This window comes from Leptodactylus fuscus, chromosome 6 (genome assembly GCF_031893055.1).
Source record: "Leptodactylus fuscus isolate aLepFus1 chromosome 6, aLepFus1.hap2, whole genome shotgun sequence".
NCBI lineage: Eukaryota > Metazoa > Chordata > Amphibia > Anura > Leptodactylidae > Leptodactylus > Leptodactylus fuscus.
In genome coordinates, this window is record NC_134270.1 from 156575498 (window position 1) to 156647586 (window position 72089).

At 43.7% G+C, this 72089-nt stretch overlaps 1 protein-coding gene across 1 annotated transcript; it reads left to right on the plus strand.

Annotated features, from left to right (window-relative positions):
• Positions 1-7012: 7012 nt before the first annotated feature.
• Positions 7013-40624, plus strand: LOC142208890 (NXPE family member 4-like). The gene is made up of 6 exons (XM_075277727.1): positions 7013-7105; positions 11403-12091; positions 19493-19554; positions 20089-20307; positions 21766-21946; positions 40261-40624. Exons 1-6 carry the CDS (start codon positions 7013-7015, stop codon positions 40622-40624), a joined length of 1608 nt encoding a protein of 535 aa, XP_075133828.1.
• Positions 40625-72089: the final 31465 nt, after the last annotated feature.

Consider the following 72089-nt stretch of genomic DNA (forward strand, 5'->3'; position numbering starts at 1 on the left):
CTCCTAGGAACCTATCTATAAAACATAGTGTAGAACACTGTCAGGGCTCCTAGGAACCTATCTATAAAACATAGTGTAGAACACTGTCAGGGCTCCTAGGAACCTATCTATAAAACATAGTGTAGAATACTGTCGGGGCTCCTAGGAACCTATGTATCCAATTACTAACTCTCTAAGACAAACACAGCTGAAGTTATGGTAAAGTGAAAGTGACATTATTATTATGAAAACGTATCTTAAAAAAACACTAGTGGTTTTTGATAAGCTTTTGCATCCCAGTTTTTCACCCTCCCATTTATTTCACTGGGTTTTTCAAGGTGGAATCCACCTGAAGATAGGTCATGTGGCTTCTTTTATTTCCTCTTGCTGATTTTTTTAGCTAGAGGAAAAAATCTGCTACTGACCCCGTAAAAATGAATGTTAGACTTTTTTTTAGGCGATTCCGTGTCAACTACCTCAAACACCTTGTAGATGTAGACCTTCCTGGATACGAACCTCAATATTGGTCCCTTTAAGATCTGTAATGTAAGGCTGGGGTGGTGTCAGGCTGGGGGGTAGTGATTCAGAGCTCCAATCAGAGGCAGTCAGTGTCAGAGCTCAGAATCACACCCCTTTGCCTACTCCGGCCTGACACTTCTCTTCTGCAGAGTCTAAGTAGTACGGATTGCTCAGGAACAGTGGGGGCTAGAGAAAAAATCCCAACTGTGCCAGAATCAGTGGAGCAGGGACTTTTAAATGGTGTTTAGAATTGGACTTGTTGGAGGTGAGGAAAAGTCCTCTAAAATTTACATTTATAAACTAAATGAATGTGTTAGAATATAAGAAGCTTTACATGGGGTGTGTTTAATTTTCACATGACTCTACATGTCCTCAGCTTTGGTTTACTCTCCTTAACATCAAAACAAATATGACTGGAGATTACTGAGCGGATGCTTCAGATTATGGTGTCTCTGAAGTTTGTTAAAGAGGGAGGAGGATTACTGTGACTGTACTGTGAAGAGTCTGACACATCCATCACCCCCACCATGACTGGTGCCATAAATAGGGGCACCTGTAAACCGCGCCGCATACTCTGTTCCCAGAGCTACATCTGATGCTCCGCATTTCGGACAGGGATGAGTCTAGACAAAAACTGTAGGATGGATTATTTCCTATTGCTCTGGTGTAAAACATTGTACATCCATCCGCCCTACATTGGAATATTAACACTCCGACAGGTAAGTACAATTTTATTTTTCTCCGTAAATGTTTCTATGTATAACTATATTTTATATTACATTTATATCGAAATTTATTTTATAACCTGAAGTTCAAAGCGGTAAAGCGGTCAGACTTATCGCTAGGCCAGTCTGAAAAATTTCACATAAGGAAAAAAAAACGGATGTCACATGGATAATATATGGATGGCGTATGGATGGCACACGTGGATGTACAATGTCTGTATTTTTATAATCCACAAATCGGATTATTTGCATGAATGAAGTTTTAGTCCTTAAGAACGTGTTATTAGAAAATGACCTATTTTTTAAAAAAATATTAAGTTTTTTTTCAAACATGTTTTTAAAGAATTTTATAATTTTTGTTATTTTTAAAAATGTTCCTATTATATATATTTTAAGAAATTCCTAAAAATCCGGTAGTTCTTATTCCAGCCACTAATAAAATGCTGCAATTTCCTGTAGGAGATTTCTTTGCAGCAGTCACCTCACTTACAGCACACTGATGATCACAGTGATCATGTATGTGTAGATAAGACACAGAATCCAACAGTCACTATAGGGGATTTCACAGCTTACCTACTCTTCCCTATGCAATGACCACGGCACAGGCGACTCTGTTTTCACACCAGGTTGTTCAAGTCCACTTGAGGACCCAAAAAAATGGAAACCCAATCTGCTTAAAAAGTGCTTACCCATGGACCCCATAGACGGTAATGGGATCCACCTGAAAAACATGGAGAGAAAAGTTCTGCTTGTAGGACTTTTCGCTCCACATTTTTCAAGCGGAATGGGGAACAAAATCCCTGAACGGAAACTCGGTGCAGGTGTGAATCCAGCCTAAGGCTAAAGCCCCACGGGCCATAATCGCAGTGCTAAAGCGCTGTGAAAAGAACCGCGGCGTGAACGCACTGCAGTTCTTTCCGCAGCGTTTTCAACAGAAAGTTTGAAGAGTTTTTCTCTGCGGAAAGCCGCCGGCGTTTCCATAGATATAATTGACATGCTGGGCTTTGCAAATCGCAGCGTGTCCGCGTTGCGATTTCTTCCGCAAAGTGGGCATGGGATTCACATGAATCCCATCCCCTTTGCTTGCACTGTAAAACGGCGCGGAGACGCTGCGGGCAAATCGCAGCGTTTACATCCCGTTGGGCCCCGGCCTAAGGCTTCGTTCCCACAGAGTAACGTGACGCTCATTTAGACACGTAAACACGTGTCAGAGTGAGGCGCTTCAAAACAGATCCCACTGATTTCAATGGGTGACAGCTTACGCGTGCTACACATTGAAATCAATGAGAGGCTTTATAACCCATTGATTTCAATGGGTAGCGCGCATAAGCCGGCACCCATTGAAGTCAATGGGATCTGTTTTGAAGTGCCTCGCTCTGACAAGTGTTTACGTGTGTAAATGAGCAGCGCATTAATCCGTGTGAACGGAGCCTTAGGGTGAAGCCCCACATTGCAGAAAAACAGTTTATTTTGTTGCAGATTTTTTTGCGTTTTTTGAGCCAAAGTCAAGAATGGATTGAGCAAAAGAGAGAAGTATAAGAACTTCCTATATATTTCCCATTCCTTTTGTAGTCATTCTTGGTTTTGGCTTATAAACCACAACAAAATCTGCAACAAAAAAAGCTGCGCTTCTGCAATGTGGGGCCTGAGAGTCCATTCACACAGAGGAAAATGGTGAGGAATTCGGTGTGGCATTTCAGCGCGGAAAAAAAAGCTTCCCATTGATTTCAATGGGTTCCTTTTTCTGCTAGCAGAGGCTTTTTTTTCAGCGCTGAAATTCCACACCAAAATCCTCACCATTTTCCTCTGTGTGAATGGACCCTTAGCCTTTCAGAGAATTCCCAGAAAACTTTCCCATACAAGTCAATAAGGCCTGTTCCAGACTATTGCGTCTGTAACCTATGGGCCATCTCCAGGAGACAGATTATTGTAGGTCACAAATAGAGATGAGCGAACAGTAAAATATTCGATATTCGTTTCGAATAGCCGCTCAATATTCGACTATTCGAACGAATATCGAACCCCATTATAGTCTATGAGAGAAAATGCTTCGTTTCAGGGGATCCCACCATTCAGGAGAGTCACCAGGTCCACTATGAAACCCCAGGAAATGATGCCAACACCCTGGAATGCAACTGGGACAGCAGGGGAAACATGTCTGGGGGCATCTAACATGCCCAAGTCACTGTATTACGTCGGGATACTTTTTCCCATAGGAATGCATTTCCCAGCGTTGATTGGCCGAATGCCATACAGAGTACGGCATTCGGCCAATCAACGCTGGTTCTGCCGGAGGCTCGTCTGTGAGGAGGTGGAGTCTAAGATCGGACCAGAATGGAGACTGCTGTGGACCACTCTTATACTCCGCCTCCGCATTCAGCCAATCAATGCTGGTCAATGCATTCCTATGCCGAGATGTAGCAGTGCTGGCCGTGCGCTGAGCTCAGCTACTCCGAAGATGCAGCCGAGCTTGGCGACTCCAAAGATGCAGCCGAGCTAAGCGCACGGCCAGCACTGCTACATCAGAGATGAAGCAGAGCTGGCCGTGCGCTCAACTCTGTACACCGGAGATGTATCAGAGCTGAGTGTGCAGCAGGGTTCAACGCACACTCAGCACTGCTGCATCTGATGTAGCAGTGCTGAGTGTGCGTTGAACCCTGCTGCACACTCAGATTTGCTGCATCTCAGATGTAGCAGTGCTGAGTGTGCGCTGAACCCTGCTGCACACTCAGCTCTGCTGCATCTCTGTGTGTGCTGAGCTCTGCTGCTTTTCCGTGTATCAGAGCTGTGTCAGCACTGCTACATCTGAGATCAGACCACAATGGAAACTGCTGTGGACCGATCTTAGACTCCGCCTCCTCCGACAGAACCAGCGTTGATTGGCCGAATGCTGTATTCTGTATGGCATTCGGCCAATCAACGCTGGTCAATGCATTCCTATGGGAAAAAGTCAGCTCGGGCATATCGTAAGCTGACAGGGATCCCGACCAGATAAAACCCCAAAGAGCTGGGTGAGTGACATTCCCCCCTAAATAAAGGTAATCCCTAGCTAACCCTGCCTGTACATCTATCCTGTCTCACAGTCACGTAGTTCTCAGTCTCAAATTAATTGAATGTTAAATCCACCATTCGTCTAAAGTGGAGGTCACCTGATTTCGGCCGCCAATTCCTTCTTCCAATTTTTTTTCGATGCCTCCGTTGTCGTAATTCCTGTACCACCTCCCCTGCGCAGTTATTGGTGCAAAAAACGTGCCAGGGAAGGTGGGAGGGGATACGAATTTTTACTGCATTTGCCTCGTGGTATTCGATTGGAATCGAATACCTCGAACGGCCTGATATTCGATCGAATATCTATTCGATCAAACAGTGTTCACTCATCTCTAGTCACAAATTATTATAGGTTTAGTGGCAAGAGTTGGAATTGCAGAATTTTAGGATTAAAAAAAAAATACAAATAATATCAATGTACATTAAAATTAATCACATAAATTCTTAAAAATATATTTAATATAAAGACATAATTTAAACAATTCGGCAATTCCTGCCGACACTTTACCTCTAAACCTACACTTAGAAGGACATCATACCTAGACGCATACCTAGTAAACAACCTAAACATAAACCTATCGCTCAGGTATCTGACATGTATTACACCTGTACAACCCAAAGTTGCAATACTGGACATATATCAATGTATAAATCAATATTGTTATTTAACACTTAGTGAGTGGGGGATGTGACATAGTAAACATGTGCCAGATGTATTACACAACATTATCATTGTCCGTGACTGGAGACAAGACTGAACACATTTAACCTCTCGGTGGTTTTGTGAGTGGGAGGGGCCTCTCCCGTTTTTATATAATTATATCTTGACAAGTCTCTCCCTAAGTGACAGCTCATATAAGGTTAGGTTATGTGGACAATTAATTTTTCTATATTTAAACTTTATAGATCACTTTGTGGCATTCGTATCCAGAAGAGTTTTTATTACATGTAAGATTATAGGTATATATATATATATATATATATATATATATATATATATATATATATACAAATTATTTAGGACAAGCGTATTAAAGGGAGTCTGTCACCTCACCCAAATATATTCACCGCATTGTGGAGCACATTACACCGATACACAACACGTCTCTGTTATGTAGGTCACTTATGTAGATTTGGAGAGAACTAACATTGACGTCTTATGCAAATTAGGCCATTGGTGCATTGGGGGCGGGCCTTCAGCTCTAGGAGCACTGCTCTTGTTACTCAAGTAAGATGGGGGATGTCATAGCAGTGTGTCCTTCTCTATGTACTCTTTTTTTTTACCTCAAATATATCATTTATCCTTCTTCTGGCCTGATATTAAAATGTGCTACTTTCTTGTGGCTCCCCAAATGCACAAAAATAAAAAATGTAATTCTCACTTCGCTTCATGCCTATGACAGATAATAGCAACAAACCTCAATAATGATAATGTGAACATACCCCTAGGGGGCGTTAGTGACCATTGTTATAATCCATTACAAAACAGACAAATGGTAGCTGTAAAAGTCTCAATGGGATTTGTTATGTCATCCACTTACCATCCATTATGATTTTAACGGACCCTATCATAATGGACGTCCAACGGTAATGTTCCCACTAACGTTTTTGTCTCCGTCGTTCGAGTCCGCATTAGACCTTGTCTGCTTAAAAAATCATTACCTGACAAAACCTGAGGAGCCCATAGACTATAATGGAGTCTGCCAGGTTTCCACCAGTTTTATACTGGTCCTAGGTGCAAATATCTGTATACCTAGAGATTACCGGAGGTGAGGATAGTATGGCTATAAAGTGCAATATGTTACTATTGGACTCCTAAAGCAGGCCATACTCATGCTAGAGGATTTTGGAGGAACCAATTGACCATGTCATGTGTATGGAGGCCTCTCAATTCACCTCCAGTGTCACGTGGCAGAAGAGATCAGTATGGTCGGGGGAGTCTGGCCGCAGCCTTCTCCCCCCTCTGCTCTGTATCTTATGTGTATGTATGGCTAGCATTATACTACTCTTACTTATATAGCATGACAACACTTAACCTGTTTGATACTTTACTGTCACTGTCACTAATCTACATTTTTATTACATTTGCATAATCGTTTAATTGGTCAGGTAGGTAATAAAATGATGGCATTCTGCCAATGAGTAAGTATACACCCTTTGTTCTTCTTAATTCACTTGGAACTTATTTCCAGTACTTCCACAGTCCCAATAAAACTGGATCCATAGACGATACAGCCTGCAGAGTGGTAAGGTTCAGACTGTGTATACTTCTTCCTAAGAAGTATATAGTGATAGATAGATAGATAGATAGATAGATAGATAGATAGATAGATAGATAGATAGATAGATAGACATGAGACAGATAGGTAGATGATAGCATGAGAGATGGATGGATAGATAGATAGATAGATAGATAGATAGATAGATAGATAGATGATTGATAGATAGATTGCCATCTATCTATCTTTCTATTCATCTCTCATGTCTATCATCTACCTATCTGTCTCATGTCTATCTATCTATCTATCTATCTATCTATCTATCTATCTATCTCCTATCTATCTATCTATCTATCTATCTATCTATCTATCTATCTATCATCTATCTATCTATCTATCTATCTATCTATCTCCTATCTATCTATCTATCTATCTATCTATCTATCATCTATCTATCTATCTATCTATCTATCTATCTATCTATTTAGTGATAACTCTTTGTATTGTCTCCTTGCAGGCATGATGCGTTTCCTCCTATCATATAAAGGCTATCTTTTATCCCTCGTTGCGTTCTGTCTCCTGGTCAGCCTCATTTATTACCAGAACCTAAAAGAGGTAACTCATAAAACACCTTGTATAGTAAATGTATTATGTACTAGCTGGTACCCGCGACTTCGTCTGCGGTGATTGTAGAAGTGGGTATATACAGGCGTGGGTAAGATTTTCGTACTGTGTATAAGGTATGGGATATGAAATGTAACTTTGTATCTTGTTTTTGTAATTCAGAGAATACATGAGACTTTTGTGTTGAAGTTAATTTGTATTTGAGCCGCTATACGGTGTTGTGAGAAACTTTACATAGTGACTTTGGGACAGAGGAATTTGAAGTTAACCCTTTCCCGCCGATGGCATTTTTTGATTTTTGTTTTTGACTCCCCTCCTTCTAAACCCCATAACTTTTTTATTTCTCCGCTCCCAGAGCCATATGAGGTCTTAATTTTTCCTGGGACAAATTTTTCTTCATGATGCCACCATTAGTTATTCTATATAATGTACTGGGAAGCAGGAAAAAAATTCAGAATGGGGTGGATTTGAAGAAAAAATGCATTTCTGCGACTTTCTTACGGGCTTTGGTTTTACGGCGTTCACTGTGCAATCAAAATGACCTGTCCCCTGTATTCTGTGTGTCGTTAAGGTTCCAGGGATACCAAATTTATATGGTTGTATTTACATTGTGACCCCTTAAAAAAAATCCAAAACTGTGTTAAAAACATTTTTTTTGAAAAGTCGCCATATTCCGACAGTCGTAACTTTTTTATATGTGCGTGTACGGGGATGTATAGGGTGTCTGTTTTTGCGGGATCGGGTGTACTTTGTAGTTCTACTATTTTCTGGAAATTTTATTGCTTTGATCACTTTTTATTCAAATTTTTATCAGAATCAAAACAGTGAAAAAACGGCAGTTTGGCACTTTTGACCATTTTTCCCACGACGGCATTTAGCGAACAGGAAAAATATTTGTATAGCTTTGTAGAGCGGGCGATTTCGGACGCGGGGATACCTAACATGTATGTGTTTCACAGTTTTTAACTACTTTTATATGTGTTCTAGGGAAAGGGGGGTGATTTGAATTTTTCATCCTTTTTAATTTTTTTTATTTTTTTTAACTTTTTTTAAACTTTTTTTTTGCATTTATTAGACCGCCTAGGGGTATTGACATGGGTGGGCGGTGTCGCAGATTGTCAGAGCGGTGGGGGTCGGCAAACATGGCTGCTCCGGAGCGTTAAAGAGAGCCTCCTGGAGTATCGTTAAGGTGAGGGGCAAAGTGGTAAAGTATATGTGATTGTGAGTGTGTGGGGTTAGGGGCGAGGCTGTAGAGGGCAATATGAATTTTGTGGCTTGCTATGGTCCAAAGTGTGTGAGATTGCAGAGATGGTGGTGTGAGTTTGGGTTTTGTGGGGGTCCTGGCACAAACGTATGTGCGCTATTGTGACGAAAAGTAGCCTATTGCGCAATCGAGTGTATTAACTATGCTTGTGGAAACTTTCAGCCAAATCGGTCAAGCGGGTTTTGCGTGATTGAGGAACAAACATCCAAACATCCAAACTCACAAACTTTCACATTAATATTAATAGGATATAAAATGTAAAAGTATAAAATGATGGTGACAGATAATCTACTAAAGAAGAATCACTTATAGTCTCATTGGAGCAGCTGCAATGGTGCGTGACCCCTCATTCCTGTGATGGGCTGGGGGGGGGGTCACACATGGGCATATATTCTGTGGATAAGTGATATACTCAAATTCTGGAGCAACCATATCATGTGAAGACAACACAAGTATCAGGGATCATTGTGCACACAATCTGCTGCTCCATATCTATTTATTCGGATTTTATTGCTTTATGTACTCTGCATACACCTTAAAGGGGTTTTCCAGGCAAAAAAACTTTTTTTTTTTTAAAGATCTGTTAGTGCTATTAATGGGTTAATAAGTGCACCAAAATAAATTTAGCAGTGTTTTGAGTGATTTTTGAGATTTTCTGGGAGCTCAGGCATCATCTCCTATTGTCTTAACCTCAGATCCCCCTTCTCACTCCCTCCCTCTCCCTCTCCCTCTCTCAGACCCCCTCCATGTTTCCCTAGCTAGCCCACAGTCTACTATCCCTACCTACCTAACTAAGTCAACCCCTTAACCCATCATACTTATCTGTCTTCTGTGTTCTGGAGATCAGTTTCTTCTGTCCCACCGGCTTATTCTTCTGTGCACTTCTTGCACATGCGTGGTATGCAGAATCTTTCAGCTCCTCACTTCTGACGGTGATTGCGCATTGGAGATAGAACCACTGGCTCCAATGCGCAAGCGCTAGAAGAAACTAAGGAAGTGATGCTTCATGTCCAGAAGACTGAAGAGTGAAGACAGGTAAGTATGATGGGGTTTGGGGAGGGAGTATTGGTGACGTTCCGTTTCCAGAAACAGGGAAATGGAATGTCGCCGGATCATCAGGAAGTGTGTCTGGGGCGGTCACATGACTGGCCAGTGATCTAGGTAATTATAGATTTTTTTTAAGCTAAGTAAATTAGAAGTTAGGCTGGGGAGGGGGGAGGGGTTTAGTTTAAGGTTTAATTATTATTTTATCCTGGACAACCCCTTTAAAAGGAACAGTGAATTTGGGATGTGTAGCGTAATATCTACACTAAGGGTGGATTTCTGAAAATTCACATTAGACTGGGTCCACACAAGAAAGAAATATGGGCAACATGCCAGGAAGGACAGAAAAATACGACTGGGTTGACAGTTGCAAAATAATTTTTGAGCACCACAGGGACATCCTGTGCGTCAGAAATTAGATCTACAACGGTCAGAGAGTGGCAGAGATTTGTGGTGTAGCTGGCACCAGTTTTGTGGCATGAGAAAATCTGTCAGGTCGAGGCGTCTTCACGCCAACCTGGATAAATTCTCACCATTTTCCCATTTTCAACATTATAGTTGAAATTTTTGCACAAAACCCCACGCACATATAACATGCAACTTTTCATGCTTTCTACACCAGAAAAAAATGGTGTCCAGGACATGGTAAATCGGCCCCATAAAGTTTTTGATGCAGTTTTTGGAACCAAAGTCTGGAGTGGATTCAGCTGGGAGAAAAAGTGTAAGCAGTTTATATTTCCCTTCCTTCCTCACAGTGAAATGTATCTCTGGCCCCCCACATGGAATATGACCCCTTTTTCTTGTCAACCACCAGGGGCGTAACTACTGGGGTAGCAGCGGTAGTGGCTGCCACAGGGCCCGGGACATTAGGGGGCGTAGCAGTCTCCCAGATGTTTTTTTGTTGTTGTTTTGGGGGGTTTTAATAGGCCGTCAGGGTTAGAGGAGGGCCACATCAAATTTTCACCTTGGGGCCCAGCCATTCCTTGTTTCACCACTGTCAACCACAGTATATGATCCCCTTTTATGCCCTCCCACCCCCACCCCCAGTATATGTTAGGCCACTACCTATTGTATTATTGCAATAGGTAGTGGTCGATCATTTGCTCACTTGTCCACGCTTCTATCCTGACCAGCCTCCACTGCTACCTCCAGGGTGCGCTGAAGCTGACACTGAAGAACACCAGGATGCTGGAGGTAACGTCCTGGCGTTCTTCAGCATCATGATGTAAATGCAGTGTAGAATGGCCTGGACAGGAGCATGGGCAGGTGAGTAATTGATTGACAATAATACTATAAGTGGTGGCCAATTAAAAACAGACTGCTGCCCCCCAGTTTATTTAGGTTGCCTAATGGAAGATGCACCACCTGATAGTAACCTACAAATCCAGGTGCCTTCTCCTGGGCCATTATGTGTTAGAGCCTGTACCCACCGAAGGACCCTCTGGGACTCTGGAGGGCCAATACAACGCTGATTACTTCTGGATTTAGCTAAAAAAAAAAAAAAAACTGTAGCAAAATTTGAACCAAAAAGCAACAAAACTCCATGGCTGTCTAAGGGGGCATTCACACGGAGTAACGCCAGGCGTGTATTACAGCCGTACACGCCGGTGCTACGGCAGACTGCCGAACACTTCCCATTCACTTCAATGGGAGCGCTCGTAACAGCGGCGTTTACGAGAACTCCCATTGAAGTGAATGGGAAGTGTTCGGCAGTCTGCCGTAGCACCGGCGTGTACGGCTGTAATACACGCCTGGCGTTACTCCGTGTGAATGCCCCCTTAAGATGCAAATGGCAAAGTGGCAAGGGTAGATGTTACGCCTACATATAGCATCCAAAAAAAAAGCGTAGGACTTGGAAGAGAAACATAAAGGTTGGAAAACTGGAAATTGAAAAACTAGAAATAAATAATGTGATCCTGTGTGTCTTGAAGATTGTATTAATTTTGCAAATTTTTCTCCTATGAATATTTTTTGTTTCAGTGTTCCAGTTGCGAGGCTCGTATGACAATACATAATAGCACCACTGAAAAACCTTCGGAAATTAAAACGCGGATAACTGAGATCTTCAAAGAGATAGACCAGAGGATTCCCAAAGTAACGTTTACCCATATAGACCAAACAACCAGCGCTAAAAAAAGTGCAGTATTCATTAAAAACGTCCAAAACCGCTATTGTGTTGGCGACCAATTAACTGTACAGGTCGATGTCTATGACTATCTGGGAAAACGGAAAACCTACGGAGGAGACTACCTTAGATCAAGAATTTTCAACCCAGAGAAGAAAGCAGGGTCTTCTGGGAGGGTTGAAGACTTTAACAACGGAACTTATCATATTCATTTCACATTATTTTGGGCGGGTAAAGTTATGGTGACCATCTATCTCATGCACCCGAGTGAAGCAGCCTCTGCCCTCTGGAAGGCGAGGAATAGCTGGTACGGCAATGTCGGCTACGCAGGAAAATTCACAAGAGAAGGTGAAGAAATGGAGACGAAGTGTGGATTTGATCTAGATGACAGAGAAGAGCTGTGTGAGTACGCTGACCACGAACACGACGAATACTTTTATTGTGTCAAGCCTAAGAACTTCACCTGTGATTCATACACCGAGTTTAAGAACTGGAAAACTCTTGATACCTACCTGTCCAAACTGGAAAACAGTCTCCTTACAACGTAAGTCACCCATCTATGAAATTAACATTTATAGCTATAGTAAGCCAATTGCATAATTGTGAGGCCCCCGAAAAGGGGTTATCCAGGATTAAAAATGAATTACTGACTTTTTACATATACACATGATATCCTTAAGAATATGAAGGAAACACTGCTACTTCTTAGGCGATGCATTGTGGAGTTGGGTAGTAGAGGAGGCCAAGGATGATGGCTGTTCAGTCCTTCTTTGGAGACAGTGGCCAAAATCTCCTGCAAGTCCTAGGGCATCAGGGGGGCTATACCAGTGGAATTGATTATAGAAATTTACCCAGGGGCACACCTTGGTGTGGGGTCTCCTGGCTGTTGGTATTATGGGTTGCCATTAAAGTCAGGTTCAAGAAAGGCACAGGAGACCTAGTGGCAGTTAAAATGGTGAATTTGTGGCACAGTTTACATAGACAAATCTCCCATCCATAAGTAATACAGATTCTTAAGCAAAGTAGTATCCACACACAGGGCTCTCTATAGTCATGGACAGGAATGGTCTCTGCTCTTCACTCCCTCATCTAGTCCTCTGTCCCTTTCCACTGTGGTGAATATGGGGAGACCCTGGCTACAAGTCCTCTTTCCCAGGGCACTAACATGATCCCTTGTTTCAGTCTCCATTGGCGAAATGGATACCAGACACCTTACTGACAGCAAACTTCTGGGGTCCAGTGTTGTAGGGCAGCCTGTCTTAGGTCTAACACTCACTATCTGGAGAGTGGGGTCAGGGGATAATCATACACATTAGGGAGAGTGTGTGCCTACATAGGCGTACGGAGACTTACAAGTCATTCCTGCTCCACTAGGGAATCTGGGTAAAAAATATGCAAATCTATCCTCCAGGATGTAATTAGGAGAACAATGCCTCTGTATGCTGGCCTCTAGGGACAGCCTCCTTAACATCATACATGACTCAGTTAATAAGCCTACTAATATGATGTGTGTGCTAGAGGGTAGCATACAGAGGCACTGTTCTCCTAATTACATCCTGGAGGATAGATTTGCATATTTTTTACCCAGAATCCCTAGCGGAGCAGGAATGACTTGTAAGTCTCCGTACGCCTATGTAGGCACACACTCTCCCTAATGTGTATGATTATCCCCTGACCCTGGTTTATAGTCTCTCACGCTGCCAAACCAGTATCCCTATGCTATGCTGACGAGGCCCAATAGGCCGAAACAGTGCTGTCCATAGCTGGGAATCTGTTCCTTTTGGAATAGAAATATTGGTTTGGCAATAAATCCCACATCATATTAGTAGGCTTATTAACTGAGTCATGTATGATGTTAAGGGAGCTGGCCCTAGAGGGTCCTAGAGGGCAGCATACAGAGGCACTGTTCTCCTAATTACATGCTGGAGGATAGATTTGCATATTTTTATCTGGAGATTGGAAAGTGTCCTCAACACGTCTGTGGCTTACTACCAAATCAGTAAGGCGTCTTACACACAACCAACCACCAAGTGTGTGGAGGCCAATAGGGTAATGATTTTTTTAATGGAAAGCACTTGGATGATACACAGATCACTTCCAAGTGTCATTGGAGTGCCGTCCATCAACAGGGGATTCTGTTTGATTCTCATGTCACGGAGCTGGATAGGACATGCTCCTTATTCCAAGGAACGGAGCATCAGAACCCTTCCTCAAAATGTACATTCAATTGTGTGCATGGGGCCTAACAGGCCAAAAGTGAATTGCTAGGCTACCAGTTAACTCGTCCCATCTTCAGAGCACCTGCCACTCCCATTTACAAAGAATGACAATGAAACACAGGAATGGCTGACCCAGCACAAACCTAGGAAAGCGCAGTAAATGGAAAGAAGCAAATAAAACATTATTAGAACAACGACATGCAACATTCTATCACAGGGAGTGTCCTTGTGACACACATACATCTCCAAAGTTGTCTAGTTTAGCAGGGTCGGACTGGGATGTCTAGGGCCCACCAGTGGAATTGTTTCTAGGGGCCCACCGCCAGGACCCTGCAGATCAGCGGTACCGAGACAGGGCGGTTAAAGGTAATAACATGTTGGGAGCCATGCTACTCAGGCACTATACCATGTGCACTACATATACCTACTGCTACAGCCTGTATGGCAAGTGAACAGCATGGCTCCTAGAAATGTTACCATTACCCGTAGCTGAAGTGTCCTGGAAAAGCTGATCTGCAGAGGTCCTGGCTGTTGTATCATCGCAGATGTAATATTGATGGCCTATCCTAAGGACAGACCATCAATATTAGAAAGATGGATAAATCCTTTAAAGTGGTTGTCCAGGAATTGGAGCAACCCATGTGGTGGGAGGGAGGTGTAAAATAAAAAAACAAATAAATAAAAAAAGAATACTCATCTGTCCTTAGCGGTTAAATGGTTTTGCGGCGGAGAGCATAAAACGCACACCGCCGCACCCGGTCTGACAGCTTTCTGTCTTCTACATGCAGAAGACGGAAAGCTGAGAACGGACTGCCGAACGCTAGTGTGAACCTAGCGTCAGCCTAAAGCCCCATGTAGCAAGACAAAGCAAAAAGCGCTGCGGGAAAAACCCCAGCGGCAACACATCAGTTTTTCCTGCAGCGCTTATTGCAGAAACTCCGCAGAGGTTTCCTCTGAGGACTTTGTTTCCTTTAGGGTAAGTTCACGCAGGGATTTTTGGTCAGGATTTTGAGGCCGTATCTGCCTCAAAATCCTGACCAAAAAGATGGCTCCCATTGAAATCAATGGGAGCCGGTCAGTTCTTTTTTCCGGGAGCCGGTTTGTTCCAGCTCCCAGAAAAAGAAGCGTGGTGCTCATTCTTCAGGTCGTTTCGCCTCGCGATTCAGCCTGAAGACACTCCCTCCTCCCATCTAGGCCCATTTATTGGGCCTAATCTGGAGCAGAGTGCGTGACTGGATGCCGGTGCATCCAGTCGCGGCTACCCGATTTTTGGTCCGGAACCTGAGGCGGCCTCTGCCTCAGGTTCCGGACCAAAAAACCCCGTGTGAACTTAGCCTTATACCTATAGTGAAACTGCAGGTGTTTCTGTAGATATAAGTGACGTGCTGCAATTTCCAAAACCGCAACAGTTTTGGAAATTGCAGTGTGTCCGCCGTGTGTGTTTTTCTGCAATGTGTGGATGGGATTGCACTCACTATATACCTACACACTCAGGCCTGGTTCACATCTGCGTTCAGTAATGCATTCGGGTAGTCCGCATGGGGACCCTCCCAAACAGACTACCGAACGCATTAGCAAGTGGTGTGCAGTGAAAGCACACATAGACTATAATGGGGTCCATGTGCTTTCCGTGCGGTGTCTGCATACAACATGCGGACAGAAAAGTACTTTACAATCTACTTTCCTGTCCACATGACTCATGCGGACACCGTGTGGAAAGCACACGGACCCCATTATAGTCTATGGGGTCTGCGTACTTTCACTGCACACCGCTTGCTAATGCGTTTGGTAATCCGTTCGGGGGGAAGGGGGAGGGGGTTCCCATGCAGACTCCCCAAACAGATCACCGAACGCAGATGTGAACCAGGCCTTAAACATATACCATATATACTCACACATATACAATACAATATACACATACAATACTATAGCATATATACATTTATATACATTCATATACCATATAAGTCATATATATACTTGTATGAATACTATATATACACACACATATATACATACACATTATTATAGCATACAGTATATACTCACACATACCTGTATACAAACATACAGTACTCACACAGTATACAAGACACATACTTTACACAAATGTACATATATACATATTAAACATACAGATTTTACAAAGAGTTTACTCACCTATTCCAGCAGCAGTCGGCTCCCTGTCCTCCCCACACGCTGCGATGTAACAGGACTCAGTGTGAGGAGGAGGGGGGAGGGGGAGGAAGTGCGTGCGGGCAGCAGGGGAGACCTCACAGGAGAGCAGCTGCAGGTAAGTGAAGGGAGAGGCCATTAGCTGAGGCTGAAGAAAGACACGTTGTCCTCCGATGTGTACTTCTTCAGCATCAGCTAATGGGGGCCCCTGTGTGTGGAGGCAGATGCATTGGCCAGGTGCCCGGTTGGGGCCCCTGGCCATCCCGATCGGGCCCCGACCAATGCATCTGCATTGGTAAAAATCAAAACTTTAAGTCAGGGCTCGGGGGCCCACCGGGGGATTCCCCGGTACACCGGTGGGCCAGTCCGAGCCTGTAGTTTAGACAATCCATTGCCATAGACCCTATCAGGCCATTCTAATTTAATAGGGGGTCCTCTGTATACTTATCGCCTTATTTTTAATCTGCTTATTGTACAAAGTAGGAATACATTGTGCAATGTGGAGAAACTCTGTTTGAGACAGATTACATAGGTGGTGCATGGGAGGGTGCTTGAATTAAGGGACCATACCTCTTACAAATACAGGTACATCTAGTGTCAGAGGCATATGAAATGCCAGTCTTAAATTCCCCCCACTATTTTTGTGTTGTTTATTAACCCCCTGGCAGCTTTGAACGCATCCTGTTCAGGGTTTGAACAAAGTACATTACAGTCTACCATGAACAGGATACGTTCAGGGACATTATAGAGATGGTAGTCACTTAAACAGCTTTAACTCCAAGCTGTGGGGGATAGAACCGCAATCTTGGATTAAAACCAAGACCATGCCTGTATCCTCAGTAGTTCCTGAGATAACACTGGTTTCATTGGAGCTCCATGTCAAATGTTTGCCTTGGGGCCCCGCCATTCCTAGTTACGCCACTACCCCTTAGGGGGCATTCACATGGAGTAATACAGCGCTGATTCTGGCACGATAACTCGCATAAGAATCAGCGCTGCAAAACAGAATCCCATTGACTTGAAATGGGTTCCGTTTAACACGCGTAACACATTGAAATCAATGGGTTAAAAAGCCTCCCATTGATTTCAATGTGTGACGCGCGTTAAACGGAACCCATTGAAGTCAATGGGATTCTGTTTTGCAGCGCTGACCCTTACGTGAGTTATCGTGCCAGAATCAGTGCCGCATTACTCTGTGTGAATGCCCCCTTAGATGCTGTGGTCAAGGCTACCTGTAGTACCTAAGTGTTTTACAGAAAAAAAAGTAAAAGTAGACTGATTTTTTTTTCCCTTGTTAGTCAAAAAACCTGTAAAATAAAATGAGTACATTATTTATTCTATATGATAATCACCATAAACCTTAAAATTCAATTGCCAGAATTGATGTTTTTTGTTGATCTCCCCTCTCAAAAGCAAAAAATAAATTCAAAATCTGTAATAAAAAACGGGGCATTTGTAATTTTAATATGACTGTTATGGGGTTAAGTTGTTTTTCAAAACAATTTTATGGGTTATAAAATTTTGGTGTATATTATTACTTGCCATATTGCTGGAACTCAAGGGAATGACCCATGTAAATCTTTGCCCATTTAAATAGGAACTTTCACTACTTCTAACCATTCTAGTTCTTAGGATCTGTTAATAGTTTCTTCTCCATTGATACTGACACAGTTGGAATTTTCTCTCTGGCTCCCACCATTCCTGAGTAACAAGCACAGTTAGTTTTGGTGCCTGATGTGCTATTTAAGATCTGTAATGTAGGTGGGTGGTGTCAGGCAGGGGGTATTTTACTTAGAGCTCCAATCAGAAGCAGCCAGTGTCAGGGTTCAGAATCACACCCCTTATCTACTTCTGCCTGACACCGCCCTCCTGACAGTACAGAGACTAAATAAGATATCAGGCACCAAAACTAACAGCATTGATTGCTTGGGAATGGTGGGGACTATGTATAGATATAGATAGACCATAACTATGATGATATTTAGGCACATAACTGACCAATGGTTCCCAATAGGGGTGCTTTTGAAACCCATCAGAGGGGCGTGACACTCAAGTTGAGAATATTCATGCAACATTATTTGCAGGATTTTTTTATTTTTTTTTTGGGGGGGGGGGTAAAAATTATTTGGTAGGGGTGAATTTATTATCCAGAGGTGATGTGAATAGCTTGGGATACACTGCTGTAGACAGGTATAGTATTCTACCGTTTTTATGTAAAAGTCATAAAGACAATATATAAAAAAAAATATATGTCTTACCCTTAGTCAACATCTGCATTGGTAATCCGTTTGGGAAGTCCGCATCTGGACCCCCCCCCCCCCCCGAATGAAATACAGAACGCATTGGCAAGCGGTGTACAGTGAAAGCACACGTACCCCATAGACTATAATGACGTCCGTGTGCTTTCTGCGCGATTGCTCACACGAAACATGCGGACATGAAAGTAGTCCATAATCTACTTTTCTGTCCACATGTTCCATGCCGTCAGCTCATGGAGAGCACACGGACCCCATTATAGTCTATGGGGTCCATGTGCTTTCACTGCATACCGCTTGCCAATCCGTTTGGAATTCCGTGCGGGGGGGTCCCCATGCAGACTCCCCTGAACAGATTACCAATACAGATGTGAACGAGGCCTTATACCAGCTTAGGCTAGGTTCACACCAGTAGTCACTTGACTAATAAAATGGTCTAGTAAGAGCTGTGCCCAACCTCCAACCCCCATTCTACCATTAACCCCAGTAAGGACACTGACACATTAGTTGGAAGTAAAGGCCACAGCGGCCAATTTTATTAACACCATTAACAAGTATCCTTGACCACATTCGAAAATAACAATAACATTATGTATAACATCAACATTATCCTCCCCCACGATAATTCCACCCCGACATAAGGAGGGGTCTCTGAAGGCAATATTTACCACAACCGTAAGAACTCCAAAAACTCTGGCTATTACCCCTGGCCGTGGACACCTAGCCCAAGGGCACTCACACCAGAGTGTAAACCCGTCCTGGGTACCCTGCCTCAGAACTTACCAACCATTAAATTCCCAACCATCATCCACACTGAAAGTGGGTGGAGCTAACCCCCCTTTTGGTCCTCCACCCCCGTTTTGCCTACAAAGACCCCTCCTGACCATGCTGCCGTGACAAAGAACTAAAATTTAAGGGAGGGCGGGTGGGACAACTTCACTCCATGATTCTCCTAGTAATAATGAGTCCCTCTCTGAGCTTCTATATTTACCAAATATCCCCCACCTAACCCGCCCCTTGTCCCTAGTTTCACCCCTTAACCTTAACCCTTTCAGGTCCGTTACGTTCTGCTGTCTATACGTTCTGAGTTTCTATCCCCAAAATACAACATTTTCTCTCCACCACTTTTTAAGCAGGTTAGCTTTCTGTTTTTCTGGTCCGCAAGTAGATCTGAAGAACGAAAAGACGACTGTGATAAGTTTATATATAAAGAATGTGCCAAAGTTTGGCCAACAGTTGTCAAACAACTTGTAAAATTATATTTGCGAAATTAAATTTTTTTTTTTTTTTACTTAGCTCAAATGTCAGAGTGGAAATTCCAGTGACCTTTCCAGCACTTGACGTCGTTCTCTGTAACAGTAAGTATATCATTTTATATAGGGAATCGGTGAGAAGATTATATTGAGGATATTGGAGCCCCACAGGGGGCGCTATATACTTGACAACAGTTATAAATGTATATATATTTTTGCAATAAGTTTTTACAATGAAAATAAAATGAAAAAGCTGGATGGTAGGGGATGGATCACATGGCACTTGTTGATGGTGATTGTTAAAATTATTGGATGTGTCAGATGTATTCACGCCCTTTCTAATTGGTAGTTCTGTAATGGATCATGAAAATTAATAAAGTCTAACCAGAAAAGGGCACCTGGATAACAAAACCGTCAATCAAAAGTGAGCAGTCCCATCCAGTATAGAGGTCACCCCCAGTGGGGAACCTGATTCTAATGGGCCACGTATGTCTGTACATTAATAGATCCCCAATAATTCAGGCCTTCCCACAATTCTAACTGGTTGACGCATGCCGTACTATTCTGCCATTGCAATGTCTGCCTTTGTATGTATGGAGCACGTCACTAAGGCTGAAGAAAACAATTCCATCTATAAAGGCTTAAGTTTAGAGAAGAAAGAAAATTGCACAACTGGAATGGGCTTAGAATATCCCAGTGGACATGTCATGGAGGAGATCTGGTACCCCAAAGCCTGCAGAATGAAGACGTATCACAGTACGGAAGAGATGAACTCATGTATGAAGGGAAGATTCTTATACATGTATGGAGATTCCACAATGCACCAGTGGATGACGTACTTTGAGAACAAGTTACAAAGTAAGTCCTGAAAATTGGAACACCACATAGACACCATGTAAGGCTCTGTTCACATCTGTGGCATGGCTTCTGTCAATAGCAGCAGATACTGTGCACCTTTTTGGCTGGATCAGGATGGACCCGGATTCTAGTCAAGTCCTGTAAACTGGAATAAGACCATCAAATATAGCAGCATCTTCCATGGAAGCTGCAGACTGAGCCTTGGATGCAGATGTGAGCATTGCCTTATGTAATTTGTTTAAAGGGATGTTCCAAGTCTGTTTTTACCCCTAAGCGAGGCTTAAAATAATAAACACTATGGGGCAGATTTATGGAAAGTGATGTTATCAACACCAGTCTTCATAACCCTTGAGACAACAGAGACTGCACACCTCCTAATAATCGAAGTGCACCCCCTGCCAGTGTCCTTGTAGGGAAATCTACGGCAAGAGCGATGGCCCCGCTCCTGCACAACTTCTCCACACCCCCTATTTGGGAAGGGGTTGTGTCTTTTTCTGAAGTACAATAGTATTTCTCAACCTTTTCAAGCCAAGTATCCCCCAGTGAGAAAATTTCCCAACTGAGTACCCCCAAAGTAGCGATCGCTTATAAATGTTAATAACACAAGACTTCATTTGGAGCTTTTGTAAATTATGCAATGACTCCCTCAGTGCCCCCTCTTGTAGTATAATGACATCCTCAGTACCCTCATACTCAGTATAAAGACCCTGTCATTACCTCACATGTAGTATAATGGCCCCAAAGCATCCCACAGATAATAAAATAGCCCCCACCCTTAGTGATGTTTAAGTAGTGAGTGGTAGGCTGCATTCACTACTTACCACTGTGCAGATTAAGGGTACCATGTGCCTCAGGATGTTAAGAAAGCGTGTCTCCCAATTTATACCAAAGGTCCCATATCGACCCTCCACGCAGTATAATTTTTCATTGTGGACCTCCATGCAGTATAATGTCCCATATCATCCCTCAGTGCAATATAATGTTCCATAGTGGCCCCTCCACACAGTATAATTTTCCATTGTGGACCTCTATACAATATATTGTTCCATAGTGGCCTCTATACAGTATTATGTCCCATAGTGGCCCCTGGCTGGAAAATAGATTTACCTATTCCCTTAAGCCCTGGGGAGAATTCTACATGTGTCTCCTACTTAAGATTGTTAGAAGTATTTGTGTAGAGGGGACCAAGACAATAATACTCCATCATGGTGCTCTAGTGACTTGCCACTGGTCTCAATGGCTTTGTGCCACATTTACTGTCATCGTAGCCTAATGCTCTGGAAATGAGAGATAAAGTTCCATTTTAGGGCAGAGTAAACCAGAGATTTGTGTAGGAGGCATCAGAACGAAACTTGGCTACCTATTATACAGTATTAGCAAATCTGCCCCATCATGCCCCAAATTATGTCACTGGTTTATAAAGAAGTTTTTGAAGTTTTTTTTTCATTGGTTTTCCAGCATTAAAATTGCTTGATGTCTATGATACTGGCTGGGCACAGAAGCATATAGGGGTGGACATTGAAAGGAACATACATGTTCTTTGGAAAAGACACGGAAGGCCATTTGTCAATACAGAATTTGTGTCCCTCAGAGAAGAGCGCTCTATTCCACAAGAAATTGACCTCATTGGAGGCAACCAGTAGAGATGAGCGAACACTAAAATGTTCGAGGTTCGAAATTCGATTCGAACAGCCGCTCAATGTTCGTGTGTTCGAACGGGTTTCGAACCCCATTATAGTCTATGGGGAACAGATACTCGTTAAGGGGGAAACCCAAATCCGTGTCTGGAGGGTCACCAAGTCCACTATGACACCCCAGGAAATGATGCCAACACCTCTGGAATGACACTGGGACAGCAGGGGAAGCATGCCTGGGGGCATCTAACACACCAAAGACCCTCTATTACCCCAACATCACTGCCTAACAACTACACACTTTCCACATTCAAAAAAACCTCTATCAAAGTGGGAAAATACCTGGAAACCTTCTTTACTCCCCAAATGGATGGACACAAACCCCAATTTAAGCTCAACAAACAGTAACAACCACCCCTTTAAATCACGTTCCCCATGACAACCACAAATGGAATAGGCAATGGGAATTCCAAAAGCCCTCACCCTTAACTGTCATTTTGAGTGTGTGTGTGTGTGTGTGTGTGTGTGTGTGTGTGTGTGTGTGTGTGTGTGTGATGTGGTAAGACCTTCCAAAATTCACTTTTCTAGCCCTTAACATGAGCCCTTCCAAACAAAGTTACATGACCTTAAGCTGAGCTACCAGCAGAGATTGAGGCCCTTGGCATGAGTAGAGCCTTGCACCAGCAGTGTTTTTGGCACTTAGGGTGAGTTGAGCCTTGTACCAGCGTGTGTCCCTTAACATCAGGCGGGCCCTAAGTTCTGCGCTTTGCACAAAAGTTCCACATTAACTAGGCTGAATGGTACAAAGATTAGTAGGCCCGAGAACCAGGAACGGGTCTTGCAATGGCTGTCGGATAACGCTTAAAGCACATTGTCCACCAGCCAGTCAGCCTCTACCTCCTCTTACCCAACAGTCTTGTCCTCCTTCCACCCAAAATTCCCAATCTTCTCAGAACAATAACCCCAACTGTCCCTGCTCCCCAGAGCTGTTCTCCCTTCCTTTGACTGTACCGCAACCTGCCCCTCCATTTCGCGATTCCACGGACCTAACAGACGAGTATCTGTGTCCAGATGCTCAAACACTAGAGTCTCCTCCATTCCATCTCCGGTCGATTTGGTGGCGGATGACCAGCAACCCACCCTCATCGACGACGATGAGACGCAGTTGCTGTCAGGGCAGCCAGTTGACATGCGCATTGTGCAGGAGGAGGAGGCGAGACAGGAGTTGGAAGAGGAGGTGGTGGACGACGAGGACACCGACCCCACCTGGACAAGGCAGATGTCAAGCTGGGAAAGTAGTGTGGATGTTGAGGCAGGTGCAGCACCAAAAAGGGTAGCTAGAGGCAGAGACATGTCCAGAGGCAGAGGTCAGCTGCTTTGCCGAAGCCAGGCCAGACCCGGAATGTCCGAAGATGTTCCCTTTTGTACCCAGCCCAGAAAAACTCCCCCATCGAGGGCACGTTTCTTGAAGGTGTAGAGTTTTTTCAAGGAATGCGCCGAGGACAGATATAGTGTCGTCTACACAATTTGCCTCTCGAAATCGAGTAGGGGCCCTGAGAAGAGCAACCTGTCCACCACTTCAATGCACCGTCATTTGGAATCCAAGCAATGGAATCAGTGGCAGGCAGCAACGGCAGGACAAACGTCGCCCACCGTTCATGCCACTGCCTCTGCTCACAGTGCTGGCGATGCACTCCAGAGGACGAGCCAGGACATCACTTCATCTGCCTCCGCCACTTTGTTGACTTCTCCCTCATCCTCCCCTGTTTCTGTCTTATCTCCTTCTCCTGCACCATCAAAGGCACCATCAGGCGCTTCTTTACAACAACCCACCATCTCTCAGACATTGGAGCGCCGGCAGAAATACACCGCTAACCACCCACCCACGCAAGCCTAGAACGCCAACATCGCTAAACTGCTGGCCCAGGAGAGGTTGGCGTTCCGGCTTGTTGAAACTCCCGCCTTCCCGGACCTGATGGCAACTGTGGCACCTCACTATGCCGTCCCTAGCCGTCTCAACTTCTCCCGGTGTGGCGTCCCCGCCTTGCACCAGCACGTGTCACTCAACATCAGGTGGGCCCTTAGTTCCGCGCTTTGCTGCAAGGTCCACTTGACCACCGACACTTGGACAAGCGCCTGTGGTCAGGGATGCTGCAGTGCTTATCTTTAATGACAGGCAGGGTGAATGTGGTGGAGTCTGTTCCCCGGGTGCAAACTGGGGTGGCCTATCTCCTCTCCCAGGCCAAAATTCATGGCAGGAGTAGACTGAAACCCTACGACGCTGCAACCTCCACCACAGCTACTAGCGGCAAACGCTAAAACACTGGTGTGGGGAGACGTCAGCAGGCGGTGCTGAAGCTCATCAGCTTGGGGGACAGACAGCACAGTGCCTCCGAGGTCAGGGATGCCATCCTGGCTGAGATGGCATTTTTTTTTCCCTGCTACACCTGGGGCCTGGCATTTTTACGCCTGTGATAATGGCTGGAACCTGGTAGCGGCTCTGGAGCTTGCCAGCCTCCAACACGTTCCATGTTTGGCCCACGTCTAACCTAGTGGTGCAAAGTTTTTTAAAAACATACCCAAATGTACCGAAGCTACTGTTGAAAATGCGGCGCTTGTGCGCCCACTTTTGCAAGTGCACAGGAGTCGCTGCTAGCCTAAAAACACTCTAGCAAGGCCTACATCTGTCCAAACACAGGCTGTTGTCCGTCATTCACACACGCTGAAACCCTACAATACCATATCTTGAGCAGGGTGTGTGAGCTGCACAGACCTTTGATGGAGTTCCATCTACAAAACCCAAGGGTTCCTCAAAGTCAGCAACCAAAGTTTCTGCACCATGAGTTTCCAGGGGTGGCAGAGTTATGGCTAGGGGAAGAGGCATGGATAGGGATGATGTCTAGGGGCAAAAGCAGTGTGGATGTGGAGGCAAGCTAAGCAGGAAAAACTGGGGGTACAAGCTAAGGCATGGACTGGGGTGATGTCTAGGGGCAAAAGCAGTGTGGATGTGGAGGCAAGCTAAGCAGGAAAAACTGGGGATACAAGCTAAGGCATGGACTGGGGTGATGTCTAGGGACAAAAGCAGTGTGGATGTGGAGGCAAGCTAAGCAGGAAAAACTGGGGGTACAAGCTAAGGCATGGACTGGGGTGATGTCTAGGGGCAAAAGCAGTGTGGATGTGGAGGCAAGCTAAGCAGGAAAAACTGGGGGTACAAGCTAAGGCATGGACTGGGGTGATGTCTAGGGGCAAAAGCAGTGTGGATGTGGAGGCAAGCTAAGCAGGAAAAACTGGGGGTACAAGCTAAGGCATGGACTGAGGTGATGTCTAGGGGCAAAAGCAGTGTGGATGTGGAGGCAAGCAAAGCAGGGAAAATGGTGGCTAGAGGCAAAGGGATGTCCATAGGCAGCAAGGGCAAAGATGCAAAACTCTCCCGTTTCAAGAATTTTCCTGACTTGTTTCCCCACAAAACATTCCTGGGAGGAGGGCTGAAACACCACCCTCCTCCTCCTCCACTGTTAGATTTACCCCAGCTACGAGCTGAAAACGCTGCAACACTGGTGTGGGGAGACGTCAGCAGGCTGGGCTGAAGCTCATCAGCTTGGGAGACGGACAGCACACTGCCTCTGAGGTCAGGGATGCCATCCTGGATGAGATGGCAATTTGTTTATCCCCGCTGCCCCTGGGGCCAGGTTTTTTAGCTTGTTGGAGGGCTCTGGAGCTTGCCAGCCTCCAACACGTTCCATGCCTGGCCCACATGTTCAATGTAGTGGTGCAATGATTTTTAAAAACATACCCCAAATTAGCTGAGCTAAGGGTGAAAGTGCGGCACTTGGACACCCACTTTCCCAAGTCTACAGTACCTGGAGCTAGCCGCAATACACTCCAGCAAGGCCTACATCTGCCTGAAGCACCTACTGTTGTGCGAGGTCACCACACGCTCTAACCCTAGATACCGTATGTTCAGCAGGGTGTGTGAGCAGCAGAGACCTTTGATGGAGTACCAGCTACAAAACCCAAGGGTTCCTCAGAGTCAGCTCCCTCACTTTCTGCACCATGAGTTTCCATGGGTGGCAGACTTATGGCTAGAGGCACAGGCATGGATAGGGGTGATGTGTAGGGGCAAAAGCAGTGTGGATGTGGAGGCAAGCTAAGCAGCAAAAACTGGGGGTACAAGCAGCCGGTGACATCATCACTGACAAGCACAGCTGTCTGTCAGCTGACAGGCTGACTTTCACCAAAATGAACAGACAATGGATAGACTCATCATATACATGTCAGTTACATGACAAATTTAGTGCAATTTGCAAGTCCAAGATGGTTTGGAGATCTGCGGAGAGGAATCTCACCACCTCTTGCGGGTGCCATCATTTGGAAGGCAAGCCCTGGGCTCAGTGGGTGAGAGCAAGCGCAGGATAATCGTCGTTTGGCCTGGCGGCCACTGCCTCTTCCACTGTTGACAGGGCTGGCGCTGCAGTCCAGACCAGGAGCCAGGACACCTCCACATCTGCCTCTGACACTTTGGGGAGTTCACCCTTATCCTCACCTTTTCCTGCCATTTCTCCTTTTGCCCGCGCCATCATGCGCCTCTTCCCAGCAACTCCCCATCTCCCAAGCCTTTCATTTCATGCTAAAGTACAGCGCAACCCACCCACATGCCCAAGGCTTCAACGGCCTCATCTCAAGAAATCTGGCCCAGGAGATGTTGGAATCCCGGCTGGGGGACACTCTGCCCTTTTTGGGCAGAGTGTCTACTGCGCCACCGCACTGTGCCGTCCACACCAGCACTTTCCCCCAAACATGAGGCGGTCCCTAAATTCAGCGCTTAGCCCTAAAGTTCCATGTGACCAGTTACGAATGGACAAGTGCATGCGGACAGGGACGCTACCTTTCAATTTGGGCACAGTGGTTGAATGTAGTTGAGGCGTGGACCGGGTCGCAAAATGTGGTGGCCTGACTTGTCTCCCCACACAACATTCCTGGGAGGAGGGCTGAAACACCACCCTCCTCCGCTGTTAAATTGACCCCAGCTACGAGCTGGAAACGCTGCAACACTGGTGTGGGGAGACGTCAGCGGGCCGTGCTGAAGCTCATCAGCTTGGGGGCCAGACAGCACACTGCCTACAAAGTGAGTCATGCCATCCTCGATGAGACGGCAATGTGGTTTTTGCCACTGCACCTGGGCCCAGGCATGTTGTCATGTGTGATAATGGCCGTAACCTGGGATTGGCTCTGTAGCTTGGCAGCCTGCAACATATTCCATGCCTGGGCCACGTTTTTAACTCATTGCTGCTAATCTTTTGAAAAAGGTACCCCAATGTTCCTGAGCTACTGGTGAAAGTGTGGCGCTTGTGCGGATAGTTTTTAAAGTGTATAGTTGCCGCTGCTAGCCTCTATGCACTCCTACAACGCCTGTACCTGCTGGAACAACGGCTGTTGTGCGACGTCTCCACACTGCTGGCACTAAACATATCATGTGTTGAGCAGAGTGTGTGAGCAGCACAGACCTTTGATGTAGTTCCAACTCCAAAACCCTCGGGTTCGTCAAAGTCAACTCCCTCAGTTGCTCAACCATGAGTGGCCATGGGTGGCAGACTTATGTGAAATCCCATCCCATCCATTGCACTGGACACGAAACATTAGCATGCGCTCAGCACAACTTCGGATATGGCAGATGCGTTAAGCAGGGTGCAGGGTACAACACAGACCAGGCCCGAGCACCAGGAACAGGTGTTAGAAATACTGCAGCATCTGCCATTTCCTTCCAATTTTGGGGTTTTGGACCCGCCACCGACTTGTCTGGACCTAAGTGGGGATCATGAGACACAGTTGCCATCAAGGCAAGCTGTGGTCATGTGCGGTTTGCAGTAAGGGGGCAGTGCGCAATTGGAAGAGGAGTTGGTGGATGACGAGGCCACCGACCCCACATGGACAGGGGTGATGTCTAGGGGCTAAAGCAGTGTAGATGTAGAGGGAAGCTAAATCAACAAAAAACCTGGGTAGAAGCAAAGGCATAAACTGGGGTGATGTTTAGGGGTGAAAGCAGAGTAGATGTGGAGGGAAGCTAAGCAGCAAAAACAGTGGGTAGAAGCAAAGGCATGCAAAACTCTACCCTGTTGGAAGACTTATTCCTAGGTCTGGAACACGTTAATGGCCCCCCTGGACAAATTACTGCCACTCAGGGGCCTAGTGTCACCAGGAGGGACAAGTATAGGCGCATGTTGTGGGAATACCTGGCCGACACCAGCTCTGTCCTCTCCGATCCCTCTGTGCTCTACAGCCTAAACTTATTTTCTCATCTTTTTTTCTGAACTGCACATCTCTTGCCTGCTTCCTTTGGGATCTTAGAAATGGTGGTCCACTTCCACAGATGGTAACTTCAATAGACAGTGTAACGGGAGTAGCTGAGGGATCGCTGTCTTAACCACTTTTTGGCACAAAATTAACTTCCAAAGCCAAATATGGTGCAAGTATATGATGCAAGGACACCTACACACCTATCTCTGACACATTGGGGAGTTCACCCTCATGCGCCCTTTTGGCCTGCACCATCATGCGCCTCTTCCCAGCCACTCCACATTTCCCAAGCTTTTCATTGCAGGCAGAAGTACAATACAACCCACCCCCATGCCCAAGCCTGTAACAGCCTCATCGATAAACTGCTGGCCCTGGAGATGTTGGTGTTTGTTTATGCTTCTGGAGACCCAGGCCTTCCGTCAGCAGATGGCAGCTGGGGCACCTCCCTATGCTGGGCCTAGCCGTTACTACTTCTCTTGGTGTGCTGTCTCTGCCTTGCGCCTGCATGTGTCCCATAACATCAGTCGGGCCCAGAGCTCTGCGCTTTGCTGCAAGGTCCACTTGACCACCGACACATGGACAAGCGCCTGTGGTCAGGGATGCTGCAGTGCTTATCTTTAATGACAGGCAGGGTGAATGTGGTGGAGTCTGTTCCCCGGGTGCAAACTGGGGTGGCCTATCTCCTCTCCCAGGCCAAAATTCATGGCAGGAGTAGACTGAAACCCTACGAAGCTGCAACCTCCACCCCAGCTACTAGCGGAAAACACTGTAACACTGGCATGGGGAGATGTCAGTAGGCCGTGCTGAAACTGATCAGCTTGGGGGACAGACAGCACAGTGCCTCCGAGGTCAGGGATGCCATCCTGGCTGAGATGGCATTTTTTTTTCCCTGCTACACCTGGGGCCTGGCATTTTTGCGCCTGTGATAATGGCTGGAACCTGGTAGCAGATCTGGAGCTTGCCAGACTCAAACACGGTCCACGCATGGCCCACGTTTTCCAACTTGTTGGTGCCATGTTTCTTTGAAACCTACACCATTGTGCCTGATATACAGGTCAAAGTGGGGCCATTTTCGTAAGTGAGAACTAGCCTCTGCTAGGCAGAAAACATTCAGAGCACACTCCTCTCATCTTCGCACCGTTGGCTGGCGGAGGAAGACGAGGGGGTTGGAGTGGCATCTGATGTCCCTATCCCACACGAGGCTAGAGGGTGCACTTCAGTGCATCCCATTGCTTCACCACAAATGGTGTGAAGGGGAGTGGAAAATGGAGGAAATGGAGAGTGACCCTTACAGTTGGGGCCAGCAAAGGCATGCCAAGTAACACACTGGCACACATGGCTGACTTCATCTTGGGTTGCTTTTCAACACATATTTCACATCATGAAGAACAAATAATACTGGATTTTTTCAAGCCTCGAACCCCGGTCTAGGTCTAATGTCTGTTCCTTTCTTATATTAGGGGAGAGGGAAAAAAAATTACTTCAGTGATACGTTTAGCGTACATAGACTGACTATTAATGTGTATCCCACTTAGTGTTGTTAGGGTTACACACTGTCACAACCTGGCTAAAGCTTCTATAGCTGTTAATAAAGTCAACATAACTTTACGGTATCCAAAAAGACAGCTGGTACCGACAGAGAGCAAGACAAATGTCACCCAAAGCTGTGAGCTCTGAACACCCACAGTGACTTTGGCGTCATCATCATTATAAGGGAGCGGGTGGTAATAAATAACTTGGCAGTGCCTAAAACCCAAAAAGCTTATACAACTATATTTACATTAAGATACACAAATGAAACTTTTCAGTAGCATGTCATGAGACAAGCTGATAAGCTCTTCCTTTGTGCAGTGCTATTTGAAAGTTAAACGCTGCCTTTATTTTAATTCTGGAGAAGGTGCAGACATTAGATTTAGAACATGTTGTCTTCATTGTCCAAATCCTCTATATAGGTAACGTGTTTTTCGGGCCGAGCTGTCTGGGAACGAGCTGGTGCAGCACTGACAACCTGGGTGAATATGGCAAGAGCCTGAGATGTAGGGTGAATGAATCCCCAAATTATTTGTGGAATTCCCAGTGAGACAATGGCACTGTATACCAGTATTAAAAATTGTGGGTGCACATAACCCCCATATATTCTTTGAATTCCCAGTCAGACAATGGCACTGTATACCAGTATTAAAAATTGTGGGTGCACATAACCCCCATATATTCTTTGAATTCCCAGTGAGACAAAGGAACTGTATAGCAGTATTAAAAATTGTGGGTGCACGTAACCCCCATATATTCTTTGAATTCCCAGTCAGACAATGGCACTGTATACCAGTAGTAAAAATTGTGGGTGCACATAACCCCAATATATTCTTTGAATTCCCAGTCAGACAATGGCACTGTATACCAGTAGTAAAAATTGTGGGTGCACATAACCCCCATATATTCTTTGAATTCCCAGTGAGACAAAGGAACTGTATAGCAGTATTAAAAATTGTGGGTGCACGTAACCCCCATATATTCTTTGAATTCCCAGTCAGACAATGGCACTGTATACCAGTAGTAAAAATTGTGGGTGCACATAACCCCCATATATTCTTTGAATTCCCAGTCAGACAATGGCACTATATACCAGTAGTAAAAATTGTGGGTGCACATAACCCCAATATATTCTTTGAATTCCCAGTCAGACAATGGCACTGTATACCAGTAGTAAAAATTGTGGGTGCACATAACCCCCATATATTCTTTGAATTCCCAGTGAGACAAAGGAACTGTATAGCAGTATTAAAAATTGTGGGTGCACGTAACCCCCATATATTCTTTGAATTCCCAGTCAGACAATGGCACTGTATACCAGTATTAAAAATTGTGGGTGCACATAACCCCCATATATTCTTTGAATTCCCAGTCAGACAATGGCACTATATACCAGTAGTAAAAATTGTGGGTGCACATAACCCCAATATATTCTTTGAATTCCCAGTCAGACAATGGCACTGTATACCAGTATTAAAAATTGTGGGTGCACATAACCCCCATATATTCTTTGAATTCCCAGTCAGACAATGGCACTATATACCAGTAGTAAAAATTGTGGGTGCACATAACCCCAATATATTCTTTGAATTCCCAGTCAGACAATGGCACTGTATACCAGTATTAAAAATTGTGGGTGCACATAACCCCCATATATTCTTTGAATTCCCAGTCAGACAATGGCACTGTATACCAGTATTAAAAATTGTGGGTGCACATAACCCCCATATATTCTTTGAATTCCCAGTCAGACAATGGCACTGTATACCAGTATTAAAAATTGTGGGTGCACATAACCCCCATATATTCTTTGAATTCCCAGTGAGACAAAGGAACTGTATAGCAGTATTAAAAATTGTGGGTGCACGTAACCCCCATATATTCTTTGAATTCCCAGTCAGACAATGGCACTGTATACCAGTATTAAAAATTGTGGGTGCACATAACCCCCATATATTCTTTGAATTCCCAGTGAGACAATGGAACTGTATAGCAGTAGCAAAAATTGTGGGTGCACGTAACCCCCATATATTCTTTGAATTCCCAGTCAGACAATGGCACTATATACCAGTATTAAAAATTGTGGGTGCACATAACCCCAATATATTCTTTGAATTCCCAGTCAGACAATGGCACTGTATACCAGTATTAAAAATTGTGGGTGCACATAACCCCAATATATTCTTTGAATTCCCAGTCAGACAATGGCACTGTATACCAGTATTAAAAATTGTGGGTGCACATAACCCCCATATATTCTTTGAATTCCCAGTGAGACAAAGGAACTGTATAGCAGTATTAAAAATTGTGGGTGCACGTAACCCCCATATATTCTTTGAATTCCCAGTCAGACAATGGCACTGTATACCAGTAGTAAAAATTGTGGGTGCACATAACCCCAATATATTCTTTGAATTCCCAGTCAGACAATGGCACTGTATACCAGTAGTAAAAATTGTGGGTGCACATAACCCCCATATATTCTTTGAATTCCCAGTGAGACAAAGGAACTGTATAGCAGTATTAAAAATTGTGGGTGCACGTAACCCCCATATATTCTTTGAATTCCCAGTCAGACAATGGCACTGTATACCAGTAGTAAAAATTGTGGGTGCACATAACCCCAATATATTCTTTGAATTCCCAGTCAGACAATGGCACTGTATACCAGTATTAAAAATTGTGGGTGCACATAACCCCCATATATTCTTTGAATTCCCAGTCAGACAATGGCACTATATACCAGTAGTAAAAATTGTGGGTGCACATAACCCCAATATATTCTTTGAATTCCCAGTCAGACAATGGCACTGTATACCAGTATTAAAAATTGTGGGTGCACATAACCCCCATATATTCTTTGAATTCCCAGTGAGACAAAGGAACTGTATAGCAGTATTAAAAATTGTGGGTGCACGTAACCCCCATATATTCTTTGAATTCCCAGTCAGACAATGGCACTGTATACCAGTAGTAAAAATTGTGGGTGCACATAACCCCCATATATTCTTTGAATTCCCAGTCAGACAATGGCACTGTATACCAGTATTAAAAATTGTGGGTGCACATAACCCCCATATATTCTTTGAATTCCCAGTGAGACAAAGGAACTGTATAGCAGTATTAAAAATTGTGGGTGCACGTAACCCCCATATATTCTTTGAATTCCCAGTCAGACAATGGCACTGTATACCAGTATTAAAAATTGTGGGTGCACATAACCCCCATATATTCTTTGAATTCCCAGTCAGACAATGGCACTATATACCAGTAGTAAAAATTGTGGGTGCACATAACCCCAATATATTCTTTGAATTCCCAGTCAGACAATGGCACTGTATACCAGTAGTAAAAATTGTGGGTGCACATAACCCCCATATATTCTTTGAATTCCCAGTGAGACAAAGGAACTGTATAGCAGTATTAAAAATTGTGGGTGCACGTAACCCCCATATATTCTTTGAATTCCCAGTCAGACAATGGCACTGTATACCAGTAGTAAAAATTGTGGGTGCACATAACCCCCATATATTCTTTGAATTCCCAGTCAGACAATGGCACTATATACCAGTAGTAAAAATTGTGGGTGCACATAACCCCAATATATTCTTTGAATTCCCAGTCAGACAATGGCACTGTATACCAGTAGTAAAAATTGTGGGTGCACATAACCCCCATATATTCTTTGAATTCCCAGTGAGACAAAGGAACTGTATACCAGTATTAAAAATTGTGGGTGCACATAACCCCCATATATTCTTTGAATTCCCAGTCAGACAATGGCACTATATACCAGTAGTAAAAATTGTGGGTGCACATAACCCCAATATATTCTTTGAATTCCCAGTCAGACAATGGCACTGTATACCAGTAGTAAAAATTGTGGGTGCACATAACCCCCATATATTCTTTGAATTCCCAGTCAGACAATGGCACTATATACCAGTAGTAAAAATTGTGGGTGCACATAACCCCAATATATTCTTTGAATTCCCAGTCAGACAATGGCACTATATACCAGTAGTAAAAATTGTGGGTGCACATAACCCCAATATATTCTTTGAATTCCCAGTCAGACAATGGCACTGTATACCAGTATTAAAAATTGTGGGTGCACATAACCCCCATATATTCTTTGAATTCCCAGTCAGACAATGGCACTGTATACCAGTATTAAAAATTGTGGGTGCACATAACCCCCATATATTCTTTGAATTCCCAGTGAGACAAAGGAACTGTATAGCAGTATTAAAAATTGTGGGTGCACGTAACCCCCATATATTCTTTGAATTCCCAGTCAGACAATGGCACTGTATACCAGTATTAAAAATTGTGGGTGCACATAACCCCCATATATTCTTTGAATTCCCAGTCAGACAATGGCACTGTATACCAGTAGTAAAAATTGTGGGTGCACATAACCCCCATATATTCTTTGAATTCCCAGTGAGACAAAGGAACTGTATAGCAGTATTAAAAATTGTGGGTGCACGTAACCCCCATATATTCTTTGAATTCCCAGTCAGACAATGGCACTGTATACCAGTATTAAAAATTGTGGGTGCACATAACCCCCATATATTCTTTGAATTCCCAGTCAGACAATGGCACTATATACCAGTAGTAAAAATTGTGGGTGCACATAACCCCAATATATTCTTTGAATTCCCAGTCAGACAATGGCACTGTATACCAGTATTAAAAATTGTGGGTGCACATAACCCCCATATATTCTTTGAATTCCCAGTCAGACAATGGCACTATATACCAGTAGTAAAAATTGTGGGTGCACATAACCCCAATATATTCTTTGAATTCCCAGTCAGACAATGGCACTGTATACCAGTATTAAAAATTGTGGGTGCACATAACCCCCATATATTCTTTGAATTCCCAGTCAGACAATGGCACTATATACCAGTAGTAAAAATTGTGGGTGCACATAACCCCAATATATTCTTTGAATTCCCAGTCAGACAATGGCACTGTATACCAGTATTAAAAATTGTGGGTGCACATAACCCCCATATATTCTTTGAATTCCCAGTCAGACAATGGCACTGTATACCAGTATTAAAAATTGTGGGTGCACATAACCCCCATATATTCTTTGAATTCCCAGTCAGACAATGGCACTGTATACCAGTATTAAAAATTGTGGGTGCACATAACCCCCATATATTCTTTGAATTCCCAGTGAGACAAAGGAACTGTATAGCAGTATTAAAAATTGTGGGTGCACGTAACCCCCATATATTCTTTGAATTCCCAGTCAGACAATGGCACTGTATACCAGTATTAAAAATTGTGGGTGCACATAACCCCCATATATTCTTTGAATTCCCAGTCAGACAATGGCACTGTATACCAGTAGTAAAAATTGTGGGTGCACATAACCCCCATATATTCTTTGAATTCCCAGTGAGACAAAGGAACTGTATAGCAGTATTAAAAATTGTGGGTGCACGTAACCCCCATATATTCTTTGAATTCCCAGTCAGACAATGGCACTGTATACCAGTATTAAAAATTGTGGGTGCACATAACCCCCATATATTCTTTGAATTCCCAGTCAGACAATGGCACTATATACCAGTAGTAAAAATTGTGGGTGCACATAACCCCAATATATTCTTTGAATTCCCAGTCAGACAATGGCACTGTATACCAGTATTAAAAATTGTGGGTGCACATAACCCCCATATATTCTTTGAATTCCCAGTCAGACAATGGCACTATATACCAGTAGTAAAAATTGTGGGTGCACATAACCCCAATATATTCTTTGAATTCCCAGTCAGACAATGGCACTGTATACCAGTATTAAAAATTGTGGGTGCACATAACCCCCATATATTCTTTGAATTCCCAGTCAGACAATGGCACTATATACCAGTAGTAAAAATTGTGGGTGCACATAACCCCAATATATTCTTTGAATTCCCAGTCAGACAATGGCACTGTATACCAGTATTAAAAATTGTGGGTGCACATAACCCCCATATATTCTTTGAATTCCCAGTCAGACAATGGCACTGTATACCAGTATTAAAAATTGTGGGTGCACATAACCCCCATATATTCTTTGAATTCCCAGTCAGACAATGGCACTGTATACCAGTATTAAAAATTGTGGGTGCACATAACCCCCATATATTCTTTGAATTCCCAGTGAGACAAAGGAACTGTATAGCAGTATTAAAAATTGTGGGTGCACGTAACCCCCATATATTCTTTGAATTCCCAGTCAGACAATGGCACTGTATACCAGTATTAAAAATTGTGGGTGCACATAACCCCCATATATTCTTTGAATTCCCAGTGAGACAATGGAACTGTATAGCAGTAGCAAAAATTGTGGGTGCACGTAACCCCCATATATTCTTTGAATTCCCAGTCAGACAATGGCACTATATACCAGTATTAAAAATTGTGGGTGCACATAACCCCAATATATTCTTTGAATTCCCAGTCAGACAATGGCACTGTATACCAGTATTAAAAATTGTGGGTGCACATAACCCCCATATATTCTTTGAATTCCCAGTGAGACAAAGGAACTGTATAGCAGTATTAAAAATTGTGGGTGCACGTAACCCCCATATATTCTTTGAATTCCCAGTCAGACAATGGCACTGTATACCAGTAGTAAAAATTGTGGGTGCACATAACCCCAATATATTCTTTGAATTCCCAGTCAGACAATGGCACTGTATACCAGTAGTAAAAATTGTGGGTGCACATAACCCCCATATATTCTTTGAATTCCCAGTGAGACAAAGGAACTGTATAGCAGTATTAAAAATTGTGGGTGCACGTAACCCCCATATATTCTTTGAATTCCCAGTCAGACAATGGCACTGTATACCAGTAGTAAAAATTGTGGGTGCACATAACCCCAATATATTCTTTGAATTCCCAGTCAGACAATGGCACTGTATACCAGTATTAAAAATTGTGGGTGCACATAACCCCCATATATTCTTTGAATTCCCAGTCAGACAATGGCACTATATACCAGTAGTAAAAATTGTGGGTGCACATAACCCCAATATATTCTTTGAATTCCCAGTCAGACAATGGCACTGTATACCAGTATTAAAAATTGTGGGTGCACATAACCCCCATATATTCTTTGAATTCCCAGTGAGACAAAGGAACTGTATAGCAGTATTAAAAATTGTGGGTGCACGTAACCCCCATATATTCTTTGAATTCCCAGTCAGACAATGGCACTGTATACCAGTAGTAAAAATTGTGGGTGCACATAACCCCCATATATTCTTTGAATTCCCAGTCAGACAATGGCACTGTATACCAGTATTAAAAATTGTGGGTGCACATAACCCCCATATATTCTTTGAATTCCCAGTGAGACAAAGGAACTGTATAGCAGTATTAAAAATTGTGGGTGCACGTAACCCCCATATATTCTTTGAATTCCCAGTCAGACAATGGCACTGTATACCAGTAGTAAAAATTGTGGGTGCACATAACCCCCATATATTCTTTGAATTCCCAGTCAGACAATGGCACTATATACCAGTAGTAAAAATTGTGGGTGCACATAACCCCCATATATTCTTTGAATTCCCAGTGAGACAAAGGAACTGTATAGCAGTATTAAAAATTGTGGGTGCACGTAACCCCCATATATTCTTTGAATTCCCAGTCAGACAATGGCACTGTATACCAGTATTAAAAATTGTGGGTGCACATAACCCCCATATATTCTTTGAATTCCCAGTGAGACAAAGGAACTGTATAGCAGTATTAAAAATTGTGGGTGCACGTAACCCCCATATATTCTTTGAATTCCCAGTCAGACAATGGCACTGTATACCAGTAGTAAAAATTGTGGGTGCACATAACCCCCATATATTCTTTGAATTCCCAGTCAGACAATGGCACTGTATACCAGTATTAAAAATTGTGGGTGCACATAACCCCCATATATTCTTTGAATTCCCAGTGAGACAAAGGAACTGTATAGCAGTATTAAAAATTGTGGGTGCACGTAACCCCCATATATTCTTTGAATTCCCAGTCAGACAATGGCACTATATACCAGTAGTAAAAATTGTGGGTGCACATAACCCCAATATATTCTTTGAATTCCCAGTCAGACAATGGCACTATATACCAGTAGTAAAAATTGTGGGTGCACATAACCCCAATATATTCTTTGAATTCCCAGTCAGACAATGGCACTGTATACCAGTAGTAAAAATTGTGGGTGCACATAACCCCCATATATTCTTTGAATTCCCAGTCAGACAATGGCACTATATACCAGTAGTAAAAATTGTGGGTGCACATAACCCCAATATATTCTTTGAATTCCCAGTCAGACAATGGCACTGTATACCAGTATTAAAAATTGTGGGTGCACATAACCCCCATATATTCTTTGAATTCCCAGTCAGACAATGGCACTGTATACCAGTATTAAAAATTGTGGGTGCACATAACCCCCATATATTCTTTGAATTCCCAGTCAGACAATGGCACTGTATACCAGTATTAAAAATTGTGGGTGCACATAACCCCCATATATTCTTTGAATTCCCAGTGAGACAAAGGAACTGTATAGCAGTATTAAAAATTGTGGGTGCACGTAACCCCCATATATTCTTTGAATTCCCAGTCAGACAATGGCACTGTATACCAGTATTAAAAATTGTGGGTGCACATAACCCCCATATATTCTTTGAATTCCCAGTGAGACAAAGGAACTGTATAGCAGTATTAAAAATTGTGGGTGCACATAACCCCCATATATTCTTTGAATTCCCAGTCAGACAATGGCACTGTATACCAGTATTAAAAATTGTGGGTGCACATAACCCCCATATATTCTTTGAATTCCCAGTGAGACAATGGAACTGTATAGCAGTAGCAAAAATTGTGGGTGCACGTAACCCCCATATATTCTTTGAATTCCCAGTCAGACAATGGCACTATATACCAGTATTAAAAATTGTGGGTGCACATAACCCCCATATATTCTTTGAATTCCCAGTGAGACAATGGAACTGTATAGCAGTATTAAAAATTGTGGGTGCACGTAACCCCCATATATTCTTTGAATTCCCAGTCAGACAATGGCACTGTATACCAGTAGTAAAAATTGTGGGTGCACATAACCCCCATATATTCTTTGAATTCCCAGTGAGACAATGGCACTGTATACCAGTAGTAAAAATTGTGGGTGCACGTAACCCCCATATATTCTTTGAATTCCCAGTCAGACAATGGCACTATATACCAGTATTAAAAATTGTGGGTGCACATAACCCCCATATATTCTTTGAATTCCCAGTCAGACAATGGCACTGTATACCAGTAGTAAAAATTGTGGGTGCACATAACCCCCATATATTCTTTGAATTCCCAGTCAGACAATGGCACTGTATACCAGTATTAAAAATTGTGGGTGCACATAACCCCCATATATTCTTTGAATTCCCAGTGAGACAAAGGAACTGTATAGCAGTAGCAAAAATTGTGGGTGCACGTCACCCCAATATATTCTTTGAATTCCCAGTCAGACAATGGCACTATATACCAGTAGCAAAAAATGTGGGTGTATATAGCCCCAATTCTATTGCTAGGGGACTTCCAGGGTATTTCTGAGGTGAAGGTGGGGGGGCACACCGTTGGAACGGGGATTTGGGGTGTATATATGGGGTATACGGGAATACACTGTCAGTGTGTTCCATTCAGGATCCTGGGAAAGCTGGGTTGCGGCGATTGAGCCCGTCAGTGCCACGTTACACTGACAAGCTTCTCCCTGGAATTGAAGTTATATGTAAGCCCAATATATTCTTTGAATTCCCAGTGAGACAATGGCACTATATGGCAGTAGCAAAAATAGTGGGTGTATATAGCCCCAATCCTATTGCTAGGGGACTTGCAGGGTATTTCTGGGGTGAAGGTGGGGGGGCACACCGTTGGAACGGGTATCGGGGGTATATATCGGGTATACGGGAATACACTGACAGTGTATTCCATTCAGGATCCTGGGAAAGCTGGGTTGCGGCGATTGAGCCCGTCAGTGCCACGTTACACTGACAAGCTTCTCCCTGGAATTTAGCTCTTATAAGAGCTGTTGGTTGTCTTCTCCTTCCTATCCTAGCCTGTCCCTGCCTACCCAGAATCTAACCCCTAGCTAACTGGACGGAAACCTCCGTCCTCGGTGAATTGCAAGCTCAGAATGACGCGAAGCTGGGCGGCGCTGTTCTTTTAAATTAGAGGTCACATGTTTTCGGCAGCCAATGGGTTTTGCCTACTTTTTTCAACGTCACCGGTGTCGTAGTTCCTGTCCCACCTACCCTGTGCTGTTATTGGAGCAAAAAAGGCGCCAGGGAAGGTGGGAGGGGAATCGAGTAATGGCGCACTTTACCACGCGGTGTTCGATTCGATTCGAACATGCCGAACAGCCTAATATCCGATCGAACATGAGTTCGATAGAACACTGTTCGCTCATCTCTAGCAACCAGTATACAGTGGTTGCACTAAACATCGGAGTACATTTCAGACTGTTCCCCGCCCATCACTACATCCGAAGACTCCTCAATATTCGCCGTTCTATAGAACGTCTACTCCTCAGAAGCCCAAAGACAAAAGTCATCATAAAAACTGAGAATACGAGCGAGATGGGCAGTGAGTATGAAGGGATGAGTGACTTCCATGCATACGTTCACTACGCCATAATGGAAATCGTCTTCAAAGGTGTCAATGTTGGCTTTGTCAATGGTTGGGACATGACCACAGCGTTTAATACAAATCAACTACATCCGCCAGAACCCTATGTTAGAAATGAGATCAACATGCTGATGACATATATATGCACCTGAGCTTCAAAGCTTTATGTCCGTAAAGTTAGTTACCATTTCTCTTGGACATGACCTGTGTGACACAGGATGATCAGCTTTTCAAGACAACAGTGTTTCCACATATTGTATTGTTTTGCAAGTTGCAGTCTTTCAATGGGTTTGCCATCATTTCACAATGTGGAATTCATTTATTTCATAAGAAATTGGGATCCATAACAAGGCTAGGTTCACATATACATCAAAATCTCCGTAGAAAACTCTGCTGCAGAATCCGCTGAAAATTGTGTTCAAGAAATTATTCCATCTTCCATTTTGGGTGAAATATACATCAAGACCTAGAATAATGTTCAGATTTAAGGACTTGAGGAACTAGAGGATTCATGTACATTAATCTTTTCATGTGAACCTAGCCTAAGATTATGTTCACATCTGTGCTGGGGGCCCGCCCATTGGAAAACGGTCTAAAGAAAAAAACAACAAATTCATCAAGAGAAGGACACAAACGGTTACACAACACATACCATAATCCATCATTTTTGTCAGTTCAATTTGTGTTATTTCAGTTACTATTGTATGAGTTCAATTTGTATTAGTTCAGTTCCGGGTCATTACACACTAGCGTTCCGTCCCCCATTCTGCTTAAAATAGGCATACAGAAAAGTCCTGTAAGTCGGCAGAAACCTGGCGGACCCCATTATGGTTTGTGGGTCGGGTTTTCACAGATATTCTCTTTTTATACGCTAGTGTGAACCTAGCTCTCATTTTGTGTCAGTTCATATTGGTTTGTGCCAGTTCTGTTATTTTTGTGTCAATTTATGTCCATCTTCATTCTTCATTCTAATCATGCACAGAGAACAATGAATATGAAAAACATGGATTGCAGAATGGATTACTATATGTTGGTAATCCACCTTCCATAGACCTCAATGATCATATCATGCTCGTCATATATCCTTATTAGAGATGAGCGAACACTGTTCGGATCAGCCGATCTGAACAGCACGCTCCCATAGAAATGAATGGAAGCACCTGTGACACCGGCGCACCGCCGGCATAGTCAGCGTCACAGGTGCTTCCATTCATTTCTATGGGAGCGTGCTGTTCGGATTGGCTAATCCGAACAGTGTTCGCCTATCTCTAATCCTTATTTTTTGGAAGGACAAAAGTGCTGCAAGTCTAACTTTTGTCTCCGTTTCAAGGAGCGGATACACACCAGAAATACTCCAAATGCTTACCTACAGATGGTTTTAAAAACCTATTGAAAATGGGATTTTTTTAAACTAAGGCTGGGTTCACAACAGTGCTTGAATTCCGTTCAGGGTTTCCGTCCCTAAACCCTTTTCGGACAGAAACCCGGCAGACTCCATTATAGTCTATATTCCACGGGTAACCACTTTTTTAAGCGGATTAGGTTTCCAATCTGGGGGTCCCCAAGCGAACAGAACAGAAACCCATGCACAGGTGTGAACCTAATGTAACCCGTTCTAAGCAGTTTTTTATGATCTTTTAAAGGATCCCAGAAACTGAGAGGTGCGGAGACACCAACACTGATGTCACCCTAGCCTAAGATAAAAGTGGGCACATCTGTACTAGAGATGAGCGAGTACTGTTCGGATCAGCCGGAACAGCACGCTCCATAGAAATGAATGGATGCACCTGGTACTTCCGTTTTGACAGCGGCCGGCCGCTTAACCCCCCGCGTGCTGGCTACATCCATTCATTTCTATGCGAGCGTGCTGTTCGGATCGGCTGATCCGAACAGTACTCGCTCATCTCTAATCTGTACATATAGAAATAGCTTCTTGAGTTTACCAGGAATATACACCAGGATGAGGCCCCTCGTTGCCGAAACGCAACTTTTATTGTTGCAGATTTTGCTGTGTGTTTTTGAGCCAAACCTAGGAGCGGATTGAGCAGAAGGGAGAAGTATAAATATGCTTCCTATATATTCCACATTTCTATTGTAGTCATTCCCAGCTTTGGCTGAAAAAAATGCAACATAATCTTAAAAAAAAAAACACTGCATTTGCGCAAAGTAGGGCTTCAGCCTGAAAATGCAAGCAATGCTTCAAGCTTTGACCTTACATTGGAGGGATTATCCATCGAAAATTTTGGAATTTGCCAGGACTGTCAGAAATTTTTGGTAACAATAGCGGCAAATTCCAGCATTCATATAATCATCATAAAAATCATTCCTCATTCCTGTGGCCATTTTTTGTTTGAAGTAGCCATACAAGGCTTGTAGTTTATTGTACTGTATTTTGGGTAAATATACCTTAGCATCTCATTTCATATATACACATTAGAATTCCGCTGCGATTTCAATTTTTGAATGAATACACCGATCATCATAAATTATTATAGAATTTTATTGTACAGTTTGTGAGAAAACCAGATATGTCTTAAGATTCATCTTTATTAAAGTTAATGTATTGTTAAAAAAAAAGTGTGTGGAACCTCTCTCCCTCAATATGTCGCTAGTACTGCCCTTCCGTCTCTGCGCCCAGAGGATGTGGCTGTACTGGAAACTCCCTTTTCTGCAAGTGAGCTAGAATTGGGTATTGCCTCCCTCCCCGGGGACAAGAGTCCGGGCCCTGATGGTTATACGGCACGGTTTTTTAAGGTGCTTAAGGCTGATTTGGCGCAGCCGCTCTTGCGCGGGTTTAACTCTTCCACCTCCCGGGTCCCTTTCCCCCTTCTTTCCTCCAAGCTCATATTACTGTAATACCTAAAGAAGGCAGGGACCATTTGCTCTGTGCTAATTATAGGCCAATCTCGCTCCTGAATACTGACGCTAAGCTTTATGTCAAATTGATTGCCAATCGCCTGAGCCCGTTCATGGGAGAGCTTGTACATCCTGATCAGGTGGGGTTTATCCCTTGTAGGGAGGCCCGGGACAACACCCTGCGGGCCTTCTCTGCGATTCATCATGCACAGCGCTCTCGAACCCCCATGATGCTGTTATCTCTTGATGCGGAGAAGGCTTTTGACAGAGTGGACTGGAAGTTCTTAGAGGCTACCTTGACTCAAATAGGTCTTGGTCCAGCCATGCTTGCGCGCATTCAGGCTCTCTACAGCTCTCCTATGGCCCGGGTCCGGGTTAATGGCTCTCTTTCCTCTCCCTTTGCTATTTATAATGGTACTAGGCAAGGCTGCCCGCTCTCCCCTCTCTTATATGCACTAGTAATGGAGCATCTCTTAGTCGCTATTAGGAACAACCCTGATATCCGAGGCCTGCAGATTCGTAACTGTCATCTTAAGGTGTCTGCTTTTGCAGATGACGTTCTCCAGCTCGCTTACTTCACTCCCGTCCATTATTAAGGAGATTAGCACTTATAGCTTTTTTAGTAATTATAAGATCAATTTGACAAAAAGCACAGCCTTAGATGTCTCACTGCTTCCGTCGACCCTTGGTGCCTTGCGTTCTTCCTTTCCATTTTCGTGGTCCCCCAGATCCCTTAAGTATCTGGGAGTGCAGCTGCCCCGTAATTTGGGAGATACCTACACGCTGAATTTTCTTCCCATACTCCGCACTTTGCGGTCTGATCTTGAGCGCTGGGACACCAAGGGCCTCTCGTGGCTGGGACGCATCAATTTATTGAAAATGAATGTCTTCCCTAGGTTGCTGTATCTCTTTCAGACTGTCCCGGTGATCCTGCCTTCGTGTTTTTTCTCGATGATTAACAAAACCTTTACCAAATTTGTCTGGGCCTCGAAACCCCCCCGTATTGCTCGCAGTACGCTAGCTCGTTCCAAACGAAGAGGAGGCCTGGCGGCTCCAGACTGTGTGAAATACTATTTAGCGGTGGTTGCTACGCGCATTCTTGACTGGCATCACTCGGCTAAGACTAAGCTCTGGGTTTCCCTCGAGGACTCGTTGAGCCCTGTCCCCCTCACTGCACTCCCCTGGCTCCATGAGAAATATTGGACCGATGATAAACGGTATTCGCTTCCCTATATAGCGCCCCAGACTATGGGAGTGTGCCGCAGATATAGTGCCATGCGTCTCCTCTACACGAACGATGGCCCCATGACTCCCATATCGGGTAACCCGGACTTTCCTGCAGCGTTGGGCTCTTCCTTTTTATATTATCGTGTCGGTTCTCCCACCCTTCGCTTTAAGCAGGTCACTTCAACCTCCTCACTTCTTTCCCACTCTGAGATTTTGACCCAATCCTCTGGTTCAGATACACCTCTCTCCTCTTGGCAATACTCCCAGCTCTCTCATTTCTACTCCTCTTTACAGCCCTCTCGGGACCTTCATAGATCCTTGTCGCTGTTCGAACATCTCTGTATCTCTTCCTCCCCTCCCTCCCACACTGTCTCCCTTCTGTATGGCCTTTTGATGGACGGGGCTGAGGATTCGCTTCCGTCATTTACTGGCGGGTGGGAGAGGGAATTGGGGGTCTCATTCCCTTCTGATGTGTGGTCTTCGGCATTTTGTGCGTGTCATACTTTCTCCATATCATGCAGGGCGCAGGAGACCAATTTCAAGATACTTTCCAGATGGTATCGGGTTCCAGCCCTCCTGCATGATATTTACCCCTCCACCTCTGATAGGTGCTGGAGATGTCTATCCGACCGCGGCACGATGGCCCACGTTTGGTGGGGGTGTCCTCTCCTACGCCCCTTTTGGACTGGGGTCAGACAGGTTATTCGGCAGGTGACGGGGATTGACTTAGAGGACGACCCGGCCCCGCTTCTTCTTTCCCTGTTCTCCCGGACGTTTTCTAAACCTACCCGTAGACTTCTTGGATTTTTGTTGGTGGCAGCTCGCTCTGTCATTCCCAGGTTATGGAAGTCCACAACCCCTCCCTCGCTCATTTGCTGGCTGAATGAGGTTCTAGCTCTTCGAACGATGGAGACCCTGGTTGCTGAGCTCCGCCAAGATGATACCAAGCATCGACAGACTTGGCTCCTTTGGAACCATTTTTACTATTCTGCCGACTTCCGTTCCCTCTTCCCTTCTGTGTCCCCTGTGTAGTGTCCCCCTGTGCGTTTTGTCTGCTCAACATGTCCCTATTTCCTCTGATAATTGATTTCCATTTGTTCTGAGGTTTTTGCATATGCTTTGTTTCTCAGCTCTGCTGCGCCAGAGCGTTTGCCCGTTTTTTGTTCATTTTCCACCTTGTAACCCCCCTTTTCCCCGCCCCCCCTCCCTTCTCCCCCAAGTTTTGCCTTTATTTGACTCCTTTGTTCGTTATTTTCCCCCCCCCCCCTCTTACCCCCCCTCCCCCTCCCCTGGCTTTGTAAAAATTTGTAAAACTTTCAATAAAACTTTTAATGTTGAAAAAAAAAAAAGTGTGTTCATTGCTGTTGGACTTCGATTATGTTACAGGGATGCCCCCCTTTAAAAATATAGATATATAGAATACATAGAATTCAGTATTCACTATTGAAATGGTGCACATTTAGTCTGTGCTGATTTGAAATCCATGTCAATAATTGAGAGCAATGCTGCTTTAATCTTAAACGGTGTACCTGTCTTGGGCCCTACGGCAGTAGGGGGCCCTCTGACAGCTGTATCAGGCGGCTTGTCACAATTGCAACTCTTATCTGCACCATGTACTAAGTGAACATTAAACTGTTTGGAGGTCACTAAGGAGGTATTATACTATGTGGGGGTCAATATGGGGACGCTATACACTATGGGGGCCATAAAGGGAGAATTATACTGTGTGCATGGTCACGAAGGAGATATTATACTGTGTGGGTGGTCACTAAGGAGTTATTATGCTGTGTGGTGTCATTATACTGTGTGTGGGATCACTAAGGAGGTATTATACTTGTGGGGGATCACTAAGGAGGTATTATACTTGTGGGGGATCACTAAGGAGGCATTATACTGTGTGGGGGATCACTAAGAGGCATTATACTGTGTGGATACTGTGGGGGGATCACTAAGGAGGCATTATACTGTGTGGGTGGTCACTAAGGAATTATTTTGCTGTGTGGTGTCATTATACTGTGTGTGGGATCACTAAGGAGGCATTATACTGTGTGGGGGATCACTAAGGAGGCATTATACTGTGTGTGGGATCACTAAGGGGCATTATACTGTGTGGGGGCCACTAAGGAGGCATTATACTGTGTGGGGGATCACTAAGGAGGCATTATACTGTGTGGGGGATCACTAAGCAGGTATTATACTATGTATAGGCCATTAAAAGGGCATTATACTCTGTGGGGACAACTAAGGGAGCATTATACCCTGTGGGCCACTAAGAGCGCATTATACTCTATGGAGGCCACTATGGGAGCATTATAGCCAGCCCAGCTAATAAGAGGTCATTATACTCTGTGGAGGATACTGCATGTTAGAGAAACTAAGGAGGCATTATGACTATATTATAGAAAGAAGGGCATTACTACTAGTTGAGACCATTGGGTGGGATCTAAGGAGGTCATGGGGGTTAGGGTGTGACTGAACAGAAACAAATTAACATAAATTGCAGAGTGAGTGCCAAGTTTATTCCTCTTTGTGTCCTCTAAACAATGGGATGTATACCTAAGGATAGGAGGTCCCACAGGGGACAAGTCTCACTGAATGGGTCTAATCTATATGTGCACCAAAATGCAAATCACTGACTCTTCTGCAAGTCCACATCAGATTTGTCCACATTATACATTTATAGGATTCAATGATAATTATTCCAAAGAAAAAATAGATTTTGGTGACAGATGTTTTTTAACCATACATGAAAAAAAAATCATGATGTGCTGATCTAAATATTCCACTATATCAACTGTTATATCCATTGACAATACTCACATTCAATAATCAAAGGTCTAAAATAGCAGCTAATAAGAGTAAGAATGTATCAGTCACCTAAATAATGTATAATAATAGGAAATACTAATATAATATATTATAGTAAATATGAATATCGATTATTAATATAATATATGTAATAATCTACAATAGTAAATACTAATATAATATGAATTATTCATATAGTATATAATAATAGAGTAGTAAGAGTAAGCATGGAAAGGATATGCAGTATAGGAAATACTAATAAAATGGTATATTATAACAGCACATACTAATATATAATAGGAATTACTACTATAATAATGTATAATACTAGGAAATTCTAATATAATAAGATTTAATTATATGTACCACCATGGCCATTTTAACACAATGGTGGGCCCCGTGCAAAGATTTCATATGTGGTGCCCCCCCCCCATCACCACCACCCAGAAATACTTGACCTGCACAAATTATAATGCTCCCTCAATGTCCCCCACATAATATAATACCCCTTAGTGGCTATCACCCAGTATAATGGCTCCCTAGTGGCCGGCCCCATACAATATGCCCCTTATAATGGCCCCCTCCAGGTTGCCCCTTACAAATTCATCTCCTTCCACCCCCTGGTTGCCCCTACCGTGTCACCCACCCCAATTTGCCCCCATTGTGTCATGCCCCCCTCAGGTTTCCAACACAGTATCAAATGCCCCTACACTGACATGTCCCCCTCGGGTTGCCCCCACAATATCTGGTCCTCACCCCAGGTTGCCCCACAATATCATGTCCCCACACCTCCCAGGGTGCCCCCATAGTGTCATGCACCACCCCCCCAGGTTGTCTCCACAGTATCAAGTCGCTCCACACATCTCTGGTTGCCCCCCACAGTATCATGTTCGCCACCCACCCCACAGGTTGCCCCCAAATAAACCAAACCTTAATACTCACCTTTCCCCGTACCCTGCTCACTCTTCTCTCTGGTCCCGGAGTCTTTAAGGATAATAGGTAATAGGCGCGAAGAAAGTGACCAAGTGGTGAGGAAGGGAGTGGACGGCTCTCTACTTCACCACTGGCTTCAAAGCTCGGACCCACTGCCCCCCACTACCACAGGGCCCAGTGTAAGGGCACCGTTGGCCCTATGGGTAAAAGCAGCCCTGTACACCACATTTGAAAGTATTCATTTCCCAGCTTTCCAAGATGCGGAAGGGGGAAGAATGGCGGAGCACCATGTCAGTGGGTTTGTCTTCACAAGCCAGGAGTTTCACCTTAAAAAAACATCTTTTTCCACGGCGGAAAACTACGGGATTTACACTACTAGGGACCTTACCCAAAATTTTTGGTGCAAACACAATACAAGGGAAATACTAAACACCAAGTGGCTCGATAGTAAATGTGTCAAAAATATAGACAAATATATAAGATATTAGATTTCATAAAATTAGACACTTGTGGTAAATATGCCCCATTGTCCTTCAGTTCTTGAGCATGTGCAATAAAGTTGGGTGCACTTACGTCAAAGTTCCTCTTCTTACAGGTTAGTGGATTCCAGGCCATGGATAGGGGTTCGATGAAGCCGATGCAACCAAATTTATTTGTTTTTATGGTTTATTGAATATTTTATAAATGTATTTCAGAGTAGAGAGAGTGGTGGATGGATGTAATAATAATAATAATAAAATTATTATTATTATTATTATTATTATTATTATATAATGACAACAATAATAATGTAATAATAATAATTGATGTATATTAATAATCATCATCATCATAATGTAATAATAATTGGATATAATAATAATAATAATAATAATAATAATAATAATAATACAGATATAATAATGTAATAATAACTGTTGTAATAATATTAATAATAATATGAATTTAATAATGTAACAATAATAATTGATGTAGAATAATAATGTAGTAATAATATTGATATAATAATATAGTAGTAATAATAATAATATATATAATGATAATACAATGAGTATAATAATATAGTGATAATACTATGGCCATAATAATAATAATTAATAATAATAATAACAACCACTTTTTTGTTTTCTAAGATCCTAGCTCAAAAATAGAAGCAACATGTAAAACTGGAATGGGTTTAGAATATCCGAGCGGACATGTCATGGATGATATCTGGTACCCCAAATCATGCAGAATGAAGACGTATCACAGTACGGAGGAGCTGAACACATGTATGAAGGGAAAGTTCTTATACATGTTTGGAGATTCCACAATGCACCAGTGGATGACGTACTTTGAGAACAAACTAAAAAGTAAGTGTGAAGACAGAGGGATCTAAGGGCGCATTCACACGGAGGAAAATGGCGCTGAATTTGGTGTGGAGTCCACGTCAGATTCAGTGCTGAAAAAGATGCCTCCCATTGACTTCAATGGGTTCCTTTTTCTGCTAGAGGCTTCTGGGAGGCGCTAAAATTCCACACCAAATTTCTTACCATTTTCCTCCGTGTGCATGGACCCTAATATGTGAATGTAGTCTCACCTAGTCACGCATTTCCTTGGCTGGGGGAAGTGTTTAAGATGAATAAAAATATATTTTCATTAAAGTTTTCATTTTGACAAGAAATATCAGGCTGGAAGTATCAGGCAATTTAATAGGGAATCTCTCATGAGATTCACTGTGTCCATGGATGGGCAGAAGGAAATCCTGACAGGTGCCCTCCTTACAAACTGCTTTGTCCATCTGTGGTTTGGGCAACAAGTCAGTAACTTTTCAAGAAACCTTTCATCAATCAATAGTACAGACAAATAGAAGAAAGTTTATAATATATCTTACCAAAGAAATTGCCTCTTTCTCCACTCACAAGACTTTCTCCATCTCACACTGACATTCACTCTGAAATCTCTGTCTTGCTCTACTAACTTGAACTGCCAGTTCACTGAAGTCTTTGGAGAGGGGATGGAGGTGAAGGATAAACCTAATGATAGTGAACCTGAGATACAGGCAGCCAGAAGCTTTTGCTGCTTAGGGTAAGGTCACAAAGCAGGAACTGAAGAGGAATTTGAGGCAAAATTGCGCCCAGCGGTGTAACCTCTCTCGTGGGCCCTGGTGCCATCTTTTGTCCGGGGCCCCCTACCTCATCCCTACAGTGAATTCTTGATAGTGATGGTTATGGGTGCTGAGGAGTTTAATCCTCCTTAGTATGGTTAGGGTAATCTGTGGGTCTCCTTGGCTTATGGACCAGTTGGAAGCTGCAATCTTAATACTAATGCCAGAGCTTATGGGCCCCCTAAGGCTCCTGCACCCCGGTGTGACTACACCCTCTGCACCTTCTGAAGTTATGCCCCTGATTCCACCTCAAATTCTTCTCCATTTTCTGCCCCTCCAACTTCCGGCAGCGCAAAGCCACAGCTTTTACTTGCTAATGAAGCTCAGATTAACGAGGTTTATCATCAATGTCTCACACTGTGGGTTCTGTAGCTGAATCAGCCATGGAATCTGTGGCAAGATAAGCAAGACGCTTATTCTTCAGTGTCCTGCTTCAGTCTTAGCTTTCCATTGAATACAATGGGAGGCAGATTCAGGCCGGAATTTGACGCTGAGTTTGAGGCGAAATTCCTCTGTGTTTACTAACCCTTATAGTGACTTTTGTTGTGCTTTATTCACATTTATACCATTCAGTACTTCTCTATAATGCCCTTTATGGCGCTGCTGCTTCTGAGTGAGTAAAAGAGAGTTAGGGAGCAGAATCTCCTACTTTCTCCTTGTGCTGTGTATGGGAGACATTATAGCAGCTAGTCTCCACCATCCAGCACATCTGAGAATTAGAGATACAATCTGCAAAGGAGGAATCTACTAAAAAAAAATACACGATATCAAAACAAAAATTACCAGAAATACTTTTATTCCTCATGTATATACAAATAGCAACTTATACTGGCAGTTATCTAAAAAATTTGGTACGGCAAAGCATAATCCAAGCATTATGGGTAGAGATGAGCGAACAGTAAAATGTTCGAGGTTCGATATTCGTTTCGAGTTGCCCCTTAATATTCGACTACTCGAATCGAATATCGAACCCTATTATACTCTATGGGGGGAAAATGCTCGTTTCAGGGGTAGGCAACATTCAATCAAATTATACTTACCAAGTCCACGAGTGAGGGTCGGGCTGGATCCTCCGAGAAGTCTTCTCCTTGCAGCGTCCCCGCGGCATCTTCCGGCTTTGAATTCACTCTGCCAGGCGTCGGGCCTGGGCAGAGCCGACTGCGCATGCCCGCACTACAAGCGGACATGCGCAGTCGGCTTTGCCCAGGCCCGATGCCTGGCAGAGTGAATGAAGAGCCGGAAGACGCCACGGGGAAGCTGCACGGAGAAGACTTTTAAAGGTAGGAGAAGAACCAGCATTGATTGGCCGACGGTATAGCATTCGGCCAATCAATGCTGGTTCTGCACCGAACTTTTACATTCGAACAGCGAGTGGTACTCGATCGAGTACGAGTATTTCAAATACCTACTCGATCGAGTACTACTCGCTCATCTCTAATTATGGGTAATTGGTAAATCACGCCACTGCCTCCTATCATGCCAAGGTTGAATGTGATCTTTGCCGTCTTCATTTTCTTCACGTCTTTTATCCTTACAGATATGACTCTTATGAATGTCTATGAAATTGGCTGGGCACAGAAGCATTTAGGTGTGGACCTACAACGCAATATCCATATTGTATGGAAAAGACATGCCAGGCCATTCATTTACCTTGGATTTGTGTCTCTCAGAGAAGAGCGCACTATTGCACGTGAAATCGACCTCATTGGAGGCAACCAGCATACCGTGATAGCGCTGAACATCGGGATACATTTCAGACTGTTCCCTGCCCATCACTACATCCGAAGACTCCTCAATATCCGCCGTTCTATAGAACGTCTACTCCTCAGAAGTCCAAAGACAAAAGTCATCATAAAGACTGAGAATACGAGCGAGATGGGCAGTGAGTATGAAGGGATGAGCGACTTCCACGCATACGTTCACTACGCCATATTGGAAATTGTCTTCAAAGGTGTCAACGTTGGCTTTGTCAATGGCTGGGACATGACCACAGCGTTTAATACAAACCAAATACATCCGCCAGAATACTTTATAAGAAATGAGATCAACATGCTGATGACATATATATGTAGCTAAAGCAGAAACTGCAAATATAGAAGAAAAACGCTAGACAATTCGCATAGAAATATACAACATAGTTGTCCTCTATTAATGAAATTTTCCACGACTGACCTGTTGATGACATACACTTAGGATAGGTCTTTGGTATCTGCTCGGGCTGAGTCTGGTACCCCTACAGATCAGCCTTTTTTTAGAGGCCTCGGGACTTGTAAGCACTGTGGCATCTTCTCTGTGTACGTCACATACATCGATCACAAGGTACAACTGTAGCCCAGTCCTATTAAAATGAATTGAGCTGCCATAATAAGCACAGCCCCTATACAATGGATGGTGCTATGCTAGGTATCCAGTGAAGAGGCCGCAGCCATCACTCCAACTCTGTGGTCCCCTTAAACAGCTGATCATAGGGGTCCCAGGTGTGATCCCCACCAACCAGATGGTGCTGACATATCATAAGTAAAGATCATTAATATTTGAGTACAGGAAAACCCCTTTAACATGTAACATACAGAAATCTACATCCCATAGCAAATTCCAGGACAGTGGAGTCAGAATCAACTCCAACTCCGTCTTAAAGGGATGTATGGACAGATAGAGAGATAGATAGATAGATAGATAGATAGATAGATAGATAGATAGATAGGGGTACAATCGCTGGGACATACTGATCACAAGGTGCCTTGTAATAATGGAGCAGCAGGTTGCGCATGTGCATTACCACTCCATTCAGCTCTATGGGATGGCCAACCAGCAGCTCCATTGATATAGAACACCCAAGTCCATTTTTATACTCAGTAGAATTGGCGATAACTGTCTGATTGATGGGGGCTCAACCGGTGGAATCCCCCTTTAATTCAAGCAAAGGAATCAGAGTTCTAGCTTATTATTTTTCAGCTAATATGCAAATTAAATGGAATTTACGTAAATGTAAAACTGTTTAATAAAACTAAATGAATCAATATTTTCTACCAAAAATATTTATTTCTGCATTTCTATCAAAAATTATTTTTCTACCAAATATATATATTAATAATCTGAAAGCTTGTTTGTCCCATATGCATGAGAAATGAGATGTTGGGCCATGAAAATACAGCCCTGGTTCCCCGGTGGAGTTTGTACAAGATAATGCCTATCACACCTAAATAATGTTGAGCTCAACTTAATTTTTTAAAGAATTCTGGTAGAGGGGACCTAAGTATGGCCACGATCTGTCAGACACAGGACTCGATTTCTGGTCAATTTTCTACCTTCCCATTCCTATAGCTGCCTAGCTGTCTCAAAATTTGCCACAAATTCAGAAAAATTCAGACATGTCCCAAATGAAAAAAAGTTGCACAGTTTGTAATACACCATCAAAAAGTGGCTTAGGGGCAGGTCCAGGAGTGGGTCCAGGTTAGAGGGTCAGGGCTTAAATGGCACTATTTTACAACTGTAAATTTGGTATGTACCCCAGTACAAAGCAGTACATGACCCAGGGTGAACCGTGGCCTTCTAGTACTGGGATCCTGGGCTTAAAGTTTAAGTGTAACCCCAGTTATATACAACTCTCCATAGATGAATAGTACAGGTGAATATAAGAAACTTAGTGGGGGAACCCGACAGATGTTTTAGTGGTTACACATGGACATATCTGCTGTAGGGCCGTTGGGTGTCCACTGTTTCAAAACTAAAACTGGCAGAGGGACAAGAACTCCGTCTCTTCCCCCGACTTTTGGTGGTTTCTATGGCAGAGTCTCCAATGGAAACTCCAGTGCAGATATGAACATACGCTAGGTTCACACTAGCATTTGGGTTTCTGTTCTCCAGTTCTGCTTGGGGACCCGAAAAATGAAAACCCAATCCGCTTAAAAAGCAGTTGCCCACAGAAACAAGTAGACCACATAGACTATAATGGGGACCGCTGGATTTCCGCTTGGGCGGAATCCAGGAATGGAATGGGGAATGGAATCCCCAAACGTGGTCCGAGAGCTAGTGTGAACCTTGCCTTAGACTTAATGCATTTGTTCTATACATAGGTGCAAAGTGATCTGACTGTGCAGCATTAGGGTAAATTCACAATAAACCAGGGCCACACGGTGGCTCAGTGGTTAGCACTGCAGCCTTGCAGCGCTGGGTCCTGGTGTTCAAATCCTGCCAAGGGCAAAAAACCATCTGCAAGGAGTTTGTATGTTCTCCCCGTGTTTGCATGGATTTCCATCCCATATTCCAAAAAGACATACTGATAGGGAAAAATGTACATTGTGAGCTCTATGTGGGGCTCACAATCTACATTTAAAAAAAATTCACAATAAACCTGAGGAGGCCGCCTCAGGTTCCGAACCAAAATATGGGTAGCTGCAACTAGATTCTGGTGCAGAGGATACAGCCTCAAAATCCTGACCAAAAAACCCTGTGTGAACTTACCCTTAACCCTTATCATACCGGCCCTGTGCACATGGTCTTGTGGGTTTTGCGGGTCACACATAAGCACAAATATGGGTTCTGAGAAACCCTTTTGAGGTCTGGCCTGAGGTCTGGATTCATTTTGGGCTGATTTGGGGTTTGGCATTGAATTGGTAATATTCTGGGGCAGCCAAACATTTGTTATAGGACCCGGACTGACTATATCTGGCTCCTCAAGCACTGTTGTTTTTAAGCAACTGGAACATTTATCTCAGTGTATGATGAAGTCTGAACAGTGTCCAACAAATGACAGACTTACAGTAAGAGCCCACATTTCTCTCCAAAAATCAGTAAGTAATTCATACAGAGAGACCTTTACACATACCTCCCAACTTTTGAAGAGCAGAAAGAGGGACAAAATGTGTGTCATGCCACAGCAAATTTAGCTCTGCCCACTTTTATGTTGACTCCACCCATTCTCATTCATTTTCCATGTGCCCCCACACAGTATAATCCTCCTACAGTCACCCACACATTATATGTCCTCCCTCCATCTCTCCCACAGTTTCATGTCCCCCCACCTCTTCCCCCAGTGTCATGCCGTCCCCCCTCCCCGGTGTTTAACACAAAAACCCACTAATACTCACCTTCCAACTCTCCCCCACCACTCTCTCCGCAGTCTCACTCACAGAGTTGTAGGCGCGATGTGACATCATCACATCGGGTCTACACATGCAGGAGCCGGAGCGCAGCGGTAAAGCAGGAGCTGAGCTGTGACAGCTACTGCTTTAAAGGGGCTCTATCAGCAAAATTATGCTGATAGAGCCCCACATATGCGTGAATAGCCCTAAAAAAGAATATGATAATCATACCGTATCGTCCACGCTGGGCGGGCATGCACAGTCCGACGTCATCTTTAGCCACGCCTACATCTTCTTTCTTCTTGCAGCAATGTCCTCGGGTCCCGTCTTCTTCTTCTGTCATCATTGCTTGTAATCCTGCGCCGGCGCAGTAGCAGGGGAACAGTAGCAGGGGAACTGAGCATGCGCAGTTCCCCTGCTACTGCGCCGGCGTGGGATTACAAGCAATGATGACAGAAGAAGAAGACGGGACCCGAGGACATTGCTGCAAGAAGAAAGAAGAAGTAGGCGTGGCTAAAGATGACGTCGGACTGTGCATGCCCGCCCAGCGTGCACGATACGGTATGATTATCATATTCTTTTTTAGGGTATTATTTTAAAATGGGGGGGTAGTTTAATACAACATTAGCAATGCGTGAATTACCTTTTTAAAGGCTATTCACTCATATGTGGGGCTCTATCAGCATAATTTTGCTGATAGAGCCCCTTTAATCGCCTATGTATTCAACTCATCGGCGTCCTCATCGAAACATAGAGATTATCCTAATTGGATGCTAAAAAGAGCATATAACAAAGTGGAAAAAAGAGATTGTGATGAACTATTATCTGGAGTAGAACATAAATGTTCAGAAAACAGCAGGCTAGTGTTTTCTACCAGATTTAGTCCTCAATATAACAAGATCACTCAAATTATTAAAAAAATCCTTCCGATTTTAGAAATAGATAATGTTACCAATGAAATATTGGAAAATGGAGTTAATTTGGTTCCAAAACGAGCCGAAACATTAGGGAACATTCTTTCCCCTAGTTATCTCCCATCTGATTTGCAAAAAGATTTTAAAAAACTCCTAAAAAATAAAGGATCATATAGATGTGGTTTCCCTAAAGGTAAAGTTTGTAGGTTCACGGAGGATGTCAATGAAAGATCAAGTTATGCAGCCAAGTATAAACAAATAATACAAACTCAAATCGATTGTAATACCGATGTATTATGTCATTTATTGTGTTAAATGTACATCTTGCCAAATTGATCACATAGGATGCACTTCCATGAATTTGAAGCACCGTATTTTGGAACACATAAGAGATAGCAGTAAATGCTTGTCCGACAATATGTCAGGTGCCTCTAGACATTTTCCAACTTATCACAAGGGAAATATTCAGACCTTGCGGTTTTTTGGGTTAGGGTTGGTTCACACTAGCGCTTGTATTCCGTCCTCAAGGAGTCTGCATGGAGACCCCCCGGATGGAATGCAATCGCAATTGCAAGCGATGTGCTTGCAAAGCACATGGAGCCCATAGACTATAATGGGCTCCGTGTGCTTGCCGCGCACTGCCCGCACAAATGAAATGCTTAACTGCACAGAGCTTGCAATGGCGTTGGTATTCCGTTCGAGGGGGGGTCTCCATGTGGACTGCTTTTGGACGGAATACAAACGCTAGTGTGAACCAACCCTAAGAACAAGTACAAACTCCTGTAAGAGGAGGTAATCGCAAAGCAAACCTACTTAAAGAGGACTTTTCATGGTTTGGGGCACAGGTAGTTCTATATACTGCTGGAAATTCAGCGCACTGTTGGCTTTCCCAATCTGTGCCCCGGGTAAAGAGCTATCAGTGCCAGTACCGTAGCGCTTTACAGTCAGAAGGGCGTTCTCTGCTCACAGTGCTCGTCCATAGATAAGTATTATCAGGAGGGGAGGGGGGCGTTCCTCCCCACTCACACTGTACAGAGCTACAGGCGCTGCTGTGGAGAAGGACGTACCTGACTGACTGTCAGGAACGCCCTTCTGACTGTAAAGAGCTACGGAACTGGCAGGTAAACCATTTGTTTCTGCTGCCTGAGGCAGATGTCAGAAAGCCGCCCCCCCCCCCGGAGGAGGGGGCGGAGCGGAGGGGGCGGACAGGGCCGCACAGAGGGGCGGGGCCGAACGGAGAGGGCAGGGCCGAGCGGAGCGAGCGTCTTTAGCAGGCAGAGAGCAGGTAGGGAGAGGACCTGCTCTCTGCCTGAGCGTGAGGGGCGGCCGCTGGAGCAGCGTTGCTCCAGCGGCCTCCCCAATCCAGCGCTCAGTGACGGTGACCCTAAGCCAGTCCAGGACAGCTTGTCCTGGAATGGCTTAGGTCAGCAAAAATGCCGCCCTCCCCATGGCCCTGGCATAGCGCCGCCTGAAGCGGTCGCTTCAGGTCGCCTCATGGGAGGTGCGGCGCTGGGTACTGGTACTGATAGCTCTTTACCCGGGGCACAGATCGGGAATTCAGCGCACTGTCGGCTTTCCAGCAGTATATAGAACTGTCTGTGCCCCAAACCATGAAAGGTCCTCTTTAAGGATATATGAATTATAAAGAGTTTGAATAACTTTATTGACCTAGCATTTCTAGATACGTTTGAACGTAGCGATTAATGGAATTTGTAGCAGATGAGCATGAAGGTGTTACACTAGGATATAAAATGGGGTGAAGTTTCAGTGTTTAGTACGCTATGATTAAGGGGCGTTACAACCCTGAAACGCATCAGCGGAATTTTTAACCTCACCTATCATGTGTGGTTTTTCCTACTGTCATATTTTTTGTTTGGAATCTATGTTTTAATGAAGATGAATTAAAGAATTAAATTTTAGAAGATTCGGCGTGATGCGGACCTTTCTTTCTCTTCTATATATTGTTGATCATCCTCTACAGGCTTGGTTTTGCACCCCGAAAACTTCATAGCCATGTGATAAGCGCAAGTCAACATTTAATTTTGATTTATATATAGTTTGGGGGAGTGGGGTGGATTTATTAAGGTTGGCATTGTAGTTGTGTAGATTTCAGGGATCGTCTGCAACATAAAAAGACCCTCAATGTGGCAGAGCCGGTGACCCCGCACACTCCGCACCCCCTTACAGTACAGTGGCAATAGTGGCGCACACGCAGGGAAAGTGGCAAACAGATTTGTGCAATATTGTGCAACTTTTTTATGCCTTGTGAGCTTGAAAACTGATGTACGGGACAAGATAAATTTCCATGCATGGTTTTTTTCTGATACAAAGCTCCAAACCCACTACATAATCCTAAAACATTGCAGGAAAAAAATACAAAACTCTTAGACGTTTCTGACAAATCCACTTCTGGCTGTGGCTCAAGAGAAGAGCATCCATCTTACTACACCCACAGTTTGCCAAAGCACTAAAATATTTGCCCAATTTCATCGTAGCAAAAATCATACCAAATGGTGCGGTGTTTATGGCGGTATACATAACATATGGCGGTGCGTGCGGCGCAGATTTCACCCTATGTAAAAGGTGAAATCCGTGGTGACCCCTGCAACATAAACTGACATGGGGCAGAATGAAAAGCATCGGTCAGGATACACTGCAGATATAGGAGAGCATTATACCTATAGGGAGAGGAACCCTATACATATACACTCACCGGCCACTTTATTAGGTACACCATGCTAGTAACGGGTTGGACCCCCTTTTGCCTTCAGAACTGCCTCAATTCTTCGTGGCATAGATTCAACAAGGTGCTGGAAGCATTCCTCAGAGATTTTGGTCCATATTGACATGATGGCATCACACAGTTGCCGCAGATTTGTCGGCTGCACATCCATGATGCGAATCTCCCGTTCCACCACATCCCAAAGATGCTCTATTGGATTGAGATCTGGTGACTGTGGAGGCCATTGGAGTACAGTGAACTCATTGTCATGTTCAAGAAACCAGTCTGAGATGATTCCAGCTTTATGACATGGCATTGCATTATCCTGCTGAAAGTAGCCATCAGATGTTGGGTACATTGTGGTCATAAAGGGATGGACATGGTCAGCAACAATACTCAGGTAGGCTTTGGCGTTGCAACGATGCTCAATTGGTACCAAGGGGCCCAAAGAGTGCCAAGAAAATATTCCCCACACCATGACACCACCACCACCAGCCTGAACCATTGATACAAGGCAGGATGGATCCATGCTTTCATGTTGTTGACGCCAAATTCTGACCCTACCATCCGAATGTCGCAGCAGAAATCGAGACTCATCAGACCAGGCAACGTTTTTCCAATCTTCAATTGTCCAATTTCGATGAGCTTGTGCAAATTGTAGCCTCAGTTTCCTGTTCTTAGCTGAAAGGAGTGGCACCCAGTGTGGTCTTCTGCTGCTGTAGCCCATCTGCCTCAAAGTTCGACGTACTGTGCGTTCAGAGATGCTCTTCTGGCTACCTTGGTTGTAACGGGTGGCTATTTGAGTCACTGTTGCCTTTCTATCAGCTCGAACCAGTCTGGCCATTCTCCTCTGACCTCTGGCATCAACAACGCATTTCCGCCCACAGAACTGCCGCTCACTGGATGTTTTTTCTTTTTCGGACCATTCTCTGTAAACCCTAGAGATGGTTGTGCGTGAAAATCCCAGTAGATCAGCAGTTTCTGAAATACTCAGACCAGCCCTTCTGGCACCAACAACCATGCCACGTTCAAAGGCACTCAAATCACCTTTCTTCCCCATACTGATGCTCGGTTTGAACTGCAGGAGATTGTCTTGACCATGTCTACATGCCTAAATGCACTGAGTTGCCGCCATGTGATTGGCTGATTAGAAATTAAGTGTTAACGAGCAGTTGGACAGGTGTACCTAATAAAGTGGCCGGTGAGTGTATATAGCATCATTGGTCTGTATACAATGCATAGAACCCAGGTCTATAGGTGCAACCACCAGGGGCGCTATTACAATGAAATGTTTAACCCCTCTCTATCCCAGATACACTAAATCGAGAGTAAAGCTCATTGTAAAAGGGGACAGAATTTTCACATGATCATTTTCTGTACCCTTAGTGCCAGAGTTCCCCCTAAAGAAGATTACAGTGCCCCTAAAGAAGATTAGAGTGTCCCCATAAAGAAGATTAGAGTGCCCCAATAACCATTGTCAGAGCCCTTTCAAATGATTGTTTTTTTTAAACCCCCAGGAATATGTATTACACATATATTCTTAGTAGTAACACTATATAATAATGGACTATGGGCACGGCCGGCCCTCAGCGGTCACTTCTTCCCCATCTACTAATAATACAGCACTAGAAGTCGCCATAAAGGTCTCTCCCAATCTTCAGGACACTGGACTGTCTCTCACAGTGTATATGTCAATGCAGGGCAATGGACACTGCCAGGCAGGAGCTACCTGAGGGTCTCACGGCCATGGCATCACGTCACCTGCGCACGGCCAACTGTTCTTAACTGTCGACGGCAGAGAGAAGAAGCGCTTCTACAGTTTTTTACGGATTTTTTTGCCTTTTGGATTTATTGTTTGATTGAGTGAGACGACCGGAATGGTGTCCACTGGAAGAGGAGAGGATGGAGAGGAGAAGAAGAGAGAAGAGAAGAGGGAAGAGGAGAGCGACGGAGAGGAAAAGAGAGAAGAGAAGAGGAAGAGGGAAGAAGAGAGCAACAATGGATTACAGGAGAAGAAGAGAAGATCCCAGGATAAAGGATCGGAGGACCAAGAGCCGACCCCTGGCAGGAGCCAAGACGCTGCAACATCAGGCCCCTACCCCGGCCTTACCATCAGCCGCTTCATCCTCCACAAGATCTTGGGTAGGGGCAGCTTTGGCAAAGTAAGTTTTATTACTTCTTATTCATTTTGACCCCCATTTTTTTTCCTGTTGTCAACATTGCAGACTGGTTAGATATTAATTGTAGTCTAGGTCCATGGGGCGACTGTTAGCACACCCAGAGATTTTCCTGCCCCCATGACCACTGTTGTAGGCCTCATATCTCATCTGTTCTGTGTATCACCATAGTTAGGTTTAATGTTAATATGAAGGGGTACTCTGACTCATGGAGGATCCCAGGATCAGAGCTGTGGGGGGAGGACTGTTTATTTCCATGTCCTGGTCTATGCTATACAATACATACATTGATCCAATGTGAATAAGGCTGTATTCTGATCATGTAAGCCATATCTTCCAGATTTTTATCTGGACAGAGACATAAGTATGGTAGACTACACTTTTGTGTAGAAAATGGATCCTTTTTTTTTTTAAACATTGATCTCTATGTAAACGGAGGATCATCTGTTGGCATCCAGTAAATGGATCAGAAAAACAGAAGTTAAAAAAACGTGATCTAAATGGAGCCGAATGCTGATCCCAAACCAATCCACCCAAAAAGCCATCTTGTGCCTATTCTGTCTATTCCTACATGGTAATAGTAGAGTCCCCCTTTATGGCCTTTCCATACACAATCCCAGAGTTGACACTATATGATGCCTATAGCTCGGCTCGGCTGGATGGTCCTGGGCGCTCGCAGTCCCTCCATCCTTCCCTGTTCCTTAGGCCACAGGACATTCAGAGCCTCTTTTCCTTTTAGATGTTATAACCATTTTCTATTTGTCTCCTTCAGGTTTTCCTGGCATCAGTCCCTGGCCGACAAACCTTCATGGCCATCAAGACCATCAACAAAGGAAGGGACGATATAGAAACCATCCTGAGAGAGCAGCAGATACTCGCCGCAGCCAGAGAATGCCCCTTCATTTGCCACCTCTATGCCGCACACCACTCTGAGCAGCGGGCATATTTCATCACAGAGTATCTGTCTGGAGGCAGCCTGGCGGATTTGATCAAGATGTGCGGCTGCCTGAACATCGGCAATGTAAGGTAAGAGAATGGGGTAAATACCAGATAAATTACCGGGGGGGGGGGGGGGGAGGGGGCTGGGAGATAACAGCCGAGGCCGGGAGTTGTCGTCACGGATTTGCTATGACTGACATTTCTCTTTGTTCTTCCCACGAGATTCTACACGGCAGAGATTATTTGCGGTCTACAGTTCCTCCATGGACATGGCATCGTCCACCGGTAATACTTTCTTCCTTCTATGTCTCTCCTTTACATTCTGACCCGGCTTTCCTAAGGTCCTGCCTGGTCTTGTAGTCACCCATCCCGTCTCCAATGTCACTGTGCATTTCTTCATTTTCTTCTCTTATTTCATTACAGTGATATCAAGCCGGAGAACATCATGTTGGATGCAGAAGGCCACACCCGTATCATCGACCTGGGGCTGGCCCAAGATGGAGTCACCGCCTCCACCAAAATCTGTGGCGTGACGGGCACCTTCCACTATATGGCCCCAGAAGTGCACTTCAAGACAGGATATGGCGTAGCAGTGGACTGGTGGAGCTTGGGAATCGTGGTGTCCAAGATGTCAACAGGACGCCTCCCGTTTTACGAGGGTCCCATCATGAAGAAAGCTTTTAAAGCCAAGCTCACCAAAAAGCCCAAATTTCCAGCGGAGGTTGATGCTGACATGAAACATCTTGTCAAGAATCTGCTACGCAAGACTCCTGAGAAGCGCCTGGGTGTGTGCGGGAACATCAGAGAGCATCCATTCTTTTCCACCATCGGCTGGGAAGAACTGGAGCAGAGGAGAGCGCGGCCACCATTTACACCATTTCAGCCAGTTTTGGAGAAGAAACATCTGCAGTGGCCGGAGGATAGGAGCGCCCTTCATCCCACGGACCAGCATAACTACACGTCACCAAGCTGGGATGCCCTGCAGGACGTATTGGCGCCCACAGCCCAGAACTTCACGACTCCTCCATGTCTCTGCTGTTGTGTACGACCACGGATGCCTTGAAACACCAACTCTCTCCATCATCATGCCACACTTGCCAGAGCAGCGTGAAGATCTTCTGCGTCCCCAGGAACGGCCTGTGCTCGGCTCAGCACAGGCCTGGTAAGTATGACGCACAACACACATCACACACACTACATGATAGGTATAGGCACCACACATAGACACATAGAGATAGCGGCCATTGATCCTGGGATTTATTCCGATTGCCAGATTTGGGGTCAGGAAGGAATTTTCCCCTATGATGAGGATAATTGGCCCATTCCTCACAGGGTTTTCGCCTTCCTTAGGATCAAAACACGGCCTTAAATAGGATTAGATGTAATTAGTAATGTAATAAGTAGTAGTAATAGTAAGCTAAAAATAGGAATTAATTTAAAAAAAAAATGTAGTTACAAATATATAAAGATTAGATAAATGTATAAGAATCTGGAAACATAAATAGTAGAATAGAAATCTAGGAAAAAAAAACCAAAAAAAAACAATAGGTTATAGCTCACACATAAACACGCACATATAGAATATATACAGTATATATATATATACATACATACATACACTAGCTTAGTGAAAAAAATAGGATAATATGTAGTTTTAATATGATAGTATAAAAGAAAAAAACAAAAAAAAACAAAAAAATAAGTTATACGGTAGGTTATAGCTCACACATACACACACATATAGAATATATATATACACACACATGTATACACTAGCTTAGTATAGAAAAAATAGGATAATATATAGTTTTAATATTATAGTGCAAAAGAAAAAAAAAGAAAAAAAAAATAAGATATACACACACATACACACACATACACATAGGAAAAACTAGTATAGTATATAGTAATAGTATAGTATATCTATATACACATATAGATAGTGTATAATACATGTATGCATATGTATATAAGTACATACATATGTATATAATACATGTATACAGTAGTGACATATAACATTCATATAGTAATAAAATGTAACCCCGCTCCCATCGATAAATAAGATTAGTATTATACACATACATATAGACGTAGTATAATCGGAATATATTAATATATGACCCCACCCCCATCTATAAATAAGATTAGTAATATACACATACATATAGACATAGTATAATATAATAGGAATATAGTAATATAATATGATCCCGCCCCCATCTATAAATAAGATTAGTATAATGCACATACATAAACGTAATATAATAGGTATAGGAATATAGTAATATAATATGACTCCGCCCCATCTATAAATAAGATTAGTATTACACACATACATATAGACATATATAATAGGAATATAGTAATATAATATGACCCCGCCCCATCTATAAATAAAAGTTTCCCCTTTACCTCCTCCATCTTTGTCCTTGTCTTTATTTTCATTGGATGTCCTTGTAGTAAATGTTGTACAGGCCTCAATGTCCTTTCCCCAGCACTTGGGATCTTCAGGGGTTTCCAATCTCAGTTAAGTCACTGTACCTATAGATGTCTATAGGTGGTGTGAACAGAGTCCTAAAGGGGTTGCCAGCTCTTTACCATCCCTTCCTGTAACCTGTGGTCGGACCTGACTGCAGCCATTCACTTTCCCTACAGCGCCTCTAGAGGTAATGAAGCATCACACACTTCTCATTAAAATCACTGGGTTGTCCATGGACGTATTGGGTCTTCTGTTAATCCTATTCTGGCTAATAGTTGGTGGTACTGACTGGAGGACCCCCCCCCCACCTCTATTACCTCAGAATTCCCTTTGGCAGTGTTTTATATGGGTTTTCTAAGGCCTGGTTCACATCTGTGTTCAGTATTCCGTTCAGGGAGTTCGCTTAGATACCCCTCAAACAGAAAACCGAGCGCAGATGCGAAGCGGGCCTAAGACAGGCAGCAACTTTATAGGTCATATTATAAACAAGGAGGGTTTGTTACAGTGTATCAGTGCAGGACTACAGACTAGACTTAGTAGGATACACTGGATGATGGTGGGTGGTGTAATGCTGCCCCCGGTGGTCAGGGCCCTCACCTCACTCATGTGTTTCATATCAGATCCCCAGAGGGTAACATTTATAAGGTAGGAAAAGACATTAAAACCAAGAAATCCAATAGGAACTGCTTATTCCATCATTTCCTAATGTAATTTCCTGAGAAAGCAGGATGACAACCAATATGGCCGCCACATTGACTGCCACAGGGGTTGTCACCCAAATTCTACAAACAGTGGGTGGAGGAAAGACGGAGAATTAAGATGACAGCTATATAATGTGTATGGCCACCTTAGGGTATGTTCATATACAGAAATTTGGTGCTGATGGGGGCAACACGGTGGCTCAGTGGTTAGCACTGCAGCCTGGAATCCTGGGTTCGAATCCCGCCAGGAACAACATCTGCAAGGAGTTTGTATCTTTTCTCCATGTTTGCATGGATTTCCTCCCTTTACTACTGATAGGGAAAAAAAAAATACATTGTGATCCCTATATGGGGCTCACAATCTACATAAAAAAAAAACTAGAATAGGTCATCAATATCAGATCAGTCAGGGCCTGCAACCCCCACAACTGTTCTCAGCAGCTGATAAACAGAGAATTGATCAGGAAGCAGACAGCTCCGTTCTCCATGTAGTGGCCAGACCAGGTACTGCAGATCAGGTCTCATTCACTTTAATGGAAGCTAAGCTGCAGTGACTCAATTCAGCCACTAGGCAGAGAACAACGCTGTCTGCTTCCTGTTCCATTCTCTGTAGATCAGATGCTGAGAACAGTGGGGGTGTCGGACTACCATTGATCCAATACAGATGACCTATGTCTAGGACAGTAAAAATCAGTCATCTATGATACTTCCTATGATAGCGTTTTCACATGCTTGGCCCATAGAGTAGCGACTACCTTGTATTCTAATGGGTTTTACTGTACCTCGAGTCCGCTGAGCAGCAGACGGAGAAGTTTCATGGATGTGCTGTACTTGGTGACTCTTCTGCTCCATACTTAACACTTCCAGGCCGGTGATATTGTGGCTGTTCTGCAGAATCCTGAAAGCAATAAGTTCCAATTTCTTCATCACTGATGTGAAGGTGACCTGTACTCTAATAATTCAGGCCTAGTCACAGTATAGGCAGCAATTTTACAGCATCCATGCAGCAGTATCATATTATATGTAATTTATCAGGATTACAAATGCAGTCCACAACATAGGGTTGAGATCTGCGGTGTCATATTATTTGGCCACCTGAATGAACCCTGAAAATTACAAGATAGGGTATAAGTGTCAGATTGATACTGTTCCAGACATTGGTATCCCCAGTGATCAGGAGAACAGGGAGCAAAAAGTATCCAGAATACTCCCCGTGAATGAAGCGCAAATGCACTTACAAGAAAAGCACTCCATTCATTTCATTGCCAGGACTGCAAACTCAGCAGTCCCATAGAAGGAAATAGAGCGGACACCAAGCAAGAGCGCTGACACCTCATTCACAGGGAGACTTTCTGTTCCCCATTCTCCTGATCCCCACAATCTGACAATTATCCCCTATACTGTGATACAATCCCTTTAAGAACACGTAGAGTAATACCCACCACACAATAAGGCTTCCAATCTCAGTGGCTTCACTTGATAGGCGATGAAGCTCTTCCTGCATCACTGAGGGCCGGATCCACAGATACGAGTAATTTGGAGACAGAAGATCCGTCAGCAGGTTTAGGTGTCCCTGGAACATAAGAAGGCAGGAATGTTACCTTAGGACAATATAGGAGAGCGATGAGAGACATATGGAGAGATTGCCTGCAGTAAGGACCCCTACTCATTACTCAGACTGTAATGGTGATGCAAACTAGCACAGATTGATCTGGTTTATTGCCGACCCTCCCATTGATCCTTGTAAAAGGACCCGAAGGGCATAAAACCACCAGGAAGAAAGTCAAAATATGCAGAATGTAACTTTACCTCCATAATTCCACATTACATCCTTGTACTTTTCCTACAGCAGTATCTGTAGGTCTACCACCAACTGTGTCAGCATCCTCAATCCACCGGGTGAGGTGAACCCTGCAAGGAAATGGAGGGGTTACATAGTGTAGGGATACCCTATAGTTCATGGGGTCGGCAACCTTCAGCACTACATGTGTTGTGGAACTAAAATTCCCAGCATGCCCAATTGCTGCGCTCATATTAGAGCTCCCACACAAGTGACTGAGGCATGCTGGGAGTTGTAGTGATCCATGGATAGTGAATATTCGGAGTACATAGCAAAAACTTTACCTGTTGAATTCTGAATTCTGCTGATGCTCTGCAGGTTGTACTGCTGTATGAGTTCAGGGATCGTGCGGCCGATCTGGTTTCCTATATAAGAATATTGAATACAAAATTTTGCACAGTGCAATAAAAATTTGGCAGTTTAAGGGTAAATTCACATAGGACAGATTTGTTGCAGATCAGAAAAGATTTCCATTAATCAAGGAAGCAGCGTACAATTCTGCTGCGCCCGAGCGCCCACTAAATGGGTTTGTCCTCAGATATTAATAAGGAACAATCTGAAGGAATGAATGAAAGTTTGTAAAGACTCTCTACAGACAGACATGACCTGGTGCTATGAGCGCCACCTGCTGGTGTCTCCCAGGGCTGCACTAGATGTCGCTCTGCGTGTTCGGTGTCCTCTGTCGCCATGGTGATCAGTACACTATACATACACGGCTGTGTGTGGTCACCGGCACAACGTAGAGGCCTGGCCTGGAGGTAACTGCAGTCAGGTGTATATGGGAGGTGTATATACTGCTGGTGTGTAGTATATAGTCTAGTGTGTGCGATATATGATATATACTGCTGGTGTGTAGTAGTATACAGTCTAGTGTGTGCGATATATGATATATACTGCTGGTGTGTAGTATATAGTCTAGTGTGTGCGATATATGATATATACTGCTGGTGTGTAGTATATAGTCTAGTGTGTGTGATATACGATATATACTGCTGGTGTGTAGTAGTATACAGTCTAGTGTGTGCGATATATGATATATACTGCTGGTGTGTAGTAGTATACAGTCTAGTGTGTGCGATATATGATATATACTGCTGGTGTGTAGTAGTATACAGTCTAGTGTGTGCGATATATGATATATACTGCTGGTGTGTAGTATATAGTCTAGTGTGTGTGATATACGATATATACTGCTGGTGTGTAGTAGTATACAGTCTAGTGTGTGCGATATATGATATATACTGCTGGTGTGTAGTAGTATACAGTCTAGTGTGTGCGATATATGATATATACTGCTGGTGTGTAGTATATAGTCTAGTGTGTGCGATATACGATATATACTGCTGGTGTGTAGTATATAGTCTAGTGTGTGCGATATACGATATATACTGCTGGTGTGTAGTAGTATACAGTCTAGTGTGTGCGATATATGATATACTAGCTGTTACCCGCGACTTCGTCTGCGGTGATTGTAGCAGTGGGTATATACAGGCGCGGGTAAGGTTTTCGTACTGTGTATAAGGGATGGGATATGAAATGTAACTTTGTATCTTGTTTTTTCTGTAATTCAGAGAATACGTGAGACTTTTGTGTTAGATGTAATTTGTATTTGAGCTGCTATATATACGGTGTTGGTATAAACTTTACATAGTGACTTTGGGACAGAAGTATTTGAAGTTAACCCTTTCCCGCTGATGGCATTATTTGATTTTCGTTTTTGACTCCCCTCCTTCTAAACCCCATAACTTTTTATTTCTCCGCTCCCAGAGCCATATGAGGTCTTAATTTTTCCTGGGACAAATTTTTCTTCATGATGCCACCATTAATTATTCTATATAATGTACTGGGAAGCAGGGAAAAAATTCAGAATGGGGTGGATTTGAAGAAAAAATGCATTTCTGCGACTTTCTTACGGGCTTTGGTTTTACGGCGTTCAATGTGCAACCAAAATGACATGTCCCCTGTATTCTGTGCTTCATTACGATTCCGGGGAGACCAAATTTATATGGTTTTAGTTACATTTGGCCCCTTAAAAACAAATCCAAAACTGTTAAAAAAATTTTTTTTTGAAAAGTCGCCATATTCCGACAGCCGTAACTTTTTTATACGTGCATGTACGGGGATGTATAGGGCGTCTTTTTTTGCGGAACCGGGTGTACATTGTAGTTCTACCATTTTCGGGAAATGTTATTGCTTTGATCACTTTTTATTCAAATTTTTATCAGAATCAAAACAGTGAAAAAAGGCGGTTTGGCACTTTTGACCATTTTTCCCGCTACAGCGTTTACCAAATAGGAAAAATATTTGTATAGCTTTGTAGAGCGGGCGATTTTGGATGCGGGGATACCTAACATGTATGTGTTTCACAGTTTTTAACTACTTTTATATGTGTTCTAGGGAAAGGGGGGTGATTTGAATTTTTAATCCTTTTTTTTTGTTTTTAATTTTTTTTTTACTTTTTTTAAACTTTTTTTTTTGCATTTATTAGACCGCCTAGGGGTATTGACATGGGTGGGCGGTGTCGCAGATTGTCAGAGCGGTGGGGGTTGGCAAACATGGCTGCTCCGGAGAGTTAAAGAGAGCCTCCTGGAGTATCAGTAAGGTGAGGGGCAAAGTGGTAAAGTATATGTATATGTGATTGTGTGGGGTTAGGGGCGAGGCTGTAGAGGGCAATAGGAATTTTGTGGCTTGCTATGGTCCAAAGTGTGTGAGATTGCAGAGATGGTGGTGTGAGTTTGGGGTTTGTGGGGGTCCTGGGAAAAACGTATGTGCGCTATTGTGACGAAAAGTAGCCTATTGCGCAATCGGGTGTATTAACTATGTTTGTGGAAAATTTCAGCCAAATCGGTCGAGCGGGTTTTGCGTGATTGAGTAACAAACATCCAAACATCCAAACACACAAACTTTCACATTTATAATATTAATAGGATACTGCTGGTGTAGTAGTAGTATACAGTCTAGTGTGTGCGATATACGATATATACTGCTGGTGTAGTAGTAGTATACAGTCTAGTATGTGCGATATATGATATATACTGCTGGTGTGTAGTAGTATACAGTCTAGTGTGTGCGATATATGATATACTAGCATAGCAGCCTGTTTGGGGGTGGGACTTTCAATATAAAGGAGTGTTCACATTGCGTTTTTGCCCTCCCTTGCCGGGATACGTTGGTAACCAGTCACAATCAGCTCCCCACTTATCCCTGCACGGAGAACTGCAGCCCCCCCCTTTTTTTTTAATGGCCAGTTCTTCGTGCAGGGATAAGTTGACAGCTGATTCTGACTGGTTACCAACGTATCCCGGCAAGGGAGGCCAAAAACGCAATGTGAAAAAGCCCTGAGGATTTATTAAGAGGGCTCTTATAAATGGTGTTGGCTCTCTATAGGCGCTGTCACACGTAGCAGATTATACCTGCAAATAGAATCTGATTAAGCCTTGTAATGCTGCTAAATAAAGGGAAATGTAATACAGAATGGGTATGTCGCAAATTAAAGTAGTTTTAAAATGGCGGGGGGGGGGGCAGACACTTAGGCTGTATGGGGCCCCAAAATTCCTGATGGCGGCCCTGCGGACATTAATGAGAACAGTAATCCTATGTACCTGTGTGTTTTTCAGTGTCACTTTGCTAGCAGCTTCCTCTCCTCGGCGAATGTTAGCAGGATGCAGAGCACTATAGCAGGCAGGCACAGACCTGAGCGATTAAGCTCCACCCCCTGGGTTTCCTGCACCCCTCTCAAAGGAGAGTGTCCTTATGCTTGAACTCTAGCAGAGCACTTAAGGGACTTCATTTAACTCTTGCAGGTCCTGGGCTGCTGGTGTGCCAGTGAAATATGGCAGGAGTGCCACTCTTGGCATGCTGACCTCTGCTGTAGAGGGTAATATGAATTTTTTGGCTTGCTATGGTCCAAAGTGTGTGAGATTGCAGAAATAGTGATGTGAGTTTGGGTTTTGTGGGGGTCCTGGGAAAAACGTATGTGCGCTATTGTGACGAAAAGTAGCCTATTGCGCAATCGAGTGTAGTGACTATGTTTGTGGAAAATTTCAGCCAAATCGGTGGAGCGAGTTTTGCATCATTGAGGAACAAACATCTAAACATCCAAACCCACAAACCCACAAACATCCAAACTCACAAACTTTCACCTTTATAATATTAATAGGATACTGCTGATGTGTAGTAGTATACAGTCTAGTGTGTGCGATATATGATATATACTGCTGGTGTGTAGTAGTATACAGTCTAGTGTGTGCGATATATGATATATACTGCTGGTGTGTAGTAGTATACAGTCTAGTGTGTGCGATATATGATATATACTGCTGATGTGTAGTAGTATACAGTCTAGTGTGTGCGATATATGATATATACTGCTGGTGTGTAGTAGTATACAGTCTAGTGTGTGCGATATATGATATATACTGCTGGTGTGTAGTAGTATACAGTCTAGTGTGTGCGATATATGATATATACTGCTGGTGTGTAGTAGTATACAGTCTAGTGTGTGCGATATATGATATATACGGCTGGTGTAGTAGTAGTATACAGTCTAGTGTGTGCGATATATGATATACTAGCTGGTACCCGCGACTTCGTCTGCAGTGATTGTAGAAGTGGGTATATACAGGCGCGGGTAAGGTTTTCGTAGTGTGTATAAGGGATGGGATATGAAATGTAACTTTGTATATTGTTTTTGCTTTAATTCAGAGAATACGTGAGACTTTTGTGTTGCATGTAATTTGTATTTGAGCCGCTATATATACGGTGTTGGTATAAACTTTACATAGTGAC

Bases quoted from the DNA above. Each gene is read 5' to 3' on its own strand.
- LOC142208890 (XM_075277727.1), top strand. From the start codon at position 7,013: ATGCGTTTCCTCCTATCATATAAAGGCTATCTTTTATCCCTCGTTGCG. The intron at 7,106-11,402 runs GTAACTCATAAA...TTTTTGTTTCAG, and splicing joins ATTACCAGAACCTAAAAGAG to TGTTCCAGTTGCGAGGCTCG. The intron at 20,308-21,765 runs GTAAGTCCTGAA...TTGGTTTTCCAG, and splicing joins CTTTGAGAACAAGTTACAAA to CATTAAAATTGCTTGATGTC.